Source organism: Durio zibethinus, chromosome 18 (genome assembly GCF_047325235.1).
Source record: "Durio zibethinus cultivar Kanyao isolate XHJ-2024 chromosome 18, ASM4732523v1, whole genome shotgun sequence".
NCBI classification, from domain to species: Eukaryota; Viridiplantae; Streptophyta; class Magnoliopsida; order Malvales; family Malvaceae; genus Durio; species Durio zibethinus.
In genome coordinates, this window is record NC_143179.1 from 17,649,372 (window position 1) to 17,721,460 (window position 72,089).

At 29.7% G+C, this 72,089-nt stretch overlaps 4 protein-coding genes and 1 pseudogene across 8 annotated transcripts; 3 read left to right on the forward strand and 2 right to left on the reverse strand.

Moving 5' to 3' along the window:
- The first annotated feature begins 1,416 nt into the window (after positions 1–1,416).
- On the forward strand, positions 1,417–4,642 carry LOC149513793 (myrcene synthase, chloroplastic-like). The gene is made up of 6 exons (XM_089746847.1): positions 1,417–1,678; positions 1,774–2,152; positions 2,776–2,994; positions 3,387–3,525; positions 3,638–3,883; positions 3,967–4,642. The coding sequence occupies exons 1-6, from the start codon at positions 1,483–1,485 to the stop codon at positions 4,255–4,257; spliced, it is 1,470 nt and encodes a 489-aa protein (XP_089602973.1). The 5' UTR covers positions 1,417–1,482; the 3' UTR covers positions 4,258–4,642.
- A 14,043-nt stretch (positions 4,643–18,685) lies between these two features.
- Positions 18,686–19,630, forward strand: LOC149513794 (uncharacterized). The gene has a single exon (XM_089746848.1). It carries the CDS (start codon positions 18,874–18,876, stop codon positions 19,447–19,449), a length of 576 nt encoding a protein of 191 aa, XP_089602974.1. The 5' UTR covers positions 18,686–18,873; the 3' UTR covers positions 19,450–19,630.
- Positions 19,631–21,601: 1,971 nt separating this feature from the next.
- On the reverse strand, positions 21,602–27,534 carry LOC111300988 (uncharacterized). Of its 5 annotated transcripts, none has more exons than XR_016329937.1 (7): positions 26,915–27,534; positions 26,214–26,243; positions 25,610–25,708; positions 23,877–24,000; positions 22,544–22,838; positions 22,355–22,409; positions 21,602–21,991 (listed from the first exon to the last, which is right to left on the reverse strand). XR_016329937.1 is itself a non-coding variant. In XM_089747762.1 (5 exons), exons 1-4 carry the CDS (start codon positions 27,071–27,073, stop codon positions 23,911–23,913), a joined length of 378 nt encoding a protein of 125 aa, XP_089603888.1. In that variant the 5' UTR covers positions 27,074–27,532; the 3' UTR covers positions 21,602–21,991; positions 23,877–23,910. The 5 variants fall into 5 exon arrangements, 1 of the variants encoding a protein (XP_089603888.1); XR_016329936.1 differs by having other exon boundaries at positions 22,544–23,487; XR_016329935.1 differs by having other exon boundaries at positions 22,544–22,842; positions 26,915–27,533.
- LOC149513795 (uncharacterized) lies at positions 22,126–23,463 on the reverse strand. Its single transcript, XM_089748113.1, has 4 exons — positions 23,434–23,463; positions 22,544–22,842; positions 22,355–22,409; positions 22,126–22,173 (listed from the first exon to the last, which is right to left on the reverse strand). Exons 1-4 carry the CDS (start codon positions 23,461–23,463, stop codon positions 22,126–22,128), a joined length of 432 nt encoding a protein of 143 aa, XP_089604239.1.
- Positions 27,535–30,098: 2,564 nt separating the features above from the next.
- On the forward strand, positions 30,099–33,405 carry LOC149513796 (uncharacterized; annotated as a pseudogene).
- Positions 33,406–72,089: the final 38,684 nt, after the last annotated feature.

A 72,089-nucleotide genomic window follows, 5' to 3' on the forward strand; every position in this document is an offset into this window, starting at 1 on the left:
GTTTCAAGAAATTTTCAACAAGTTTCCAATTTATGTTTCAAATAAAAAATGAAATAGTATTTTTCATTTAAAGAAAAAGAATTAAAAAGAGAAAAATCTTTGAAGGAAATTAAACAAATCAAAATTATGATAAAAAATGGTTAAAAAATTATTTTTAAATATCAAAATTAAAATATTTTTTGTCAATATTAAAGGATAACACATAATTACTTTGTAACATTTTAAAAAAATCACCGTGGGATGTTAATTTTTTTTCACATATAATCATACTTTTAAATCTAAATTATTTTCACAGACACAAAAATTATCTTTCTAATAAGTTTTAATTAATTTTAAATTTTACTAAAAAGATAAGTTTTTTTAAATGATCAATCACATTTAACAAAAAAAATTAGTGATAACTCGTTTTTTTTTCAATTCATATAGCAGTTCTCAAAAATAAAATAACTAATTAAATATGTAAAGAAAAAATAGAAATTAAAATAAAAATAAATTAAAACGAAAGAAACTGACGCACTGTCGGTTTATATACAGTAAGTCAAACTGACCCTGATTAATATATAGGATATATATAGATAGATATAATCGCAATTAAAGACTTTGAAGGCTTGAAATGCTGCACTAAATCTCTTGGGCCATCTGCCTCATTTGTTCAATACATAATCTGTCTTCGTGGTGGATTTGTATTTGGTTAGATTCCTTGGCAGAATGGGCTCTTTGACAGTTGCAGATTTTAAGAAGAAAATCATGGCTCATTGTTATGTAATAAGTTGAATGAGCTACCAAACATCTTCGTCGCCATTTTTTACTCGACCAAGTCTTTCATTTTTACTCAAGTAAATTCTCCAAAATGCACGATTGTAAGAAGCTTAGCTAACTTGCGACATCAGCTCACCACATACTTCTTTGAACTTGGTCGATTGTTTTGAACAATACATTATTCTTGGAATTCAAACTAAACGTCACTTAATGTGATTTTTTAGCACTTGATCATGTTCTGAACGTACTTTAAATTCATTGGATCTAAATATCGAACCAAATACAAGTTGATTAATAGTCCTTTCTCGGATAGGTAGTTGTTGGTCACGTCGATGATCTATATATTGGTATGTTGTGTCACGAATTATATCTCAAGTGATAACAAAAAGTTAACCCAACTTCCATAGTTCCAAACTAAAACTTTCTTCATGGCTCTTCAATCCTCCAAAATTTTGGTTGCTACCGCCAAAGTTGTAGTTCAAAAAATTGTTAGGCGATCTGCTAATTACCATCCTACAATTTGGAAGGACGATTATATTCAGTCGCTCAAGGGTGATTACATGGTATGCAGAATGGTAATTGCTAACACACACACATATATATATATATATATATATATATATATATATATATTGAGCATGACAGGTAGCTAACAGAGTTGCTCATCGTCGATAGGGAGAATCATATGGTGAACGAGCAGTGAAACTGGTGGGAGAAGTGAAAATGATGCTTGACAAAGTGATGGATCCTTTGGAGCAACTCGAGCTAGTCGATGCGTTGCAGAGACTCGGATTATCTCATCACTTCGAGAATGAAACCAAGAGGATTTTGGAGTATGTAACGGCTGACCATACCAATTTATATGCTACATCACTTGAATTTAGGCTCCTAAGGCAGCATGGGTATAAAGTAACTCCAGGTAAAAGTCCAAGTAGTAATTAATTTTGTGTAAATATAAAAAAAAAAAATTGGAGAAATATTGATAATTACAGTTGAAAATTTTATTACATGCAGAGGTTTTCTCCCATTTCATGGACGAGATAGGGAACTTGAAGGCAGGTTATTGTGAGGATTGGAAAGGGCTGCTGAGCTTGTATGAAGCTTCATACCTTTTGTTTGAGGGTGAGAGCATATTGGAGAAGGCAAGAGATTGTGCAGCAAAACAACTCAAAGAATATCTGAAGCAGAACAAGGATGTATATGATGTGTCGATGCCAGTGGATCATGCTTTGGAACTTCCATTGCATTGGAGACTACCAAGGTTGGAAACCAGATGGTTCATAGATGTGTACCAAAAAAGAGAGGACAGACATCAGAGTCTTCTGGACCTTGCTAAATTGGACTTCAATATGTTGCAAGCTGTTCACCAGGATGATCTAAAACATGCTTCCAAGTAAGTTCGTTCAAATTTAAAGTATATATTTTTTTTTATATTTGGCCAATAGGAAAAATCCTGAGCTACGCTACAAAGATATTATAAATATATCGATATTATAAATATATCAGCAGATTTCATGTCTTTTTTTAAGTACATATAAGGCTAAACCCCCCCCCCCCCCCCAAAAAAAAAAGAAATAATAAACTTAAATAAAGTGAATATTTATACATTCTATCATGGCTATGTCCTAATTCCAATATAATACTTACAAGTTTTACTTTTTATATGTTTAAATACGTTTTTACAGAAAAAACCATGGAACATCAAAATTATAACATTTTTGAAATTTTAATATAAAACTACTAAAATCATAGCATTTTTTAGTTTTGTTTCTTTTGTCCAGTAAAAAAAAAGAAAAAAGAACATTCAATTTTAGACATAATTAAACAATAATGGAATACTGTTAAATGTCATTTACAACAGAAAAAAAAAGACATAAATAGGAGTTGATATATATCAAAAGCTATATAAAAACTCCCTTAATTAATTGATTAGTTGATTGATTGATTGATTAATCTATTATATTTATAGTTTTGAATTAATTTTACAGAAAACGATTTTCTTAAACTTCTGTGCAGGTGGTGGAAAGATCTGTGTCTTGGGGAAAAGTTGACGTTTGCCAGAGACAGGTTGGTGGAGAGCTTTTTATGGGCTATGGGCGTGGTAACTGATCTTCACTTTGGTAATTGTAGAAGAATTCTCGCTAAGGTTGGTGCACTAATAACAATTATAGATTATATTTATGATGTGTATGGTACCATGGATGAATTACTGCTCTTCACCGAGGCTGTTGAGAGGTTCGTATGGTTCTCTAACTCTCTACTTTGTATAAAAGATGACCAGAGAGAATCAGTGATCTATTTTTTAATTTAAAAGCTAGGTTTCATAATATTTTTTAGTTACTTTATAACTCAAATCATTGAAAATTTAAGCTTAATTTAGTTCATCCCTTAAATTTATATTTAGCATTAAAATTTAAAACAATTGTATTAATATTTTCAAAATATTTTTAATTAAAATTAAATTAAAAATTTTTTACCGAATCTAAAAAAATCCTATTTATAGGACCTAGATTTGATTAGATCAAACCCATAGCTCAACCAGTGAACACCTCTACCCTTATTCCCAACAAAGCAAAGCCTTATGTAATTTTTTTTTCTGTATGAAATTTTAATCTTTATGATTCCAGATGGGACACAAATACAATGGAGTTGTTTCCTGAACATATGAAGGTATGTTTCCTTGCTCTTTTCAACTTCGTAAACGAAACAGCCTTCGCCATTCTCAAGGAGCAAGGATTCGATACCTTACCTCTCATGAAGAAAATGGTACTGAAACCCTCCTATTATATATCTAGTTTTGAATTACTTTTATTTCATGATCTTTTCCTTCTAGATTTCGATTTTGTTATTGATCATGATTTCTATCATAAATGTACAGTGGGCAGACCAATGCAAAGCTTACTTATTGGAGGCGAAGTGGTATTATAATGGATATACACCAACTTTAGAAGAGTATCTTGAAAATGGACTGATTTCCATTGCCATTCCTTTTATACTTTTTCATGCTTATTTGGCTACAAATTCAATAAGAAAGGAGTGCATGGAATGCTTCGAAGAGTGTTCCAACCTAATCAAGTTTTCATCTGTGATAGCCCGTCTTGCGGATGATCTTGGAACATCATCGGTATGAAATATACAAGCATCATTGCTTGCTGTGAATTGAAATATATTTATGTAATGCTTTACCCTTTGGATTTTCTTGATTAGGATGAGTTGAAAAGAGGCGATGTTCCTAAATCAATCCAATGTTACATGCACGAAACTGGAGCTTCGGATGAAGAAGCCCGTCAGCACATACGGGCTTTGATTGATGCATGGTGGAAAAGGCTAAACGAAGAGCGATTTGCTCATTCTCCTTTTTCTCAGACGTTTATTCAATTTTCATTGAATGTGCCAAGGATGAGTCAATGCATGTACCAGCATGGTGATGGCCATGGGATTGGAGATCGTGAGACTAAGGATCGTGTATTAGCATTAATCGCTTTTCCTATTCCATAGACCAAAATAATTGGAGGCTAGGTGATATAGCAATCCTTTTGTAGTAACTTTTGTCAGTGAAGTTCCAATTGTTGAGCCACTATAAATATAAATTCAAATAATTGATAAGTTTCCTGCTCTTAGCGGGTTTATCGATAATAAAATTTCTATCTCTATCCATATCAATTAGCTTTGTGATAATTTTGTTACGCTAGTCACTTAATTCCTTAAACTCATTACATAAATGTGATTTGAGTTTTTTTCATTAGTTTATCTTTTTTAGATCAGATATAAACTTGTCTATGAATCAAGCTTAATATCTGGTCTGCGAGAATGGCACGAGTTGAGGTTGGACTTTAAACAAAAACTTTTAAGTTTGTGTCTAGGGCAACTCGAAATATTATTTTATTTTATTAATAATAATTAGTCTACATAGATTTTAATAAACGACTTATATGAAATCTTGTATAAAATTTTAAAAGCATCAATCAAATATGTTTTTATCTCGTTTTATTCATAAACACTTTTAGTTAGATACTAAATGGTTTTTTTTTTTTTTTATTATCTCCTACAACATATATAATTAAGTCACCCACTCCTAAGATCTCCGGATTACCTCGAGAAGCACCATACGTGTTTAACTTAACCACCTCACCAAACTTCTCTCGTAAGTATTGTTCACTTTCTTACATAAGGCATCAAGAATTTCTGAGGCTGTTTGAATTATAAGAAGCATATCGATTCTAATTTTTCAGTGCAATACTAATCAATCAAATTTTAATATTGTATGAGATTTATTAAAAATTTTTATAAAACTCACACTTTAAAATAGTGAATCTCCTAGTTAATTATATCACTTTAGTAGAAATAATTGTAAGTGAATTTGTCCCATTTGAATAATATTGAAGATCGTCACAAATTACAATCTTATCAAATTGCTTGAAATAGGTCATATTTAATATGAATATAACTGGTCCAATCGTTTAAATCATATTAATCATGCATGTTGCTCCTTATAACTTTGATTCATCTAACTTGTTTAAATATTCTTTTAAATGTAAACATAAGAGTAATGATTCATTTATAGTAGTGTAAGTCTTGTACTTGTTTTTATTATTGGATCAAAATTAAATCTTTGACTAATTTAGATTAAAATAATATTTTTAACTTTAACCATTTTGATCCAATAAAAAAAAAGGTGTAACACTCGCACTTGTTTATATGCATCTCTCCTCTCTCTCTCTCTCTGTGTATATAAACCATTTCAACCTTATATAAAAATTATTTTTGAAAACTTAATTATAAGGAAAATTAGTAAAACTATCAAGTTAATAAAGTTATTAGAGATCGGGCTCCCCCTCGATCCAAGCAGAGCTATGTAAGGTTCACTAGAGGCTTGAGCCCCTATTAAGGTAAAACAAATATTGAAATCATGTGTATCTTAGACAAAATTTAAAGAATCCTTGATTAGAATTGGGCCAGGTTGTTGGTTGGATTGATCAAATTTATGATTTGACACCTAGATCAGTTTAGTTTTATTATTAGAAAAAATTTTTAATTAATCCGCTTCAAACCATATTGAATCAATAATAAAATTAATAAATCACTACATGAAAATAGATATTTAGTGGTTGTTTTTTAGAGGCATTTTTAAATAAACGACATAAAGTTTTGTATTTTTATAAGGTTACTAGCTTTTTTTTATAAAATGCCACTAAATTCTTATATAGCTAGTATGGGCACCAATTTTGTTCTTCTTTCTTTACTATTATATAATTTTGTTTATTATTATTATTATTATTAATCTTTAAAACAAAAGGAAAAAAAAGTAAAAAAAAAAAAGGTCTTTGATTTCAACTATGGCAGTCGAAATTAAGCTGCCATAATGGTCTAAATTTCTTCCTGACACTGCCTAACTTAGTAGCATAAAATTCGGTGATCAAAGTTACTGAATAGTCCTCTAAATTTTTCATAAAAAAATTCAAGGAAATATAAGATTTGAAATCTCAGAAGCTCTATAAATAGAGCTAACTTCTGTAGAAAGGGAGAACAAGAAGAACAATAAGAGGGAACACACACAATTAAAAAAAAAAACCAACAGCAACAGAAAACACAAAAAAAAAATTTTGAGAATGAAATTCTCGATTTAGGAAGTTGTAGATTTTATTTTTTTTTTTGCAAAATCTGGGCTTGGAAACTTGTTTAGAAAGTGAAAAGGATCATTGGGGAATTTTTTAAAATTTTTTTGGATTTTTTTTGGGTCATCAAAATCTAGGAAAATTTGAAATTTTCGGTGACTATTTGAATTTTCCAGTGACCAAAATCTGGGTTCATCGTCGGAATTTGAAATTTTTTGAATTTTTCGATACCAATTAAAGTTTTCGACGACCAGTGCACGACGACGATCGATTGGAAACTAGGTTGTCACAGCGGCCAATGGGGGGTGTGGGATTTTAGAGAGAGAAGCTCTGGGTAGTGAAAGAGAAGGGAAAGAAGAAAATAAAGAAAAAAGTTGAAATAAGCCTTTTATAGGACACCCTAAAACGATGTCATTTTAGGCGTTTGGACCAAACCCGACCTACACAGGATCCGCGCGCCAACCTGATACATTTCGTAGGTTTTTTCTTTTCTTTTTCTTTTTATTTTCTATTTTGACTTTTATTTTTATTTTTTATGTTAATTTTTATGTTATTTTTTATGATGTTATTATTATTGTTATTTTATATTATTACTAGTAATAATTTTTTTAAAAACAAATAAATAAATAGAATAAAAAAGGAAACTGAAATAAAATAAAGACTTAAAAAATATAAATAAAAAATTTAATAATAATAACTACTTAAAGGAAATAAATTTTGTTACAAGCAAAAATATTATTTAAATTTCACCAAAGTGTTGGGATAATTTAAAAAAATAATTTTTGCTAAAAATAAATAAAAAATACTAAATAAAAAAATAAATTGTTTAAATGAATCTTTTAAATGTAATTTTTAGAAAAAGCTAAAAAAGTTTAGTTTTCTTTAATTATTGAAAGTAAAAATAATTTTTTGGATTTCACCATAGAGTTGGGATAATCCAAAATTATTTTCACTAAAATAAAGATTGATTTAAACAATGTAAAACAATAGTAAAAAATAATAAAAAATGAAATTAATAATAATTTATATCTTGAATTTTTAAAAAAATATATATAAAAAATTCAAAGAGTTCGATTTTCTTTAAACAAAATATTAATATTTAGATTTCACCGATAAGTCGGGATAATCTAAATTTTTTTTATAAAAAAAAATATAATTAAAGAATAAATAATAAAATTTTTAAAAATAATCATAATTAAGATTAATTGATTAATTCCTTTAACTATAAAAAAATGATTTTATTTAGGATCTTGCAAATTTGAAATAATCTTAAAACTTGTTCAAAATTTTTTAGGATTTCACCGAAGAGTCAGGATAATCTTAAAATTTGTTTAATAAATTTTGAAAATTCACTAAAGAGTCAGAATGTTCCTAAAATCTGTTTTTTAAAACTTAATTAAAATCTTATGATGAAGTTTCAAGAATTTTGTAAATGGTTAATTTTCTTGAAATATTTTCTAAATAATGATTTTCTATAAATTCCACCAAAGCATTGGAGAATTTATAAAATACAAAATAATAATAGTAATGTTAATTTTGTAATAGAGAAAATGTTTTAAAATAAATTTTAGGAAATTAAACTTAAATAAAAAAAAAAAAACCACGTTATCAAAATTATAAGATTACGCATGTTTAAACGGTATCGTTCTTCGAATGGGCGACGTGAGGGTGCTAATACCTTCCTCACTTGTAACCGTACTCTTGAACCTAGTTTTGATTTCATAGTCCTAAACTTCTTTTAGTAAGTTTTAATTAATTTTATGATTTTTACTAAAAGACGATATTTTGGGTGGCCAATCACACCTTATAAAAATATAGGTGATGACTTCGAAAATTTTCACCAAGTCTAGCAATCGAGTCCTTCCGGACAAAAAATCATTACAATAGCTTGGCAACTCCACTGGTGATGCTTGAGAGTCAGGCCAAAAAATTAAACATGCGTCATCCAAATTTTGATTTCATGGTCTTTTTGATATTTAATTTTAATTTCTTGTCTCTGAATATTAAATTTTTTTTTGTTTCATTTGGTTTTGAAATGTTATTATTTTATATTATTGCTAATTATATTGTTAATTTTATTTGTTACATTCCTTCACACACATGGACATTTGCATTCATGCATGAGCTCTATACACGGGCTCTCAAATATATTCCTTTTTAAGAGGGAGTAGAGTACCTACGCTTTTGTGAGGTTATAATGCATTCTCTTGGGCTAGCGAAATACTTCCACTTAAGTTGAATCTTTTCTGTAGGTAGCCTGTTATGGGTGAGGATCAGGGGCCTTACTAGTCCAGAGTGAACGACAGTGAGGATCAATTTGAAAACTTTTTTAGCCTATGTTAATTACCAAACCATGCGTATAGTGAACTTTAAGAAACCAACATTAGATAGGGCCATACCATTTTTTATTGTACCCTAAATTAGGACACATGAGAAAATATTTATTTTAATTTGATTACTAGCCCTATTTTGTTTTGCTCTTCTTTTGTTTCATGATCATGCATTATCATAAACACTTACATATGGGATGTGCTTCTCCATATGCCAATATCAATAAGAAGATTTTCAGTATTACTCTAAAAATACCATCATGATGTTCTCAGCTTTGAAGCTCATCGTGTATGAAGAGACCAATGTGGTGATAAATCTATCATTAGAAGCCTAAAGTAGAATGAAAAATTGTTTGAAAGAATCTGAACAAGAAATTTTGCCTGAAAAAATTAAGTTGGGACTTCAACAAAATGACATTTCTGAATTGGTCGAGATCTGGCATTGTGTAACAATTTTTAGGAAGATGGCTTTCGAGGAAAAATACGATCATATTGCTTCACTGTTTGACGTGCCTACGAAAAATCAATTGATGAGAGCTTTAGTTCAATTTTGGGATCCTGCATACAGATGTTCCATATTTAACGAAATAGATATGACCCCGATTATTGAAGAATATACTACATTATTATGGTTGCATCTTCTCAATCTAGACAAAATCTATTGGTAAGGTCAAAAGCTTGGATCTCGAAAGAAACTTGCTTGTATGATGGAGGTCTCCACTCAAAATATGAACTCGTATATCCAAACAAAAGGCAAAAATGATTGCATCATGTGAGAAATCTTACATGATTACATCATCAAACACTTAAAGGATGAATAAGGCATAAGAATGATAACTTTGGCAATTTATGGGTTGATCATCTTTTCAAAAGTCCTGGGACACGTTGAGGTATCAGTGATTAACTTTCTCGAGCAGGTGGATAATAAAATCAATCCTATTCCTTCATACTGGTAGAGACATTTAGATCATTGAATTATTATCGAGAAAGAGGATGACACTTCATAGGGTATGCACAGTTACTCTACATTTGGGCAAAAAGTCATCTTCAACATCTTATGGGTAAATTTCATCCTACTTATAGTAATAAAAGTAGGCCAATTAAAGAATATTGCAATGTTGAGTGGCTAGAATCAAAGACCAATGAAGATAGGTATTGATTTTACAAGATCTCACTAGTGCTCAAATTATATGGAGAGCTCCATGGATGCCATGAGAAGCCATGTAGTGATAAGCCATAGGTTCCACTCTTAGGACCATGATGAGGTATAAGCTATGCTTCGGCACTGGTTCATCAATAATTAGGTTCAAAGTAATTTGTCCTAATGACTCATAGGCTTCAAGAATTGAAATTCTCTTTTGAAGAATCAAGATTTCTAGGAAAAATAAAAAAGATTAGTAGAGAGTGGAAGCAGACTCAGAGAGTAGATCATAGGGGATATATAGACAAAGCCACACCTGAATATCTTATATGAAAAAGTTAATGGGTCACAAGAAAAGTTGGTCCTAAAGAAAATAGACCATGCCACCAAAAAGACACCCATTATGAAAAGATTCCTGAAGAAATGAAGATTATGAAGCACAAATTTGAAGAAGAAAAAGAAATATGGGAGCTTGAAAAAAAGAGGCTTCAGCATGAGATTAATGAGTGAAAAGACAAGACTGATAAGAGTGAAGCAAAATCTCGAAGGTTGAAAGAGAATAAGAAAATATCTCTGAAAGCTAGCATAAGTCCATCGCCACAATGACTACAAAGCTTGAAAATTCCAAAAAAAATATATAGAACAACTTCAATCTAATTTATTATATAAGGAAGAAGAGCTTAGTCAATCTATGAAAGAAAAAAAAGTACTACAAAGTCTTATAGATGACTTGAAATAGCAAATGCATTATCGACGTAAAGCCATTCAAGTTTTGAGAAAGGAATGAGATTAATTTGAACATAGAGTACAGTATTGGGTCTTCACGGTAATTTATAATTTAATATATTTATAATTTATAATTTAATATATTTAAGTTTTTCAAGCTATTTTACTGAAATGCAATATATTAATGGTTGAATGCCTATTTTATAAAGTAAAAGCAAGTCAATAATAGCTTATATTAAATATTGATATCCTATTGTTTGAGTTTTGTATAACCAATCCTCTTAAAGGGTGACCGAATTTTTCTTTCTTCTCTCACATCTTTCCTTTTTGTAAAGCCTTTAATTTTTAATTTGAATCCAAATAAGCTTTTAACTCTTAATTTGTATATAAATAAACCTTTTAATTTTTTATTCGTACCTAAATAAACTCTTACAAGTTAAAGTATAAAAGCTTTAAGAAAAGTGAAATTGTATAAGAATTTTTTTGGTATTTTAACCATAAAAATTTAGATATTTACACACATTTACATTTCTCTTACTAAAAATAAAAAAGGTTGTTTCGTCACTTGTAATAGTTGACTTTTGTCTTGAATCTCTACAAATGTCCTACATTAACCATTTATCTTAGGATTAAAAAATTAAATGATGTAAACAAATAATAGAATTTAGTAATTATAAACTATATATACCTAGGGTTTATTAGCAAAATAGAAGAGGTTGTTTTGTTATTTTTGGGGTTTGCAATTTTTTTCTCTTTTTTATGATGCCTTGAACTCTTATTAGTTGCTTATATACATAAACAATTAATATAATATATTGTTAATTCATTTACTAAAAAATAAGTAATAAACAAATTTCTTATAAATTACAATTTCGTAGACATCTTATTTTATTGTGTCTTCTTCATGAAAAAATTTACATTATCTTTTTTTTCACCCACGACAAATTGAATCAAATCTTTTCTTTAAGTGGTTTTTTTTTTTATAGGTTTACCAAGCATCTTTTTTATCAAAAAAGATAAAACTGGTTTATTGATGTTTTTTGACTGAAACAACTTTCCACTAATTGAGTTTAATATATGATAGTATTAGAGACAACAATGAGTTAGAGTGAGAAAGATTTTTGTTTTCCTCACCTTTAATCTGAAATTGCCCCATTTAGAGGTTTTATTTGGAAAACCCAACTTTGACCCATTAAAAAAGGCATTTTTTCCCTAGCTTAGATCTATTCCAACCTGAATTCAAGCTATTACAAATTCAAACTTACTACATGAAAACTTAACAAATCATAGTTTAAATATATTACAAGCATTAAAAAATTTAACTAAATTACTCACAAATTCAACTTAATGCATAAACTTATTTTTGACTAGTAAAATCTCATTGCATTGCTAATTGCCAAAACATCATCATTTATACAAATATTTTCCAAGATAAGTTGAAATAGAGTATACAAGAACACCTCTCTATACTCATCCTATCACAACATCCTTTTACGTTAATGGATGAGTAGGTAGACCATTCTTGTTTAGGATTCCCACCATAGAAAATGGAATATATAAAATTTAGTAAACTAAAATTCAAACATAAAACAAATATAAGTTAATAACTAAAATTTAAACGTAGTACATGATACAAGAAAAATATAAAAAGTCTAAATCACTACAATAAAAAGTTAAATAATTTGAACATCCTCTCATCCAGCATCTCTAAAAATCATAAAAAAATCATTACATCATCACTAAGCTCCATATTCCCGTTCTTCTTTAGCCACACTAGTTTTATAAAATAAAACAATAAAGTGAGTAAATAAATCCCATAAAACAATATATTTAAAAAATAATATAAAAAAGATAATAGCATTTACCAAATTAGTTATATTTTTCTCAATCTCATTCTCATCAAAATCTCTGTAGAAAGACTTTTTTTTCCAAAATCTCTGTAGAAAGACTTTTTTTTCCATTGAAGTTGACCCTAAAAATGAAATAACAAAATATTAAGAAATAATATATAACAACAAAATATAATAACTAACAACATGCTAAAACAAAAAATAAAATTGCATAATATGCATTGTTGCACATTTTTTTTCAACCTATAACCATAACCTATTTTGACAACATGTTAAAGTTTCTATAATTGATGAATAAAGTCCATTACGTTGTACACTCACTAACCTCCCTCCAATACAAAAAGTAGATTATGAAGCAATAGCATAAACTGGTATAGTATATATATCTCTAATAGTAAGTTGTAAAGTAGCATATTAAAATCTAATTAGTTTTCATTGATTCAATATATCAAAATCCCTTTTTATTGGTATGACATCTTTCTTCGAATAATGATTTAACTTTAATTTCACTTTTTATTTTTTTTCTTTGAAACAAAATCATCATTATCCCAAATTTTCAATTCAGTAACACGAACATCATCTAAAGATGAAAAACTTGAAATAAAAGGTCCACCCTCCTTTTTTGAAGCTAATTCTCTTTATACTCCTTAAACAAATCTTGACATACTTGCATAATCTTTTCAATTTCAAATTCAACACTTTCTTTACAAATTTTTTCAAAGTAATACTACAACAACTTTGTGTTGTACCTTAGATCTAAAATTATGGTAACATCCATAATACCATTCACATCATTTCATTATTTTTCAAATTTGCCTAACATGATCATTCTATATATAAAATAATTCTATCATTATGCATAGTCCATTCATTCAATATCAATATGATTTTGCAAATATTAAGAAAATAAAAATTTACATAAGCATTTTTTGTGACAAAAATCCTTCAATGATATCTTAAAACAATTTCAACTTATCACATAGCTTTACTATCATGATCCAATCATTTTCAGTTGGCAAACATTTATACAAAAGGTCACCATGTAATCACACATAAAGAAAAACATCTTTATAAAATAAAGCTGTTCAAAGCATCAAGTAGGTAAAGTTTCATAGTATTTTGACATCAACACAAATTTTTTAAAATTGGAATGCACAATTGACAATTTGCCTCTTTAAATTTTTTCATTTTTTTGGTGTAGCACCCTAAAGAAAATACAAAATAGCATTACGACTTGGATAACACCAACGAAATTTTTTCATCAATAATGCTATTACAAAAAAAAAAAAGACTTTGCTGATAGAATTTTTTGTCGGTGAAGGCCATTTTTCTGGTAATGAAACATAAATAACCACAATCAACTTTTCAATAACAAAAGCTTAAAAAAATTTAAAAAAAAAAAAAACCAAACAGGAGCATGAAAGAGTGTAATCATAACTTGTAAACCCAGTTTCTCTTCAATGTAGCAATCACATTTTAAGGTATTCAAAAAATCCCTTTTTCTAGTTCTATGAAAGTATCAATAATAATTAAAAAAAAAATTAGATTGTAGTCATTGTGCGAACAAGATTTAGTGATAAATGAATGAAAAAAGTAGAATCTTTGAATCTATGTTCAAAACCCTAACAATCACTCTACCCTCGAACAAAAGCAAATAGTTATGCATTTCAAAATCCTAATGAGGAAAGTGGAATCGATGGCTTCACACTTCAAAATCCTTTTTTAATACCAATTGACAATTTTTTATTTTCGATTTGGGTTTTCAATCTTGGTTTAGGATTCAAGCATAAGTTTTTTTAAAATGTTGCTTTATTAGCTTTTTTTTTACTTAATTAATTTAGGAAAATTAGTTAGGTTTAAGAAAAATATATGAAATAAATTTCAAAATTGAATTTGAAAAATTTTAAATTATCATGTGGCATTATTTTATTACATATTAGCATCAGAAATCCTTTTAACCAATCATCATGCTATGTCAGCTCGATTAACATATATGTCAACAAGTCAAATACCATGTCATCAATTTTAATGAAAAAATTGGATATCGTTTATGATTGAACTAGAATTATTAAATCAAAATAATAAAAGTATTAAATTTATATAAATATAATAAAAAAATTAAATTTTAAAATTTTTTATAGCACAAAAAAATCTACATAACTAGTTTTTTAACCCATGCCATGCGTGGGATTTTTTTTTATTTTTAATAATTAAAAAAAATTTTATTAATCTTAATTTTTATATTACTTTAATAAAAAATGCAAACATTTATTGATTTATTATATATAATCATACATTCATAAATGTTAAGGTACAACTAAATAAAAGTATACACATATTGTAAACTTTTTCAAAGTCAAAACTTTTGTAAAATTTCAAAGAATTATAAAATTTTTTTCTTTTTCATAAAATTTATTTTTTCAATTCATTTACTAAACAATGAAAATTTACTACTCATTTTTTTCTTGTTCGGTCAAAAAAGCAAAGTTCAATTTTAAATAATCAAGATTTTTATTATTGGTTTATATGTTTTTTCTAGTGTTAGAAATGTTGTTATCTATGCTTTTGGATTCCTCATGTAATGTTAATTCAATTTCTTTAAGGTTTACATTCTTTTTGTGCTTTATTGTACTCTTAGTCGTAGTTGGATATTTATAACCATTTCACTACTTTAAATAAAATTCTACTATAGCTTATTAAAAAGAAAATGGTTAAGATTAATAATTGTTTATATGCTGATATGAATATATAAAAAAAATATATCATTTGATTAAATTGTAAAACACATGTATATTAGCAAAATATTCTTAAATTATTAAATCTTATAAAGTTAAACCAAAAATAAACATCAAATAATAATAATAATAATAATGATGATGATTGAACTACAAAACATAATTATTAATTTGCTCATAACCATTAACTTTTTATTAGTTCTTTTTTTTTTTTTAGATATATACTTTAACATACGTAGTTGTTTTTTTTTATTAGAACATAAATCAAATATACAAATTGAGAATTATATATAATTTAGATCTCTTGTACTTATACATAGCAAATATTCAATTTAACTAAATATATATATATAAACATATAAACCAATTTATCTTAGAATAAATCAAATCTAGATGCGTATTTCATATAATGCAAATAAAACCAAATAATAAGTTTGAACTAACAAAGAAATAAAGGAAAATAATAAAAAAATGTAGTATAAAAAAAGTAATGAACTATATTTATTACATAGTTGAACCCTAGCCAAATATATGCTCATTTTCCTTTCACGATCTAAATCTAAAAAAAACTAATGAAAAATCAATATTATAACAAGAAAAACAATCTAACACCATCACAAACTTATTTTTAAAACTAAAAAATAAAAATAAAAGAATAATAAAGGCATAAAATGAATTTACTTATTCATGAGTATGATGTAGTTATTATTCTTTTTAGTTTTTGTCTATTTTTGTCAAAACCTATAAACCATAATCGTCAAATAGAAAAAAGATTATATTCTTCAATTTCTAAATCTAATAATAACAAATAAAATAACATTACTTAGAAGGTGATGCACTAACTTTATAAGTTCTTTATTTTTATTTTGAGATTTTGATTTTAACAAATAAAAATTATTAAGCTTATATACACATATATTTATACATACATAGAGTTATGATTAAATTTAAAAAGAAAAGGATAAATTATAATTTAATATTCAAAATTTATGTAAAATTTTTAATTTTTGATAGAGTTTGATTTGAATTTAAATAGTAATCCAAAAATATTAAATTTATATAATTTATTAAATAAAATTATTTGACAGCAAGTATAAGTTTATTAAGTCTATATATATTTGGAATTATGATTAAATTAAAAAAGAAAGGTAATTTATAATTTAATATATTTAAATTTAAATTTATGTAAATTTTTAATATTTTACAGATTTTGATTTGACCAAATATACAAATTGAGAACGTATATATAATTTAAATTTCTTATACTTATGCATAGTAAATATCCAGTTTAACTATACATATATAAACATATGAACCAATTTTTTTAGAATAAATCAAATCTAAATGTATATATCATATAATGTAAATAAAACCAAATAAAATGTTGTTAGAAACAAAAAAATAGATGAAAAAAAAAAAAAAAGAACTAGAATATGAAAAAAATAATGAACTATACCTATTACCTAGTTGAAACCAATCTAAATGTGTACTCATTTTCCTTTCATTATTGAAATAAAAAAAATCAATATTATAAAAAAAAAACAATCCAACACCATCACAAACTTATTTTTAAAACTAAAAAAATAATAATAAAAAATAAAAGAATAATAAAGACATAAAATGAATTTACTTGTTAATGAGTATGATGTGGTTATTATTCTTTTTAATTTATACCCATTATTGTCAAAACTCATAAACCATAATCATCAAATAAAAAAAATTGTATTCTTCAATTTCTAATTTTAATAATAATGAATAAAATAACATTGGTTAGGGGATGATGTTCTCATTTTATGAGTTCTTTATTTTTATTTTGAGATTTTGATTTTAGCAAATAAAAATTTATTAAGCTTACACATATACATATAACACACACATATATATATGTAGAGCTATGATTAAATTTGAAAAGAAAATATAAATTATGATTTAGTATATTTAAATTCAAAATTATGTAAAATTTTTAATTTTTGATAAAATTTGATTTGAATTTAAATAGTTACTCAAAAATATTTAATTTATATAATTTATTAAATAAAATTATTTGACAGCAAATAAAAGTTTATTAAGCCTATATAAAATTGGAATTATGATTAAATTAAAAAATAATTTATAATTTAATATATTTGAATTTAAAATGTATTTAAAATTTTTAAAATTTTATATATTTTGATTTGAATTTAAATAATTATCCAAACATATTAAATTTAAATAATTTATTAAATAGAGTTACTTGATAAATAATATAATATAAATATTATCTTATGTATCATAAAAAGAGACTATCTTTATAGGTATTTATGTCAGTATATTTTATCTTATAACTTTATATATTATAATATATATATATATATATATATTAGATTTGATCTATAATAATATAAAATACTATTTTGCCATAGAGACTATGAGGTCCACAGTACACTTAATAAGTGGCGCCGTTCTTCCCTTAACAAAGCCTTGCCTTCTTGCTGTGGGAGGTTCGAGTTTAAAATCTTTATTTTACCCCCAAAAGGACAAAACTTAATAAAGCAAAACGAAACAAAAACAGGGAAAAGATCAGTCTCACCGTCCTTACTTCTGACTTTTGCGATGGGATTTTCCTTCGTTTTCTTACTTCTGCCACAACATGTACCTATGTTTTAAAGCGTTAAAATTATATCCTATTGTTATGAGCAACGAAAGGAAAATGTAAACAAGGCGGAAGACAGGTCAAGCCTAAGCCTACACATAAATGTTGAGAACATGGTTAAAGTTTACTATAGTTAGACAATAACAACGATCACTGTTTCCAGGTCAGTAATCTTTAGATGTTTGACACATTAAGTCATGGAGTTGCTCCCATTTTAACACTCTTTTAACCCCCCCCCCCCAAAAAAAAAAAAGAAAAGAGAATGTTTCGCTCCAACCTAAATCGTCACGGCCCTTTTACATTTGTTATTATTTTTATTTGAGTTAATTATATATTTAGTACTCAAAAACTATATTAAAATGTATAAATTAATACTTAAACTATATGTATAATGTGCATCTTAAAATTTTAAAATATGTACTAAGTTGTCTAATTATTAACACCAGTTAAACTAAACTGCGTAGACGACATTTAACCAATGAATAATAAAAAACATTAACTAGGAACCTAGATATGTGGTAAAATTTTTACAATCTAAAATTAATCAAAATATTATTTATAATAATAATTTTGTATTAAATAGGAAAGTTGACGGATAATATTATGAATTTTAATATATTAAAAAATAATTGATTAATATAATAATTAAAAAAGAAATACCAAAATAGATAGTAAAAATCTCGAATAAATAGTAGCATGTGTATTTGTGTTGAATTCATGTCAATATATCCGTTATTCTTCACTCACTCATGATGACTGACATCAATCCTTTTGCCTCTTTTACTGCACAATTCAGAGTTACGGCTTGAATTGAATGAATAAAAAACTTGGATGTAAGTAAGATCAAGAACCTAGAAATACATGAACTCGCATGAATATTAATAAATAAATAAAGGATCCTAAGTTTACACTTTAATGTTACACAAACCATCAGCTCTCTCTCCATCAGATAACAACCAAGAGTTTTAACTACCTTGAGATCCGAGCACTCATTAAACTAACTAGTACTCCTACCAAAGGAAGCAGCACCCCTCCCCTTACCAAACCACCCTTAGCCTTTGTTCTCTCTCCTTCTTCGGACATCAATGGCAGACTATGAGCCAACACATCATCAAACTCACCACCACCAAACAATCCCAAAAGAAACTGCTCTCCAAGCATTAAACACTATAATCCAACTTCACTTCGAGAAAACCCTGGAAAAGAAAAGAGCTATAGACCTCCAAAAGAAGGAGCTCCGCAAACTTTTCCAGCTCTTCTTCATCTTCCTAGCCCTTGTCTTCATGGCTCAGGCTCAGTCTACTCGTCTCCAGTGCCGCCACTGCTGGGCTCCCATCACTCTGCTTTCCTTGTCTCATCTTATTTTCTATGTTTCCGTGGCTCAGACCTTGAGGTTCATAAATGGGTTCAAGTACCAGAGGAGGTGCCACAAGCTGACTCTTGGGCTGGCTACTGAGAAGCTGAGAGAAATGAAGTCCAGGATTAACAATGGTGAGTTTGTTGATGGGTTTGGAGAAGAGGGTGAGTTTGAGATTCATTACCAGGAGCCTCCTGAGAGTTACTTTGCAAAGTTCAAGAGGAACTGGGCATTGCATTTTGGTTTCTTGATCTTGATCTACGCCTTCACGGTTTCTTCTTCTGTTGTGATGCTTTGTTTTTAGGTGTTGGGTCATTACTGATCAGGGTCTTTGTTTTGAATTACATTTTTAGTGTTTTTTCTTCAACTTTTTTTAACGGGCAGGAATGTCACTGATAAGAACAATTGATTGCTTTAAGTGTATATCTTGGATTCTTGAGGCTCCATATTAAATTGGAAAAATTGAAAATGATGTGTATTATTCTTGCTTTTGATGTTATTTTTTCTTTATGCAGTTTACATTTTCATTTTTCCTTTTCAGTTCCAACTACTGTAGTAGTAGTATTATCATTTTTCATTGGTTGTAAACTGATTTATGCTTTTGATAAAAAGCTTAATTCTTAATGATGAAGGTAGGGTGTGCTTTTTATGGCTAGTTTTTGAATATACTATAATATATATATATTATGAATTTTTGGTTTCTAGCATTCCTTTGGGGTGTGGAACTTTGGAAAGGGGATTTTTCACAAGCAAAAGAGAATTTGTAAATGGGAAAATCTTTTTTAGCAACTTTTGATGATGGGTAGTTTCTACACAAGGAGACGAAAGAGTAGAATAGCTTCGGAATACTTTTTTTTTTTTGTATGGAATTGTTTAGGTGTTATTAATTTTTTTAATTAAATTATTTGGGTGTTATTAAATTTTAAAAAATTAACATAACTTTTAATTTTAATATATTTAATATTAAAATTTAAAATTTTTTATAGAATTAAAGTTTTATGATTTTTAATATTAAAAATAAAAAAAATTAAAATATAAAAATAAGAATTTTAGATATAAAAAAATAATTTTGAAATATAAAAAAAAAATATAAATTGGGCGGAGGGAATAATTTTTATTTGAATTTGAAATCTGAAAAGAAGAATGCCCTTACCGTAACCCCGTCTTTGACTGCTAAATGGGATTCAGAGAAGAGGCGTACGAGTGATGCGTAACATATTAGTTTCTTGAATCTTGAGCAAATGCTGCTCTTTCTTGTCTTGTCTGCTGTCCTTGATTCCCCTTTTGAGTCGGGTTAATATTCCGAATAATTTATAGCAAAATATTTATTATAATTGTTAAATTTTAAAAGTTTTTAATATAATGTATAAATGATAAATTTGTTAATTAATATAATATTTATATTTAATGTAATTAATTTTAAATGAATATAAATTTTTATATTAATTAATAAATTTATAATTTAAATATTATATTAAAAATTTTTAAATTTAAATATATATTAATATTTTATTATAATTCAAAAACAATAGTTAATGCTATCCGTTTTGAGTTTGACTCTGTCTCTCTTTCTCCTACCCTTTCACGAGATAATGGTGTGTCAACGAAAAAGAAGGAAGAAATGTAAAATGTCACATGAAACCACCAAAAAGTTGGCTGCAAGCCCATTTTCATCGGCAAGGTAAGTGTAAAAGTGCAATTTCCATTAACCTCAACGTAACAACTAGTAGAACCTTGCTTGCTTCATTCTTCCATTTTAAAACGGTTGAACCCAAGTATAGAGGACCCACACATGTGGGGTGACATTGCTTAGAAATTCCTCTCAATCTGGCTTAATCCCCCTTTTCTCTTATATATATAAAAAAATTAAGATGAGAAAAGATTTATTCATTTTAAGACTAGAGCTACTTGAAAGTTTATGAGAGAATTTATATTAAAATTATAAATCGCTTATTAAAAAATATATATGATAATAAAATTTAAATTTAAATTTTATAAACAAAATATTCAAACCTTGTCAATTCAATTAACCTTCATTTGCGACTTAATACCATTCACTTAGCATGAATCTTACCTAATAAAGTATTATGATAAGATTATTGGCAAGATGTGGGTAAAATGATGATAGGAAGCTGCTTCTTAAGGGCTATGAGACCTAGCTGCTGTCGTTTTGGATAGTACGATTTTGTTATCCTTTGTGTCAGGGTGTTCTTTTGTTAGAATCAAAGGGATGCCAACAAAGCAGCCAACTAGCTACGACAGCTGCTTCTCTTTCATCTCTTCAGAGTAGTAACACTATTTTCTCCGACTTTGGTTTTTTCTTTGACGTCACAATTAACTATTCCTCTGAGGAGTTCCATTTTGTACTTCACAGTTCAAATGCTCAATACAAGCTAAGCTGTTTGTTGACAAACCTTGTGATTATAGGCATGTATCTCTATTGATACAAAATTAAATTTAGATCATAAATATTTTCCTGTCACACAAATTCCATGAAATTCGAGTAGGAAATTATCGTCAAGATTTCTGATCACCTTCTATTTTATTGAAGGTTACAATCCATGTTCCCTTCTTAAAAAAAATTCATGGCCCATTGCTAATTGTTGGGCAAAATACTAATATATTGGCAGAGCCAACTTGGTGATGACAGTCGATTATGAGGAAGATAAAAATAGATAAGAAAATAATTCAATCGTACACTTTTACTTCATTGTACTGGCCATTGTCTGAGATCCCCTAATTGGAGATGTAAGCAATTTGAATGAACCCCAACCACCTTAGGCTAGAGCATGACATAATGATTTGTATGCATCAACACAGAGCTTAAATTTCTCTTCAGCCATCGCCTGCATACATGCATCGATATCATGTAACTATAACAAATACAAATTAAAAGGAAAAAGATAAGAGAAATAAATAACAGAAAAGACTGATGCCATGACAGATCAGCTATCGTAAATCAATAGCATAAACATTGTCCTCAAATAGTATCCCTTGCCCCCTGTTTCCACTCAAACACCCCAAAAAACTAACAAACAAAAACACAATGCATTCAAAACCAGAAATGAAAATCCATAACATTTTGTTTGGACCAGCAACCAAAATTATGCAAGGTTAGAGTGTGAAGGGCGTTGGAATGTTGGAGAATATTCATAAAACTACCACCCACCACTCAAAAATATAAAGTAATATAGGAAATTCTAACTAACCTGTGAAGAACCCTGATGCTTATCAGGATGCCACTTTAAAGCCGATAAGCGGAAGCTACAAGGTGATTTTAATAATTTTAGAATACATGCATAAAAAGAAATGGAGCAAGGAAAAGCTGAAATACGATCAATCTTTCAAATGAGAGGCCTCCCAAAATTCAAGTTGAATGAAAGAACCAAAGTAGTTACGCATTTTTAACATCTTCAATCTTTAAGGGGCCTGTTGGAGGCAGACCAAGGATTGCTCTATCAGAATGTGTTCCTACAGCATATAACTCGTCCTCAGATTCGGTTTCACTAGTAGTCTCCCACTCTTTTGTTCTTTGATTAGTCCAGCCTGAATTTTCTCTCCACTCAAATCCAGATTCTGAACTTTGGAAAGAATAATCCCCCCTAGGGGACCAGGTGTACCATTTGTTCCCAAATGTAGCTTCAAAGATTGTGTCAGGATGATCACAGTCATCAGAGAAACTCTCTTCTAAACCTTCCTATGCATGTAAAAACAATGATATCAAGTTTGTCAAATCACACACGAGGGCAAGCACTCATAAAATGTTTGCACCTATAATCCAGATGTGGCTTTGGTTTTTATTTGAAACATGATTAGGTAGGTTATAATCTCTCACTGTAACAGACCTATTAATAAAGGTACTTTCTTTTGATGAAAACATCATAACAACATCAAATAAACACACATGTTACTCTTTAAAAAGGTCCCTCTTAATATTGGATGATGTCTCAGTATTATAGTCTCAAACAATTGGATGATATCTCAGTATTATATACAACAAGAAGATTTTAATTTTTGACAAACCATAGTTCTGATTTTAAGTAAGTCATTGCCCCTTAAGTTCATATGCATCCGATGGACAAATACAATCTTTGTGAAAAACGAAAATAAAAAACAGTTATATTTGCTACTCAAGCTGCAAAACAGAAATCGATAACTCTTCCATATTATGATGAGGTCCACATTCTATTCAACAAAATAAAGTTTTTCCACTAATGGACATGTGACTGTTACATAACAGGAAAATTAACTAGCATTTCACTAATGATATCGGATGCTACTTTCAAACATCCTGCTGTGGAGGCTCAAGGACCCACATTCAAATCCCCTTTCCATCCTTTGTCTTGTTAAATTGTACCCAAAAAAATGACAACATTTCAGTTCCTTTGGTGATCATGTCAGTAGTGTGAGGTAATTACTCATTGTTTTGAAATAAAGACAGATGAAGAAAACATAAGATTAGACCAATAAAGCCAGATTATTAGTAAGCAGAAGGAAATTTTAAATTTATTTTATTAAAACATTTGGATCATACCAGGTTTAAGTCATCAAAACATGCTAATTATGATGCTTAGATCCCCCCCCCCCCCCCACCCCAGTTAGTAGAATTTAAGACAAAATGTAGAACCTAGTTCAGGTGAAAACAGTGCATCAAGAAGGTAATTTTTTATCTAAATTTCATTTAAAAGAAACAATATAAGGAAACGAATAAAAAAGAAAGTGGAAGCTCACGTTTTACTTTTTTGTGGTTAGATTTCCCAGCATGTCATCCAGAAAACCTTGTTCGCCGTTTCTTATCAGAGCCATCTGAATCCCGGCCTGCTGTCCTATCAAATTTCTGTAGTGGATCTTCATCCTAGATAGAAGCCAAAGGCATGCATAAGTTTGTATTATAAATTCAGGTACTACTTGAAAGTGTGAGCTCAATCTATGGTACAATGTAATGGAGAAGTAGGCTAAAGTTATTGGTCCCAAACACTTGAGACCCAGGTTGACTTGGGAAATAAATAACATTCAGGCTTTACATACAGTTGAGTCCATTAGCTTTTAACAAAATAAGATCCAACTTGTCATCACCCATAACTAAAAGATTACAATTTCACTCTATCAATGGCCTAACTAAAATCATAAGTCTATACTTAGAGCCTAGATGCACATTTTATGGGAATTTATAAAACAAAAATTTTATATTAAGTTTACATTACAGCAATGCAAATAACGAAGAAACTCAAACTAATTTCAAGGCACACAAATGTTCAAGAACAAGAAATAATCCAGCTTACTTTACTCTTACAACTTTTTTTTAATGTAAACATGCTGCATACTGGTTACTTCTCATAGTTTAGATAATTCAATGCCAAACCAGGAAATGTGGTATATGAGCCTAATAGTGATGTAGGTTGATTGCATTGACATTTTTGCTTACAAGAATGTATCCAGTATCAGCTCCACCAAATAAAATAATTCAGATAAAGTCCTATCCTAGTTAACATGATTTGCCTAGGGAGCAGCAAAAACCACTAAAATCCATAAATCCTGCTGATTGATCATTAAAATGGTGTTTATCCATGAATTATTACAATAATCCACATATCTTGAAAAGCTTTGGCAAGTTTAGGAGCTAGAACCCACTTGATCTGGTAGAGCACTTGCTGAACATTACCATGGTTGAATGGAATCTACAGCTTTTTGAATAAGATAAATTTCGGAGAATAATACAGTACATAAACTTTGAACCCTGCCTCTCAATGACCAGTTGCATTATTAACTAAAATGGAAATTATTAGTCAGCATTGTGATTTCTCATCCAGGAGCTTTCTTCTCTTCAACAACTTAAGTACTACTATAATTCTCTACAACCTTTCATTAAAAAATGTTTTCATTAACTCTTGTGGTTTAACATACCTCAAAATTAAAATAAGCAAACACGGAGATAAATGGTTAGCAAACATGAATGAATATGTAATAAATATTAATAAATGCTATTCCTTGTGGTGTTCCTGCTCTCTAAATATTTCAAAAACAGATACTTTTGTGCTCTGACTCTCACTATATAAATTAATCCCTAGTATCCACAAGATGGCACTATCTGGTAACTGACATGTCAAAACATTTACAATTTGACCAACTCGTAGTCCATTTGGTTACAGAACACTCAAAGAGTTCTAATACTTTCAGTGCAAGCCAAAACTAAATTTGGATAAAACCATATAAACTGGACTCTTGCAATTGGAACTCCAAAGCACTGGGCAGACTATTGATCCAATAGTTGCAAAATAATGGAAAAACTCCTTAATAAATTAGAAAAAGCAAATAAAAGTTGGAACAAGACCATATAAAAAACCAAAAATAAATATTTATCACAATCTAATTACGCCATGAATATATAAACAGTGCATCAGGAAAATGTAAGTCCACACCTTCAATAAGATAAGGGTTCTACGTCAAACAGAAGTCTAGTTTACCTGAAATGAAATATTTGAGGAACCACTATTTAAGAGAAGGTCTTTTAGTGCTCTCTTTGTGTCAGCACGCTTTTGACGTACCACATATCTCACATAATTCTGCATTCCATATTTGAAATGTTAAAGAAGTTTAACTTTTTATAAACAAATAAAGGAAGAAAACTGCAAAAAGAAGACAAAAAGTTCATAATAAAGCTACATAGGAAGTATGAAATTAACAAATAGAAAGATCATAAGCATTAGCAGATAAGGTCCACCACCTGATCAATTTGAAAATACAAATTAATCATGGAGATTCCTTTTCTGAGATGCATTAGGTTTTTATTTGCACTAAAGATTGCTGGGAATGTTCCCAGTCTAAGTAGAATAAGATAACTGCTTTGGCAGTCAAGGTTAAAGATATATGAAGAATAAACCTAGAAATGTGACTGAGAATAAGCTCAGTTATCCTCAGCATACAGACTTGACCTTGTATTTAGTCTAATAAAAGTTATCAGAAAATTACCAATCGTAAGACATGCCTATGTGAAATACTAGGAACAAGATAATTAAGAGATGCATGCATAAATAATTTCACAAAATAGGTGCCTCCAAAGATGCATACCTTAGTTGGTTGTTGAGTTCTTCTTTCATCCTGCAAAAATAGTGTTAATTGTCAAACTTTCACATCAAAGGCAAGACATACAGCTTTATCCTAATTCCTAAACCAAAATTTTAATGCATTACTAAAATCTAAAGCTCAATTCTATGCAGTTGCTGGTGTCCAGAGGGGAAAAGAAGTGGAAATACTTATTCACACAGAATGCAACTTACTTTGATCAGAACTAGGAAGAGACAGCATGGGGAATGAGATTGAAAATTGCAAAAACTAAACATAATGAATATACAATCATCTAACAGTTAAGTAATGTGCTCCATCAGCTACACGACAAGTCAATTGATTAAGTCACTAGACAATTTGAAGTACCATTCTTCACTAAATATTAATATTAACAGTTGCATCCATCAAACATCACCAAGCAGAGAAATTTAACATAAGATCAAGCATGAAACATTGAAACTTAATATCTAGTTTCGTTTTGATGTTAGCACACAGTATCTCGCACAGCATTCAAAAAACAAGACTATTTTTTCGTTGAAGAAATACATTATTATACCAATTAATAAATTCGTAATTTTGAATACACTAACAACAGCTCTTCAATTTCCACAACCAAAAAGAAAATCTAAACTTTCCCCAAACTCACCCATAGCATTCAACATATATAACTAAATAAAACTTGGGAAAAAAGGGAAAAGACTGACAAAATTCCATTTGCTCTTCCATTTCTCACAGGTAACAGGCGTAGAATGAAAAGAAGCAACGTGGGTTGTTGCAAAAGTAGCCGTGGGTTTTGAAGGTAAAAAAGCTAGAAGCAATGACTTGTTGAGTATCAGCACGTTTCGCCATCTGGGTATTTGCATAATCGAGGAAATCAAGAGCAAAACCAACTCTCGCCAAAATTCACAGCACCAATCAATTAAGACTGTCCTCAGGCAGAGGAACGTTTTCTTTTTTATGGTAAAAGGAATTGGCTTTAAATTTTAAGTGACAAAAAGGTAATCTCCTCTCCGTGGTCGACGAGAACAAAGAAAGAGATGGTGTCGTCTCCTTCGGTTGTTGTCTCTCAGTTGCTTTGAATCTCTTCAGGTGTTGGACGGCACGGCAGAAGAAAGTCGAAACATGTCTAAGTTCAAACTTCGAAGCAAAGATTTTGGGTTGGATTCCTTGCTTGTTGTTGCGCCAGTTCAGAGAAGCCGAGAAAAGCACTGAATAGGTGAACTCCCAAGTCAAGGCAACTCAACCAGCAATTGGAAATTGGGTGGACATTTGTTTCAGCTGACCCAAGTATTTGCAAGCTTTCTTCGTTACAAAAATTATTTTTCAACTTTTTAAAATGAAAAATACATCACATTTATGCTTATTTATAAATTAACAGTGAATTACGATGTCCCAAGTTAATGAATAAATATAAATTTTTAAAAACTCTAAAATAAAAAATAAAAATATGATTTTAAAAAAAATTTTGTTAATAAAATAATATCATTTAATTTATTAAAAATGCATAAAATTTATACATAAAAAAATATATCAAATATAAATTCTTATTATTATTCGGCTGTCAAAAGATCAATAACTGATTTTGCGGCTTTTATTTCTTTATAATAGGATGGTCCATTATGTATGTTTGGAAAAACTTGAAGCAAATAAAAGTTAGTAGCAAGGGTGATAATGATTCAGTTCTTTAAATATTATATAATATTATAAAAATTTAAATTTCATCAATTGATTCAAATTTTATTGGTTTGATTTATAAATTTTTATTTTTTAATTTTTTAAAATTTTAGATATTATTTTAATATACAATTTTAATATATTTAAATAAATGTTGATATAAAATTATTATTTTTATTTTATAAAAATTTACAAAATATATAAAAATTAAAAAATATATATAATTTAATTCAATTTATTTTTTTTTAATTTTTAATTTTTTAATTCAAAATCCAATCCAAATTTAATATAGACATTTAATATCCAAACTTAATTCGAGCCGAATCGAATATTAAAATTTTAAATCAATTTTTTAATTTTTTAATTTTTTTTCTCACCCCTAATTAGTAAATTAGTAGTTGTTTATTAAACTTGGAATAAGAAAACCATACACTATCATAACGGTACAGCCCCATTCCTTAAGAAGAAGAAGAAAAAAAAAAAAAACAGAGGGAAAGAAATTTCATAGCTGCCTAATGATTAAGACAATTAATAAACCAAAAAAATTATCGTCATCAACATAAATCACATGGTACTATTTTTTTTGAGAACAAAAGTTATAAAAATGATAATTTTGTAAGTGACCCAACAATTGAAGTGAGGATTTTTTCTGTCAATATCTCATATCAATGGCTTAGCCTAATATATAACACTAGTTTTTTTAACCCGTGCCATGCACGGAGTTTTTTTATTATATATGTTTATAGTTTAAAATTTTAATTTATATTAATTTTTATATTATATATAAATAAATAAAAATAATCATAATTATTTATAATTTGTAATTTAAAATTAAAAAAATTATCGATATATAAATTATTATGAAGAATTTAAATAAGTATTAAAAAAGTTTTAGATTATGAAAGTAAAATTATATACAAATATCAATGAGAAAGTTAATTTTTTATTTACAATTACATAAATTTTTTAAAAGTATATATTATTTTAGTATAAAAATTAAGATTTACACATGTGATATATCATAAAAGATTTTTGGATATTTAAGTTTGAAACTTTATCTTGTTAAACTTTTATGAAGAAAAGAAAAAAATATTGATTGTGAGAAAAAATCATAAATATATATTTAATAATTATTTAATTTAAAAAAAATATAAAATTTTAAAAATTTAATTTATCCAGGTTTAATTTTAAATTAAGATAAAAGAAGTTAGTATAATTTTAAATTTAGATATGTGTGTAATTTTAAATTGATATAAAGTATTTTTTTATTTTAAATTATAAAAAAATAAAGACAAAAATTAGTAAATAATATAGATTCAACCACAAATTTTATTTATTTAAATTTATATGAATATTAATTTAGACAGTGTATAATTTTTTTATGATTTTTAAGATTTAGGAATTTAACCTTTAAAAACTATTTGAATTGGATAAGAGTAAAATATGAGAAGATATATATTATTAGATTTAAATTAAGATAAATCTTATATATTTGAAAAGATTTTGATAAATATAAATTTTGAAACTTTAAAATTTTGAAAAATTAAATAATTGATTTAATAAAGTTATTTGATAATATCTTACATGTCAAAAATATAAGTTGTCCATTTAAGTATTTATGTAAATAAATTTTATCAGATTTTTATGTATGTTGTAATATAATATTATATATAATTTGCTTACAAATTTGAATTTATTTTGAAAAGATTTTTTTTAGTAGAAAAGCATCAATTTAAAAATAAAAGTAAAAGTTATAAAAATTAGGATTTGAATAATTCAACTTATTAAATATCATGAATCAATCAAACCGTTTTCCTGCCACTCTCCATTAATATGAGGTGAGGGATAGACCGATTTGGTTTGAGAAAAATAAAATAATTAATGGAAAGCAGATATATAGGCACATCGCATCTTAATTCTTAAATCTTAAATAGTTGCCTTTATGATATTCCACCGCCCTGGAAACAAACACAACTCTCTTCATGTTCTTTCATTTCCTTATTTATTGTCAAATGTTTGAAAAAATTATTTTAAATTAATGGCTAAGCTATATTTATACAATTGATCAGTCATTGAATAAATTCCTTAATTCTCTGTTATTTTTATGCTTTCGATGAAATAAAATGCAACCTCAAAAGTGAGCATTATGCAATATAACTACGTAAAAAACTTGACAGAAAATAACTCTTTTAGAGTCCATTTCCATGCATTCCATGATCCACGTTCCTTTCACATTACATCTATCCATGGCTAATTTAAGAGTCAGTAAAAAAACTGTAGCCAACTTATATCCTCGTTTTTTTTTTTCATGTAATAATAAAAACTATTGAATCAAGTTCTTGGAGAAATCTTTCAATCTTTTTCTGCTGTTTGTCTATTTGTCTATCTCTTTGCATTGTTTCTTTACCGCAGAACATTTGTCGGAAGCCAACGAAACTTAAAAAATTTTCTTTCTTTTCCCTATAAATCTCCTAAATCTTCTCTTTCTCGCTTCTTCAATCTTCCTTTCACTCACACCAAACAGGTCAAGAAAAATAAAAAAAGAAACAGTTTTAAAGAAGAACGTTTAGAATAGGCTTCCTGGTTTTTGAAAGCTGAATAAACATGGGAGGTTGCGTTACCAAGCCTAAGGTTTTGAAGGGTGATGAAGGGGAGGTCCCAGCTTCGGTCCGCCTCCTGAGCAGACGAAAGAGCATGGACCTGCGGTTGCTGAAGCAAAGGAGTCAGCTTTTGTTGTTGCTGGAGGTGAAAAGAAGGTGGAAGCAGTTGATATTAATGAGGTTGTTAAGGCCAAGGACGTTGATGAGGTCAGGAGGTTTTTATTGATGACAAGGTTGATGATCAATCAAACAAGCCACAATCTCTTAGTAATTTGTTCAAAGAGGTATCTGTTTCTAATTTTATGATCTCTTAGCTAGTAATTTCAATGGAACTGCTTTTTTTTTTTTTTTTTCTAAATTTAATGAGTTTTATCAATGGGATTATTGATCTTTGGATAACAAATAGGTTGTTATATTAATTTCCAAGCATTTTTCAATTGGTTGATGCTTCAATGCAATTTGATTAGTGCTTGATATGATTTCGTTAAAGCAGGGACGATGGGATCATTCCTTTGAATACGGTCGCATCTGTCTTTTCAATATGTTGGTTGTTTAACAGCATCTTTATCCTGCCTTTTTCATTGAATTATATCACTGGTTTTGTACCGTTTGGTTGAAAGTAAAGGAAAGATTGAAAAAAAACGTAAAATAATTCCTCGTATGGTTCCTGTTGATTTGGTATTGAATATCAAGATTCGAAGCATGAGATTAAAAACAAAACACAAAAGGATATTTCTCAATAACCATATTTAAACTGACCCGTCTTTTTGTTTGTCTGATATCTTGTCGATATCAATAATTTACTACTCCTAACACATTGTGGTGAGTTTTTCAATACCATGTCAATGAATTTCAGGCATTAGTTGTTTGCTTTGATTTCAAATTACAATGACACAAATTAGATTCTCGACTCTATGAAAACTGAAATGTATATTTTCACCATGAGCTACTGGTGCTGAATAGTTTTTGATCCAAGATCTGTAATAAATATTTTCATAAATTATACTATGAGTGCATTGAAAACCATTGTTGAGCAGCATACTTGTCGCTGGGCTCTGGGCACCATATAATGCCTTAAATTATTGGTTTTTAGGGGAATGCACCAATTCATTGAATACTTCCTGTTCTGGTTTGTTCTGTTCATTGGGATAATCTACTTCAAGTGAACTTATTGATGATGTTAATAGGTGCTTTATGATTTGTTATCATTTTGGAATGTCTCTGAAACTCTTTCTAGACATCTTTATCTGTAAAGCTTCATCAATGTGCATCCTTATGTTTGTTTTCTTCTCAGTAATATTGCACTGTGGATCCAAACTCCAAAGCATGAAAAGCGTCAAAAGTTAGCTGATTTTATTTTCGGCAAATTATTGGTTCATATTTTTCCAATAAAGATATGCTAAGCAGAATTGAAGTGTTCTGCTATTTGTTCTGATGAAAATGGTTTCATCAAAATGGGATTAATGTATTTTTGTCACATATGCATTACTAAGAAGAATGGCCAAGGAAAACTTAATTAAGTTTTAGCTCGCGCAACCCCTTGCCATATTCTAAGGCTGTGCCTTAGATGTACCAAAAAATAAATAATTAGGAGGTTTATATGTTGGATTAAAGAAATTAACTGCAACTTGTACAATGGTTCATTCATGCACTAAAAAGGATCCTACATAATAAGTAATGCAGCATTTGGCATCATTAAATGATTTTTGTTTCATAGACTTCAGCAACTGTGGGGTGCTTTTTTTCTTTGCAGGATAAAAAGGGGTCAGTAGAGAGTGACAACGCACCGCCGGAGCCAATGAAAAAAGAACCAATGGAGCCAGCGAAACAAGAATCATTGGAGACAGTTAAACAAGACTCATTGGAGCCAGTGAAACAAGAATCACCGGAGTCAGTGAAAAAGGAGCTATTAGAGCTAGAGAAGCAGGAACCATCAGATACTGAGAAACTAAAAGAGGTGCATGTGATTAATAATCAGGAAAGGGAGAAACCTGCTAACCCAATTGAACAGATCAACAAGCCATAGTCTGTGTTAATTGCTCTCGGAAAGATTGAATCAAAAGAATCAATTGAAGCCGCACCAGCACCTAAGCCAGCAGCAGCAGTGAATGTGCCTGAGACACAAAACAAGTAAACACATCGGCTGACGGTAAGGAAGATAAGACAGAGGTAGCAAAGTGAAGTTTGAACTGTAATGTTGAATTAAGTGTGATACAGGGAGAATGAAAAAGACTGATACATAGTTGGCTGGATAAAACACGTTCGCTTTTACTCCTACGAGGTGAGGCTGCTGGAGATATTGTTGGACAAATCAAGTAGTTCACTTAGTTTACGTGTTTTTGTTGTTCTGAATATTTATTTTTCTTTCATCTGTGTTTGCTTTCGATATATTCTAATTATTTATATGGACATATGGGATCATTGAATATATGAGCATTGATTCTGTTTATGCACCAGAACTCTGTTTTTTTTTTCTTTCTACCCAATGCTACTATGACCCAAATTATGAACTTCTAGCAGCTATGCATTAGCAAGAAACCAAAACAAAAAGCTAAGAAAAGCTTAAACAAAACATGTTGAGATTGATTTCCATTTTGTTTAAAGGTTTACTGTAAACATCTGCCAGTTCTTTTGATTAAGATAAAGTTGCAAATGTACGCAGGCCATAAGTTCCACTCTTTTTAGTTCAAGTTTAATATTCTTCTCAGATCATTGAGCTTGAGGGTCCCTATTGAAGATAAAGCTGCTGCCTTATCTTTAACTGCAAAGTCTTTGAGATAAGACTCTTGTTTATAAAGTTTCTGATAGGTTGATAATAACAGTATATTCAATTATTTACTTCACAAATTGTATGTTGTAATCATGTAAATATGACAAATACAACAAGACTAGCCGGCCAACTGTACTTCAAGGGGGGCAATCCCTTAAAAAATTCTGTAGCTTGTGTACTGACAGTATGAAAAACGATTAGAGATAGTAAAAACTACAACTAATTATGATTCTAGCAATAATTATTTTGGTTGCTCCCCTTAATATTATTATCGTAATGTTATAATTAAGGGACAACTTGATCCCTAATCATTGTAATATTTTAAGTAGAAAATACTTCACAAATCCTTCATTATATTTTTTTTCTTTTTCTTTCCCTTTTGAAAGGGTTGGTGGTGCTGTACTGTTTGATTAAAAAATTACAGAATTCCATCCTTCCTCAATTTTCTTTAAGAATTAGATGGGCAAGAATGTTTGTGATCCTTTTCAGGGTCGTAAACCAGTGATAATTATGTTGCTGGTTCAAGCAGTATGTGCTGCAGTAAATGTCTTCTACGAATTGGCTGTAATTAATGGTATGAGCACGAGGGTACTCATTTCTTATAGATTTATCTTTGCCACTGCTTTTCTAGTTCCCCTTGCATTGATGTTAGAAAGGTAACTTCATATTTTTCTTTTATACGAGTGTTTCTTTGGTCTCTATATTTCTTGTACTTTCTTTTAAAGAACTAATTTTGCTCTTTTGGTCTAATTACACATGAACACAACTTATCCAGATAGCATTGTCCAATCCATCGTTGGAATTATTATTCAATAATTAATGTTAATGTCTTTTTTTTGGATACTTGAATATTTTTATTCCAACATCCAAAAGAAGAAGAATATATCTCCTACATTATAATTTATAACAGTTCAACACAAAAACATCACCAGGAATCTAGTCCTAGATAAGTACATAAACTTCTGTTCAAATGTTTAGGAAAGCTGGAAACTTTAGTTCTAATGTCCGCAGTTATTTGTTGAAGAACAATGATCCTTGGGAGGGATTTTATTGGTGTGCCAGAAAGAGTTCCCGGTTTGCCAAATGGGGTAGATATGAGCTTTCCATTCAATTCTCAGAGTCAGTGCAAGGGAGGCAGAGGATTTGCCTTGGAAGCTCTAGCAGCCCTTTGTAGCTCTGTAGACCAATCTCTACTAAATGTGCTCTCTGTATTTATCGTCTTCATTACACAAGTAGCAATTTATCTTCTGAAGTTGAATCGCCCATGAATTAATTAATTCTGAATAGAGTGGTTAGTCTGTCCACGATAGCCAGCCAAGCAATGGAGGAACGTGATTGGGGTCCTAGATTAGCCCATGTCAGAAAACTTTAGGCTTATTGATTCTCGATCTATCCCAAATGCAGGCAGCTGTATAAACTCCAGATTTTGAAGCTTCCCCTTTCTTAGATGTGCCTTGAAATTTCCGACTCACACGACCAAACCTACTTTATTGAAGTATGCAAATCTAGAATATCCATTCTTTACAACTCTTAAAGGCAGCCACCTTTGTTGATCAATAAAGGTGTGCCATCTATCTTTATTGATTCAACAAACGTTTGTCATTCTTTTCCTTTTAGCAGCCTTTGGTTTTTTCAAGCATGATTGGCCAAGTTTTGCACTGCCCTATAAATATGGCATTTAGCCAATCGGTTAATACACCCTATATAATGAATTACAAACAGAAGACCAAATGCCAAGAACGAGTGTGGCAAAATTGATGCTAAGGGAGAGTGCCTTGAGCTGTGTCGAGTGCTGAGATGTGTTAAAAACACAAATTATTAATTGCCCAATGGGCCATGGGCTAAAAGCATCAAGCTGTTAGCTGTAAGGTGCCTAATGAAAATGCCGATAGACAATAAGAGGTAGTGCAATTGGGTGCCGTTATGAGCCTTCAAGTTCCAAAGCTTTTAGAGAGAGTTTTCGGTTAGAGCATATAGCTCTTGGGGTTGAGTGTTGGTGAGGCCATTTTCGGGAGTGTTTGTTATTTAGCCTCTTATATCACAATAAAATGATGTCACGGTTAAGCTAATTTTCTCAATAAAATAGTATCAGAGCTTCTCCATCCTAACAACCTTTAATCATTTCTGGCTCAGAGCGATAGGTACAACCGCAAGAACAGAAGCTCTTATGATCGGTATAGATAGTAGGCCTAGACCCAAGCTACCCGTAGAGAGCCTGCTTTGCTGACAAGAGACCAAATATGCTTTAAGATACAAGAAAACTATAACTTTACAAACTAGTAAATCATTTAACTTAATTTGTTCTTCAATATCATTTTATCTATGATGATATGTATGCATGTTCCGCAGTTCATCTTGTGAATCTGAATTCTCTATATATATTTAGAGGAAGAGTAAGTGAAAACTGACATGGAAGATAGCATTTCAAGGGCTCTTATCTGGGTTGTTTGGGTAAGAATAACAAATGATAACTTGCAATGAATTTATCAACAGTAATGACCTTTCAGGCGGTCAAGAAATAGAGATTAACTAATTTTTTTAAGGAAAACAGTTGTGTAATTCATTCGAGCAAAGTTCCTAACAAGGTAAATATGAGGTTTAAATTTTGTTGCAGGGGAGCATTGGGCCATAATTTATTCATTGAAAGCTTGGCCTTGACATCTGCAACATTTGCTACAGTCATGTCCCTTTTAATTCCTCTTGTTGCATTCATCAAGGTCGTAAGCTTAAGGTATTTTCCCTAAAACTATTTGACTAGTGCTTTTGCATTTAGTTTTTTTGCTATTTATTTCTTATTTTTATTTTTTATTTTCTACTATAAAAAATAAAAAGCAAATAATAAAAGCATCAATCATATGAAGCTAAGATTATTAGAATAGATTTACTTCTACATATCCAATACAAGGAATAGATCAAGTTGATTGACTCAAGGGTTTTGTTTTTCAGACTTAAAGGCTACCAAGATTTCAATCATATTCACCAAAAATAAAAAATTTAATATTTTTTCGATAAATCACATAATTATTGATACTGTAAAAGTTTTATTAAGCAATGATTTTTAATAGTATAGTTTTTTTTTTTTATGACATGTAACGGATTACTTATATTTATAAGATAAAGAAGTTCGAATATAAAAGTTGTTTCTGATTAAATTAAAGATTTACCAAAAATATAAATTACAATGATTATGAAAAAAATATAGATTACAAATACAGTTTAAAGCCACTTGCAAAAGAAAAAAAGAAAATTCCCTTTCCCTTTGTCAGGTTAGAGAGGTTGGCAATTAGAACGTTGGCGGGGAAGGTCAAGGTGGTGGGTTCTGTCTTGAGCATGGGAGGGGCGATGGTTCTTACTTTCTATGAAGAGCGAGAGATTAACCTTTAGTCAACCAATATAAACCTGGCTAAACATGATGGTGATCATGCAACAAACACACATACTTTGCTTGCTAATAATCAAGTATTGGGCTCAATGCTGGGTATAGCATCCTGCGTCTCTTTTTCGGTTTGGTACATAATTCATATAAGTTTCCAAGTAGCATTCCATCTGAAATGTTTATTACTGACTTTTATTTATTTATTTTTTTCCTAAAGATACTTTAGCATTCCGCCTAAAATGATTATCAGTATTTACTTTTTCTTTTACTTTTATAAAAAATAATTTGATATATTATAAGTATAAAAATGTTATATATTGATATATTATAAATGATCAAATCATTATTTGTTTTAATATAAATAAATATTTAAATTTTAAAATATTTATTTTTTTAATTTTTAAAAATTTAAAATTATTAATGATGATGTGATAATTTATAATATATTAATAATGTATATTGTATAATATTATATATGATAATATATCAAATATAAAAAAACTTTCTATTTTTAAATTATGTTTGTCTTAATCCTTCAATTTTCTTTTTATCATTTTAAGCTCTATTTTTTTAATTTCAAATAAATCTAATATATATATATATATATATATTATAACAACATACATAAACAAGTTTGTCACATAGATACTTATGTGGATAACTCTCTTAAATGATACATAGGATAGTTTTTAAAAGAATAAAATAATTTCTTTTAATTACAAATAAGTTAATTTTAAATTTATTCAAATATCAAAATTATTCAAATTATAATTGAAAATCAAATCAATTTAGAGATATATTATTTTAAATTAAAAATATAAAATATGAATTTTACTTTTTTAATAAATAAGTTTAGTTGTTTACCAAATAACCTTATTTAAAAAATTATTTAATTTTCAAAATCTTTCAAACATATTTAAAAAATTAAAAAAATTATCGTCCTAATTTTTTAAATAATAAGATCATAAAAATAATTATATCCATTTGAACTATAATTATCAAATTTGTATTTCAAATAAATGCAAAAAATTTAATATTATCTTTATTAGTTATTATATCTATTTTAAATTTTAAAAAATTAATTTAAAAATTATGTATTTAATCCTAATTGACACTAAAGAATTCTTAAACTATAAATGTAATGTATTATATATCATTTTCTAAAAAAAAAATTTCAATTATTTTTTTCAAGGTATATCCTATTACTATTGTAATTTTTTTTAGTTATAACTTTTTTACAAGATATATTTTATTGTTATTACAGATTCATTCTTATGAAAAATAATTTTTTTAATTTATTTTTTCTTCTTTTACATTTTTCTAATATTTTTCTTATTTTGCATAATAATTTAATCAAGATTACTAAAGTGAAAATATATGAATACTTCTTTTATTATTTAATTATCATTTAGTAATATATATTTTTATTTTTTAAGAAAGACATAATTTATTTTTATTTGATATTATCTTACATATATATATATATATATATATATAACTATGATTGTAAACAAAAATATCCAAAAGAAAGACATAATTTTTTTTCTATTTTTAGAAAGTTTATTTTTTAATAACAAATCAATACATATATATTTTATATATATTATGAGTTTTAAAAATTTAAATGTAATTTTGAAAAAAAAACTAATATATATTCATATTAAATAAATAAAATTATTTCGTAATTATAATATAATTTAATCATATTTTAATAAAAAGGTCACGTGATGCCACATGACATATCATTCAACCAAATAAGGTAGTCAACTATCATGTGGTTGATAACAGTCACATGATAGTCAACTATCACGTGAACTACCACGTGAGTAATAGCATAGCAATCCAACAGAAAATTTTCCTTTCATTTCTCGTTTCCTTTCTCTCTGTACAATCTCTTTCTAGATTTAAAGCTTCAAGAACCATAAACCTCTTTGTCTAAAATCCAATGCCAGATGTTGCATGGTTATCGTTCGGTTGCAGCCGACCGTCACTCGACAACGCTAGAATTACTCTCCTTAATCTCTTTTACCCTTTATTTGACTTTAAAAAAAAAAAAAAAAACCTAAAAATCCCTAGCTCATTGAATCCCGCTGCCTTCGTTAGAATTTAGAAACCATGTTTCTCTCGCCTTCAAACGCTGTGGTGACGGCTTCCTTGTCCTTAACAACTTCAACTTCAATCTTACTAGCCCAAAAAGAGTGAAGAGGAGGCGGCAGCATCAGGCAAGGCTGTGAACTTTGTAAAGGAAAGAAAGACTAAGTTAAATTTTCAATGGCTCGAGAGAAAATTTTGATTAGGCAATATGTTATGAGATTCTTCTCTTAAGTATCCCATCTGATCATTGCTAGTTAGGGAGGACCACATTTGGTGGACCATAGGCGTAGGAAAGGTAAGGCAAGTGTGGGTGAGTTTGGTGCTGGTAATTACTCATGTAACATCAGAGATCAAGTAACGAAATTTAAAATTTTTAATTCCCAATTGATAGGATTACAAATATTGCTATATATGCACATTCATACTAACATAAAAACATTAAAAAAAAAAAATCAAGAATCATACTTAAAACCCTAAAGTATTACTCAACTAGGATTTTTATCGGAAAATCTTTAAAACCTTCAAACTAAATTATAGCAAACCATTTTATCTAATTCTCTAGCTTCCGATGATATCTACACAAATAATTAAAGAAAAACCTTAAAAAGAGCTTGGGCTAGCCAAAACCGAGACTTAAGAGGGAGAGGCAAGGCTCTTTAAATAGAGGAATTTATCATCCACCAATCAAAATTTTATCCTAAATAAGATTGTATTTTGCTACCTTATAATAGGACCTTTGGACATATTAATTATTTCAATTAAGTACTTAAATTCCAAACTTGATTTCAATCAAGGTTCAACTTGATTCTCCCATTTAATTTCTCAACTTAATTATTCTTAACATGCTGATCCATTAGATCCTTAATAAATTGAGAATAAATATAAGATTAAATGGATCGAACTCTTTTTCTTCATTATTAATTCTCTAATTAATCAATTTCATATTTATAAATCAAAATTAAAATTTAGTAATGCATGATGACCATCCAAATATTAAAAACAGTTAAAAAGGTTTAACTAACATATTTACTCTTGGTTAGGGGGAATAATGGTTTGGATCAATTCAGTTTTTTTGATAATGTATAGTATTATAAATTTTAAAAATCTAATTCAAATCCGAACCGATTTTTTTAAAATCAATTCAAAATGAATTTTACTTATTCAATTCATTGATTTTTTAAATTTAATTTATTTTAATTTATTTATATTATTTTAATATGATTTTAATATATTTAAATAGATTTACATATAAAATAATAATTTTTATTTTATAAAATTTAAAAAATATATAAAAGCTAATAAAAGTATATCATTAAGTTCCATTTTTTACTTCATGATCTGAATTTAATATATATATATATATATTTAATATTCAAATTTAATCCAAATTAAATAAAAAAATCAATTCAAACTAAACCAAACAATATAATTTTGAATCGATTTTCAATTTTTTATTTTTTTCATCCATACCCATGGTCTTATCACATAATTCTATCTTTCATCATTATATCGCAATAGAACTACAGCATGGTTCAATGTCTATTCTATTTGTCCTATCTATTTTGATTCTTGATTACATGAAGCTTTCACTCATTGAATGAATCTTGAACTCCTTCAATTTCATTCTACTTCAACTAGAGATTTCCTGAGTTAATATTTCTTAAAAAATACTGAGATATTCCCTCGATCATTGAGGGTCATAAATCTTATTTGGAATATTCCTCTAACTCCATATGATTTATGCTATATCCAATATCCATCCTATTAAGCATCCTCGGTTAGAAACGTATAGGATTAATATTAACGTATAACACTTGTCATACAAGCTAGATAATGGTCTCAAGTAAAACGACCAGTACTTATGCAACCATCACATGAAAATATTGTTATATACACTTTAGTGATGAAAGTAAATATTATTCTCATAACAAGTCATATTCAATGAACTTGTTAATATAACAAGCACATACATATTCAGCTCAATTACATCTGTACTTCAACTTATGTGATTAATTACTTATTTCACAGGTAAGAGTATAAACATGTATCAATCTCAAATGTTTATATCAATATAAGTGCCTTAATGTATAAATGTAGTGCTTTTTTTCTAAGTCAAAATATATTGAATGGAATTAAGGGTACAAGCAGACAGATACAACCAAATAGGTGTCACCCACCAAAATGACATTTGAGAAAAATATATATACACTATAAATGAGAGACACTCCATCCATACCAAAACCATACCTAATAACAGGGAATACATTACCACCACACCAGTGGCATCTCAACTCTATAAATGTAATGCTTAATGTGACATATTATCCAAAGCCAATCCGGTTGGTCATAAGGAATACATTAACAGCCGGTGCATGCTACATGCATGTTGGCAGGGTTGCTTTTGGCTTTGGTTAAATCTTAGATCTAGAGATTTTAGGGCTTTTAAGAAAATCCAAGCCAAATAAAGGATAGAGGAGATCAAGGAAAGTTTTCAGGTGTTTGTTGGGGTAATTCCAACGATGTCGAGCGACGATCGGCGACAACTTTGTAGTGATCGATGTAACAGTTCGATGTCGGATTCTGGGCCATGAGGTTTACGATTCTCGAAGCTTTAAAAGTAGAAAGGAAGAGACTGTAGAAAGAGGGAAGAAACAATGAAGAAAAAGATTTTGTTGGGTTGTCATGTCACCAGCCACATGACAGTTAACTACAACATGGAATGTCTCATGACAGGTTTTACTTATGTGGCATGCCGCATGGCAGTTTCTAATGGACCATCAGTCACGTGACTCTTTTCCGTTATACATTGGTAAAATTGACCCAAAATAAAAGATGAGAGATCAAAATTATTCAAATAAAAATTGAGGGATCAAAATGACTTTTTCACGTAATTCAAGAGTAAAAATATTTTTATCAATTTTTTAACTTAAGAAAGAGTGATTCAAACCCTGAGTTTTAAAAGAAGATCATATACTGATTAACTGCCTAACCCAAATGCTTTGGTTGCATTGTTTTCTTGTTTTTAAAACATATGTTATGAATGGTTTTTCCACAGGCCAAGTTGAATGAAAATTATCCTTACAAATATTCGTGTACTGCTTTGATGTGCATCACAGCATCAATTCAGGCAACAATTTATACCATAATTGTTGATAGGAATTCGTCTGCATGGAAGCTTGGTTGGAACATAAGGCTTTTCAGCTGCGTTTACACTGCAAAAGCAAATTCCCAGCCAGCAAAAATTAATGTTCTGACAGAAACAGAAAATTGCACCTTCATTGAATTTAATAATTATATATAATAATTTAGTTTATTGATAAAATATTCCTTGTATGAACTCTTATTGCAAGGGAACCATTGCCACAGGATTAATGACTGTTGCTTTGACTTGGTGCATGCGGTTGAGGGGACCCTTATTTGTGTCTATCTTCATGCCTTGTACGCTGATATATGTTGCCATTGTCGAATATTTGTTCTTAAACGAGAGGCTACATCTAGGAAGGTTTCCAACTCGATCGATCAATTTCAAATTAAAGTCCAATACATTTCTTTATAAACTGTCATTTTTTCTTGCATCTCTTTTTTATTAAGATAATTAAAACGTTATATGTTGCATGTAACAGCATTTTAGGTTCGGTGATCATAACGATGGGATTATACGCTGTATTGTGGGGAAAAGCAAAAGAGACGAAGAATTCAACGCAACTAGCAGTACAAGAACATCCAAAGGAGTTTGAAGCTGTGGAATACAGGCAAGGAGGCGATCAAATTTCTAATACAGGCAAAGACATTTAGATCAATGTAGTTAATGATCAAAGAGATGTTGTATTTTCTGATGCCAAGTGATAAAAAACATAGCACATGCTGTGTTTGATATGTTTACAAATCCATGTGACGGATTGGGTTGCTTTTTTGGGTCCCTAAAATAAAAAATTCAATTATCCAAAATTTAAAAGAAAAACATAGCACATGCATGTTTCCATAGCTAATTTATGGCCTTATTATATAGATTGTTTAACGATGTTATTTGTGCAACACATGGCTAATTTAAGTCCTTACTGTATTTTGATTATATTGAGCTTTCCATTTATGTATAAAAAAATTGAAATATTAATATACTATGCCTTTTATATATGATATTTTTGCTTTTTCGTCTCTACTTATTTTGGGGGTTTTTTTATTCTTCATCTGGTTCGACTGGGTCTGGCATTAGACTGGATTTTTAAGATCAAGCTTGGTTTAAAATATTATTTTATTAATAAAAAATTTTAAATTAACTTTAATTTTGAAATTTATTTAAAATAATAAATATTAATATATAAATATTTTTAAAATTTTTAAATAATATTTTAAATAATAATGGACATAAACAGACTTGTACAGACAAATTGAGTCTCTCGACCTGGCCCAACCTAATTTCGTCGATGAACATCTCTAACTTCATGCATGGTGAAAGGATAAATCAATTGAGAACCAATTAAGCCCCAAAAGAGATCAAAATGAAAAGTTAGAACCTAACAAGTGCGAATCGGGCCCAATGGCTCAAAATCAAACCCAAAAACAAAAATATAATTGGAAAAAAAAAATGACAGAGGAAGAAAACGAGCACCACCAAATGAAATTGCCAACACCCTACCAAATTCTAAAGCTTGAATTTCAAACTGAAAAAGAAATTCTAAAAGAAAAAAATATTCTCAAGATAAACATTATCAGAAACAAATATATACCACATGGCAAGACATGGCCCATGGGCAAGACTTTCCCTCCTCATCCTTGTAAGTCCATGCATGCAGCACACGTAACATCCAAGTGGGACAAACACTTCCCAATTCTTCACTTTTTACTTAATTAATTTCAGTTTTGGAAGGAGTTCTATAGCACACTTTTTTTTTTTTCATTTGTGGCACTTGGTTTAACTAAGTGTACTATATATATGGTAAAAGAGTTAAGAGAACTTTTCGTATAATTTTTTTTAAAGTTTTCTCGAAAATAATTTCATGGGTAACAATATTTGTAATCCTCGTGTCAAGGGCTAATAATGATTTAGTTTGATCAGGGTTCTGGCTTTTGAGTTGATTTAAATTAAATAAATAATACTGTAAAAATAATGAAATATTAAATTAAAGACTAAAATTGTTAGTTCAAATTTTTTATAAAGTTATTGAAGTCAATTATTTTTATTTTTTATCATTTTTAAAATTTACATTTTTACATATAAATAAATAAATAAATAATATGCAACATCTTACGTCCAATTATTGATGTAGGGTAAAAATAAATATAATTTTTTTACTATTAGACAAGAAACGACGGAGAAAGGGGAGATGAACATGACAGCATGCAAAAGTTGATAATGATCTGCCCCAATGACAGGGGTCCTTTTCAAAGGAAAATGTTCCTAAAGTTCTGAAGTAGAAGGAATTCCACATGATGACGGTGTTTTGGTGAAGATAAGTTGGCTCATGAGCCGGAGGGTGAGCAAAAATTGGTTTGGGTTTGTAGTAAGAAAATATGGTAAGAATTCGGAGTTTATTACGTTTTGATGTTTAAATTAATTAGGAGGATTATAATTTTCGAAAGAAAAAAATAAGTTACAGAGAGTATATGAGAAGCTAAGAGTTTAGAATGTGTATTTGAATTTTCTTTTTACTTTATATATGAGTTGATGGATGAAAATATTATCAAAGTTGATGATAATTGATAGAAAATTTATGTGGAGTTCAAAAATGATCCATGTGGATAAGTATGGATAACATTTAATGATTCTAACAACTTAAAAGCAAATTAACTTATTGTGAAATGATGTATTGATGAAACGTTAATAAAAATTATTGGACGAGCTGTATTTACAGGTGAAAAAGTCTTGGTAAGTGAGCAACTCAGGATCGAGCTTATATTGTGTCGATGAATTTAAATATTAATCTTCTTTAATGATAACATGATAATCAAATATGCATTAATTTTGCAAGCATAAAACTTGAACTTATTATCTAGACGATTATGCGTAACATTATATTTGCACTTAAAAAGCATTAGAAATCAAAATTTCAAGTTGGAGAAGTTTAGTATTCAAAGTTTCAAAACTGAAAAAGGGAATTAATGGGTTTATGTAATCCTACTATAATAAAATTTCATATATAACAAAAAAAATTATTGATGCAGTAGGTTAATCATTACTTAGAGCTCGCTTACTTTTGATTACATTATTAACATCCAAATGAATTTTGAAATTCAAAGTTTTAGGAAGTGAGGAATTTTGGCTAAGGTTAGTATTGGTTGTGAATAAATTTTAAAAAATATATAGTACGGTGAAATTTGTCATTATATTACAATTCAATATTGAATTTTATCACCTTATTTTAATTTTATTGAATTTTATTATTGTATTTCATTTTTGTTCATTAGACAAAAGAAATAGAACTTCAATTTTGTTCATTGTTATTAAAAATTTTGTCACTATTAATTTCTTTGATTTTTGAATTAAAAAAAACAAAATTAAAATACTTTTTCAAAATATTCTGTTAATGCAAATGATAAATTTTATTATTTTATGAAAACAAAATTAATATAAAATGATTATAAAATTCAATGAAATTGAACTACAAATTAATAAAATCAATATTGATTCTTAATATTATGACAAATTTGATCTTAATTAAAAAATGCCTATTATGTTTTGTAGTTTATCATTCGAAACAAAAAAAAAAAATTGATCTTTTGATTTTAGGTTTCAAACTCTGATAGTTTTAATTTTGGAATGAACTCTAATTAAACTTTATTAACAATTCATCGGTCAAGAAAAAACAAAAAAGTTTAACTTTAGACGTTGGCAAACACCCATTTTTTAAAATTAATCCACCAATCATTTTTAATACTATAAACACTATTTTTTTTTAATTTTAATTTTTATTATTTAAATTTTTTTTTCTTCATTTCTGCGTTTGTCTTCTTCTTCCTTTCTTTTTCTTTTTTTCTTCATCTTTATCTGGTTCAAATCTGGTACACAATCTCTAAAGTCAAAAGCACCATTGATAGCTGCCAACAATCGACAAGCCACCAATCGCGGACAGTAGGTGTGATTTTTCAGTTGAAAAATAGGATTCGAATTTCAAAAAATCTGAGATTTGAATCCCAACAAGCTCTATAAATAAAGCTTGCAAACCAGACCAAAAAAAGAGGAGAAAGGGAAGCACAAAAAAAAAAAGAAAAAACGATAAAAAAAAAGAGGATTCTGCCAAAAAAAATTTGCAGAAACACAAAAAAAAAAGAGAAGAAGCAAAAACAGTCCCCTGGAACGGGAAGCCCAGCACCAAACTACACCTACAAAGACACCCAACGAAAACAAACTAGAAAACACACAAAAAAAAGTGTTTTTTTTCACCGAAACTTTGAGCCTCGATCTACGCTGATTGGGGATGTTTCCGGTGAAAAGGAGACCGGATCTGGAAAGAAGGCGTCTAGAGGAGTCTTCGGTGACCTTCTGACCATTTTTCGATCACCGGCGACAACCGCCGACGGTAGAGTAGGCGGCGGTCAGACGACGATCGGCAGACCCCTCCCCCAGCCCTCTCTCTCTCTCTCATTTTTTTTTCCTGAAACAGAAGCCAAATGAATAAAAAAAAAACCCTCAGCTATATATAGCAAAGCAAAAACTCAAAACAACATCATTTAGGAAAAGACCCAAAACGACATCGTTTCAGCCAAGGAGGATCCGCGTGTCAACCCACGACCCGACCCGGGGTCCACGCACCCGACCCGGACCCGTTTTCTTCATCTGCCTCTGACTAATCTAACTGGATCGGAACTGAATCGCCCAGACCAAATCGAACCGGTACTGAACCGCCCAGATCAAGCCGAACCGTCAGACGAACCGCCGAACCGAACCAGACGCTGACCAGACTGTTGACCGGTCCGGTTCAGGTAAAAATTTTTTTTTATTTTTTTTATATATTATTTTATTAATATTTATGCATATTAAAATATCTATATTTGCTAGATTAATTGATAAAATTGTGGTTAAATTTTTTATGTAATTATGTTAATAAACTTTAAAAACAATTATATAAAAACAAATTTAATAATAATACTAAAGCAATAAAAAATGTAGAAAAAGAAAATTTTTATCCGACGATGAGATTCAAAGGTATTCCGAGTAGTGATACCTACGAAATCTCTATGTGAGAAGATTTTTTAAGTACTACCAGCGTATTGGAGTATTTATAAAAAATTTTTAATGCAGTAAAAATTTTCTTTTTTTAAAATAATAAATAAAAATTGATTAATAAATTAAAAATATAAGTAATAAAAATAAGAAGAAAAGAAATTTAATCCAATTATGGATTTCTAAAAATATTCCGAGTAAAGATGCTTTAAGAAATCTCTAGGTGAGAAAGAGTTCTTTAAATGTTACCAACGTACTGGAACATTTTAAGAATTATTTCAATAAAAAAGTTTTAATTTATTTTTCTCGAGGATAAATTTTTTTTAACATGACATTTTCTTACGAAAAATAAATTCGAGCTCCCAAAGATGAGATTCTAAAAGTATTTCGAGTAGAGATGCTTTAAGAAATCTTTAGGTGAGAAAGAGTTCTTTAAATGTTACCAACGTACTGGAACATTTTAAGAATTATTTCAATAAAAAGGTTTTAATTTATTTTTCTCGAGAATAAATTTTTTTAACATGACATTTTCTTACGAAAAATAAATTCGAGCCTCCAAAGATGAGATTCTAAAAGTATTCCGAGTAGAGATGCTTTAAGAAATCTCTAGGTGAGAGAGAGTTCTTTTAATGTTACCAACGTACTGGAACATTTTAAGAATCATTTTAATAAAAAGGTTTTGATTTATTTTTCTCAAGAATAATTTTTTTAAAAAAAAATCAAGGAAATTATTTTTTGAATACTGAAAATAAGACTATTTTTATCAAAATCAAAAGATAACACGTTGTTAATTGGTACCGTTTTTTTACGGGCGCTGTGGGGGTGCTAATCATTCCCCACACGTAACTGACTCCCGAACCCAGACTGTTTCGTAGATCGTAAAATTATCTTTTTAATAAATTTTAATTAATTTTAAGATTTCATTAAAAGGATATGTTTTAATAGGTGGCCAATCGCACCTAGCCAAAAAAAGATTGGTGACGACTCCGTTATTTTTTATTTTGTTTCCAAATTCGTCGGGCGGACACAAAATCGTTACTACAGCTTGGCGATTCCGCTGGGGATGCCTTTTGTTTTCGAGAGTCAGGCCAAAATTAACTACTTGTTATCCTTAAATTTTGATTTAAAACAGTCTTAATCAATTTCTTAAATCTTTATTTTTTATTTTTAGTAAAAAAACAAAAAAAAATCAAAAAACAAAAAGCAAAAAAATTCACACACATTTCTCTTACTATGCCTCTTATGTTTTATTTTGTATATATTACTGTCAATAAATTAGGATATATTTGCACACAATGGCACGATGCATCTCATACATGAGCTCTATACCCGGGCTCCGTCTTTTATAGGAGGAAGTAAAGTACCTATTGCTCTCGTGAGGTGATAACCTCCACAATGGCAAGCGAAATACTTTCACTCGAATTGAACCATTTCCGTTAGTAGCTTGTAATGGGTGAGGATCGAGATGCCTTACTAGTCCAATATGGACGACAGTGAGGAACAATTTGAGAACCTTTAGACCTTGTCAATCCAAACCCAGCATATAATAAGCCTAGGAAACCAGCCTTATGTAGAGCTCCATCCACTTTCTTGTAGAAAACAACTAAGAATAAAAGTTGTGTATAATACAAAACAAAACAAAACAAACAAAAAAAATAAAAATAAATAATAAAAAAAAACAAAAAATGTTTTTTTTTAAAACCATCCTCACATTAACTCAATTTTGTTTCTTTTTTTTTTTTACATTAATCATATCATACAGTTTTGCATCGAGATATTTGCTCTAGGATATTTCTCTCAAAAAGTTTTCATGGATCCCGTAAAACTACAGATTTGCTCATCCTCAGTCAGTGTGCCATGTGAGTCATATAATGAAGTACATGTTTGGTCGAAAGAGGCTCAACAAAAGAACGAAGATTGTTTGCCTACCAGTTATGTGTCTAAGTTATCCGAGAAGGTGCATTTAGATCTCACACAGAATGATTTAAAAGAGTTAGCTGTTGTCTGGGGTCAGTTAAGTGAGGGAAGAAAAAAAAGCTTTTGTAAAAAGTATGGGTAGATTGCATCCCTCATTTCAGTAGTGGTTGATGAACAGCTGGTCAAAGCAGCTATACAGTTTTGGGATCCATCCTATAGATGCTTCACTTTTAATCAGGAAGATTTGATGCCAACCATCGAGGAGTATTCGATTTTGCTCGGGATAGAACTACAATGTCCGAATAAAGTATTTACCCGAAAGCCAAAATCAGGTTATCGTAAAAAGTTAGCCAAGCTTATGGAGGTTAAAGTAGAAACCATTGATTCTTTTGTGAAGTCTAAAGGTGAACATCTCGACATTCGTTGGGACTTTTTTTGAAATTTCATTCAGGAGCATTTGGATAATGATCAAGGTATGGATGTGTTTGCTCTAGCATTGTATGGCATGGTAATCTTTCTGAAGACTTTGGGTTACATTGAGATAACTGTGGTAGACTTTTTCGAGCAAATTAAAACCCAAACAATTAATCCCACTCCAGCAGTCCTAGCCGAAACCATCAGGTCATTGAATTTCTGTCGACGAAATGAGAAAGGTCGATTCATAGGATGTGCATCTCTATTATACGTATGGGTCAGAAGTCATCTCAAATGTGGGAAGAGTGTATTTTTGAAACCATATCTTCGAAATAAAGCACCACTCGAAGAGTTTTGCAAAAGCCAATGGTTGACATTAAAGACCAAAAAAGAATGGGTCTTTTTCTTGTGAAAGATTACTGAGGAGGAAATCGAATGGATGGCGCCTTGGATGCCTCGTGTGCCCTTGTTGTATCGTGGAGGAAATGAGCCATGGATTCCGTTATTAGGGCTATGGGGCATTGTAAGTTACGCTCCATTGATGGCACTTAGGCAATTTGGTGCAAAACAGTTTGTTCCTGCTACTCATGGTCTGGTCCAAGTAGAATTCATTTATGGGAAATCAAATCCATCAAAAATCTCGGAACAGTTGATCCAAGCATGGCAGAGAACACAAAGAATGAGGTTAGGACCTCTCATCGAGAAAGTCACTTTTGACTACCAAATTTGGAAAGCAATGCGACCTAGAAAGATAATACTCTCTCCTGATGATAGCTCATATCAATTGGTTAATCTTTCAGAAGAGGTGCAATTATCAGAAGTTAAGTTTATCAAGAAAGAATTAGAAGCTGAAAAAGAAGAAATAAGAAGAGAAAATTTGAGACTTCGCGAGAAAGTAGGGCAATTAAAATATAAAGTGGAGGTACAAGGGAACAGATTAGAAAAAGTCATAAAAGAGCGAGATTTGGCTAATAGTGACTTGAAAGATCTATAACAAGAAAATAAGAGGTTACGAGTTCAATTCAAAACTAAAAAAGTTACCAAGTCTTACCTTGGCCGACAACGTGAAATGGATGAGCTTTGAGAGGGAATAAACTAATGGAAGGGCAAAGCTCAAGAAAAGCAAGAGGAGACCACCAGAATTTCTTAAGAATGTCAGAATTGGAAAAAATTATACTCTACAACCTCAGCAAGATTGGTGGAATGCCAAAATGAAAAGAAAAGATTAAAAGTCATGCTCGCAGAAGAGAGAAAAAAGCACTTCGAAGTATTGAATGAAAAAGAATTGCTTTATCAGGTGATCCAAGGGTTAGAGCTACAACTGCAAGACCACAAAATTCATATTTCAGCAATGATAGATGAGTGGCATAGAAGAGAAAAAGATTGGTCTTCACATGTGATTCAGAAAGAGATGCTCATATGATATAGAAGGCAGAAAGTTTAGGAAGGCAACAATACATAGAGCACTTGACTAATCAAGTTTGCAAGGCAGTGAGGAAAGCATGAGAGATGGTTGAAAAGATAGAAGCATTAAGAAGATAAGTCAATCCCATAGGAGAATATGGACAGCGTCTAGTGAACTTTTTAGATGAGGCGAATGACCATTACGAGCAAGTCAAATGCTTTTATGAAGATAACTCTAGGATGATAAATCCTATGTAATAAAAGTTGTATGGATCAATAAAAATTTCTAATGTTGAAATTCGTCCAAGAGCAAATATCTCTCACTTGCATTCATGCATCATATACATCATTTTTCATAAAATAAAATTTTTAACACATATCATTCTAATTTTTTTTCTTTCTTTTTCAAAATAAAAACTTTGTGGTAATAAAGGTTTAAGAATAGCTCGCCCATCAAAAATTTTGGCCCAACCTATTCGTCATTCATACAATACCAGAATACAGACAAGAATCATGGAGCAAGAACAAACCAGTCGATTTGAGAGAATTGAGAAAGCTCAAGAAGAACTAAGAGGGGATCTTAGCACAATAATGGATATGCTCAGAAAACTTGACAAAGGAAAAGCAGTGGAAGAAAATCTTAGCTTTCAAGAACAATCGCCAGATATGGTAGATCCTGTCTATCCTCTAGGGTTTGAACCACGACTGAACCAACCTTTACAAGGAACTAGAGTACCAATTCCTACTCCTGGTGGATATCCTAATCCTTATCCAGGAATGACATCCACACCTGCTCCAAGATAATTTCAAAATTTTGTTAATCCCATTATGATGAAAAAACCACCTGAGCCAATCTTAGTTCCTGATTTGGATGATCCTAAAGAAAGAGAAAAGCTAAGGATACAGACACCTGAAAAGGTAGAAGATACCAGTGCCCGAGAGAAGATGAAGTTATTAGAAGAAAGGCTTAGGGCTGTAGAGAGAATAAATTTTTGTGGCTCCACAGATGCGGCTGACTTTTGTTTAGTTCCAAATGTGGTAATTCCACCTAAATTCAAGGTCCCTGAATTTAAAAAATATGATGGCACAAAATGCCCAATGACCCATATCACCATGTATTGTCGAAAGATGGCAGCATATGCTCAAGATGAGAAGTTGTTAATGCATATATTTCAAGATAGTCTTATGGGTTCTGCAGCTAGATGGTATGTCCAGCTAGATAGAACTCATATTCGTTCTTGACAAGAGCTTACAAAGGCATTCCTTACACAATATCGACATGTCACGGATATGGTTTTAGATCGTCTGTCTCTTCAAAGCATGGAAAAGAAAGTAACTAAAAACTTCAAGGAGTATGCACAAAGATGGAGAGATGTGGCTGCACAAGTTCAACCTCCTCTCACTGAGAAAAAAATAACTGTTTTATTTGTGAACACCTTGAAAGCACCGTACTATGAGAGATTGATAGGCAATGCAATCAAAAACTTTACAGATATGGTGATATCAGGTGAGATCATTGAAAATGCCATAAAAATGGTAAGCTCGATGCGAGAGAGACAAGTGGAGCAAGAAAAGGTAGAGCTCCCAAAAAGAAAGGGAATAAGGCTCAAGCAGTGAACTATATGGGGTAACAATTCAGAGGTTTCACACCTTATCCTACACCAGTATACCAGACCCATTACCCTTCTGTAAACCATGTTACATCCATCCCTCATTCATATCAACCATACCAGTCATTACCACAACCAGCTTATCCACTTTGTTTTCAGCCATCCTTTCAGACACCCATCTACAATCGTCCTGCTGCACCTATCAGACCAGGATGGAAATCTAGTCCTAATATTGGTTTGAGAGCCCCGAGAAATACCCAAGAAAAAATCACTTTTGATCTCATTCCCATGACATACACAGATTTGTATCCCAAACTTGTTGAGAAACATCTGCTTGCTCCTGTTATCATTGAACCTATGAAACCTCCGTTTCCCAAATGGTATGACCCCAATGCACATTGTGATTATCATTATGGGAATCCAGGTCATTCCACTGAGAACTGTACTGCTTTGAAGCGTAAAGTGCAGAGGTTAATCAATGAAAGAGTATTAAATTTTGATACCAGCCAACAAGGGACTCCAAATGTCAATGGGAACCCTCTACCAAATCATACCAAACCATCAATAAATGCTTTGGTTGATGGGCAAATAAGCTATGTGAAAAAAAGAATAGAAGAGGTCAAAACTTCTATGGCTAAAATGTTTGAAGTATTGGTCAAAGCTGACATGTTAAAGCCAATAGAATCTCAAAATTACTCTAAAATAATTAACTCAACTAAAAGTTACAATTATTACAGAGGTGTTCTGGGGCATTCTATCTAGAATTGTCAACAATTCCATCAGGAAGTGCAAAAATTGATGGATGAAGGTCGAATAGAGTTTTACCAAAAGAGAAAAGAATTGGTGAAAGCTGAAGTGTTTACCATTTATTCAAAGAATAAGTTTGTATGAAGATCGGTAACTATCTATTATGATGAGAAGCCAACATCAAAGCTAGAAAAGCCTGTCTCTCGATCAGTGGTGACAATTAAAGTTTTTGGCCCTTTTTCATATCAGAATGATAAAGTAATACCTTGAAAGTATGATTATGATGTCGTAGTTAACCCAGATACTGCCAACATAACGGGTGTAGGAGGCATAACTCGAAGTGGGAGGTGTTATACCCCAGAAGCTCTAGAAAAAGCTAGAAAAGAGAAAGCCAAGGTAGGAGAAAAAAATAAAAGTCAGAGTGGTCTTGACATAACCTTAGAAAAAGAATGGCAGAAGCCAGTATCTGAGAGTGAAACAGGTGAATTTTTGAAGTTAATAAAACATAGAGAGTATAACGTGGTAGAACAGCTTAACAAGATGCCAGCTAGAATTTCGTTATTGTCATTATTACTCAGTTCAGAGTCACACCGTAATGCTTTACTGAAAGTGCTAAATCAAGCATATGTGTCTCACAATGCTTCTGTTGAATATGTGAAACAGCTTGTTGGCAATCTGACGATTTCAAACTATATCTCTTTCAGTGATGAAGAGATTCCTCCTGAAGGTAGAGGAAGTACCAAGGCTCTTCACATTACTGTGAAATGTAAAAGTCATATAATGGCTAAGGTTTTGATTGATAATGGTTCATCCATCAATGTTATACCCGTGACTACTTTGGCAAAACTCTCTGTTGATGAATCTTATATGAAACCTAGTCATATGATAGTGAGAGCTTTTGATAGAACCAGAAGAGAGGTGCTAGGAGATATAGAAGTGCCATTGCAAATTGGCCCATGCATTTTCAATGTGAAATTTTAAGTTATGGACATCTCTCATTTATACAGTTATTTATTGGGTAGGCCGTGGATCCATATGACAGGTGTTGTTCCATCCTCATTACATCAAAAAGTTAAATTCATTGTTGAAGGAAAGCTAACATGTGTGGCAAGAGAAAAAGATTTATTAGTAACTCAATCGATAAATACTCCTTATGTGGAATCGACAGATGAAGCTCTAGAATGTTCTTATAGATCCTTCGAGATTGCCAATGCAACATATATAGTTGAAGGAGCTAAATTATATTCGTCACACTTATCTACGACTACTAAAATGGTAGTCAAACAGCTTACCAAGATGGGATGGCAACCTGAAGCCGGACTTGTGAAGAACTTGCAAGAAATCACGAAGCCATCGATCATATATGAAAAGAGAGACAGATTTAGCTTGGGATATAAACCAACAAGATGGGACAGAGTAAAAATGGTGAATGAGAAAAGAGATAAGAGGATAGCTAATCTTAAAGGATATGAGCCAGAGTCAGAGCCTATAGTCATTCCATACCTCTATGATTCTTTTCACTCGGGAGGATACATTTATTCAGATTTACCGAGAGCCTCAAGTGCAGAATTCATGAAAAAATTTTTAGAGCTGGCCATTTAAATGGTGGATGATGGAGAAAAGAAGAGTCTAAGTGAAGAACTGTTCGTGTACCATTGTCCTTCAGATTTTGAGCTAGATAATTGGAAAGTTACAGAGCTACCTGTTGTTTTTAAAACTTTGGAAAAGTAATGTGAAAACTTTAAATCCCTAATTACTTTCTACGAGTATTAGGAGATCTTTTATGGTGTGTTTATGTTTGTCATTTTAATAAAAGACTTAGAAGATGCATCCACATTTCTTCTATTGTTTTTATCTCTATTTTACCTTTCATTCTTTTCTTTCCTACATTTTCTTGCCATTCTATTTTTGTGTGCCAATATTCTCTTCATCTTACCCTTTGCAGGGTCCCAAACAATGAACATGAAGATAATCATGGTAATAATCTCGGATTTAATTTTGAAAATTTAATTCATGTTGATGAACTTGATAATGAAGAAGATTCAAATAACTACACACTGCCTCCTGATTTGTTAAAATTAATAGAACATGAAGATAAGCCAATTGAACCCCACCAAAAAATTACTGAATCAGTAAATTTGAGAGATGGTGAGAACAAAAGAGAGGTCAAAGTTGGTACATCTCTTTTACCAGCTGAAAGAAAGAAGCTAGAAGAGCTACTCCGAGAATATGTAGATGTGTTCGCGTGGACTTACCAGGATATGCCAAGACTTAGCACTGATATTGTAGAGCACAAGTTACCTTTAAAACCAGAATGTAAGTCGATGCAGCAAAAGCTAAAGCGCATGAAACCCGAGATTTTGCTAAAAATTAAAGAGAAAGTGAAGAAACAATTCGATGCTAGATTTTTAGAAGTGGCAAAATATCCTGAATGGGTAGCCAACATAGTACCAGTTCTTAAGAAAGATGGAAAAGTGAGAATGTGTGTCGATTATCGAGACTTGAATAGAGCAAGCCCTAAGGATAACTTTCCTTTACCTCACATCGATACTCTAGTGGATAATACTGCTAGGCACTCCATATTTTCCTTTATGGATGGTTTCTCAGGTTATAATCAGATCAAGATGGCTCGAGATGATATGGAGAAAACTACATTTGTGACCATGTGAGGGACATTCTGTTACAAAGTTATGCCTTTTGGGTTGAAAAATACTGGTGCTACTTATCAAAGAGCAATGGTGACTCTTTTTCATGACATGATGCATAAAGAGATAGAAGTGTATGTGGATGATATGATCGTAAAATCTCGTGAAAGAGATGATCATATAGTCAATCTCAAAAAGCTGTTCGACAGATTGAAAAGATTTCAGTTGAAGTTGAATCCTGCCAAATGTACATTTAGAGCCAAATCAGAAAAACTATTGGGCTTTGTAGTCAGTGAAAAATGAATCGAAATAGACTCGGATAAGATACAAGCCATCCAAAACTTATCTCCTCCTCATACCTCAAAAGAAGTGCGAGGTTTCTTAGGGAGATTAAATTATATTGCTCGCTTCATCTCTCAACTCACTTATAAGTGTGATTCTATTTTCAAGCTTCTCAAAAAACATGATCTTGGAGAATGGAATGACGAATGCCAAGAAGCTTTTGATAAGATCAAAGAGTACTTGTCAAATCCACCTGTATTGGTCCCATCAAAGCAAAAAAAACCTTTGATTTTGTACTTAACAGTGTATGAAAATTCAATGGGATGTGTGCTGGGACAAAGAGATGAAACTGATAAGAAAGAACGAGCAATTTACTACTTGAGCAAGAAGTTCACTGATTATGAGTCAAAGTATTCACCATTAGAGAAGATGTGTTGTGCATTAATCTGGACAGCTCGAAGGCTTAGACAATACATGCTTTATCACACTACTTGACTCATAGCAAAGCTGGATCCTATTAAGTATATCTTCGAAAAGCCCTCATTGACAGGAAGAATAGCATGGTGGTAGGTTATGCTTTCAGAATATGATATCATTTACGTGACTCAAAAGACTATAAAAGGGAGTGCAATAGCTGAATTCCTTGTTGATCGTGCAGTCGAAGATTATGAGCTAATGAAATTAGATTTTCCTGATGAGGATGTGATGGCCATTAAAAAAAATGAACCTGTTGAAAAATCATGAAGGATGTATTTTGATGGAGCTGCTAATGCTTTGGGTCATGGTATTGGGGCAATTTTGATATCTCCTGATGGATGTTATTACCCCATCATAGCCAGGTTAAATTTTAATTGCACAAACAAAGTGGCTGAATATGAGGCCTGTGTTATGGGTCTACAAGCAGCAATTAAAAAAAGATCAAAGTGTTAGATGTGTTTGGAGATTCAGCTTTAGTCATCTATCAGTTATGAAATGAATGGGAGATAAGAGACTCTAAGCTGATTCAGTACCATAAATACATCTTTGAGTTAGTTAAGCAATTTAAAAAAGTTCAGTTTGAGCATTTATCTAGAGAGGAAAACCAAATTGCTGACGCACTGGCTACTCTAGCTGTAATGATCAAAATAGATGCAAGTATTGAAATCTAACCCATCAAGCTGGATGTGAAAGATGTACCAGCACATTACTCAAGTGTTGAAAAAAAATTGATGGAAGGCCATGGTATCATGACATCATGCAATACATTAAAAGCCAGCAATATCCAGAACATGCAACTAAAAATGATAAGAGGACTATCAGAAGATTAGCTATGAGTTTCTTCATTGATGGAGATATCCTTTACAAAAGAGGTCGAGATCAAGTGCTCTTAAGATGTGTAAATATAGCTGAAGCAAAAACGATTATTGAAGAAGTGCATGATGGAGTTTGTGGGGCACATGCAAATTGTCATATGATGGCTAGACAAATTATAAGAGCTGGCTATTATTGGTTGATAATGGAGAGTGACTGTATTGATTATGCTAGGAGATGTCATAAATGTCAGATTTATGCTGACAAGATTCATGCTCCACCATCAACATTACACGTTCTAGCTCCTCCCTAGCCATTCTCAATGTGGGGTATGGATGTCATTGGTCCCATCACTCCAAAAGCTTCGAATGGGCATAGATTTATTTTTGTGATGATTGATTACTTCACCAAATGGGTAGAGGCTGTATCATATGCTAGCGTGACCTGATCTGTGGTATGTAAGTTCATAAAAAGAGAGATAATATATAGATATGGGCTTCTAGAGACAATTATTTTTTATAATGCCAAAAACTTGAACAACAAAATGATAAATGAAGTATGCACTCAGTTCAAGATCCGCCATCGTAATTCGACACCATATCGTTCGAAAATGAATGAGGCAGTGGAGGCTGCGAATAAGAATATCAAAAAAATCCTGGAGAAAATGACTGAAACTTACAAAGATTGGCATGAGAAGTTGTCTTTTGCCTTGCATGCTTATAGAATGTCAGTCAGAACATCTACTGAGGCCACAACGTTCTCTTTGGTATATGGAATAGAAGCTGTGTTACTGGTCGAAGTGAAAATTTCCTCACTTAGAGTCCTGATGAAGGTTGAGTTAGAGGAAGCGGAATGGGTTCGAAATCGCTACAAGCAGTTAAACCTCATCGAAGAGAAAAGATTGTCAGCACTTTGTCATGGTCAATTATATCAAAAGAGGATGATGAGAGCACATGACAAGAAAAGTCATCCTCATTGCTTTAGAGAAGGAGACTTAGTGCTAAAAAGAATCTTTTCAAATCAACATGATAATCGAGGGAAATGGATACCAAATTAGGAAGACCCGTATGTGGTGAAAATGGCCTTTTCTGGTGGGGCATTAATTTTGGTAGAAATGGACGGAGGTGATTTACCTACCCCAATAAATTCAGATGTTGTGAAGAAATATTTTGCTTAAAAAAAGTAAAAAAAAAAAAGAAAGAAAAAAAATGATAACTTATCTAAGCTGAAAACCTGAAAAGGCAGCTTGGATGTGAAGCAGAAGCATCATCAAGAAAAGATCCCATAATGCAGGGGCAAGTATAGTTTGACGAATTCTGAATGATCAAAGAAGTCATCTGATTTAGTTTTAGAGAAAGAATCTAAGAATATTTTGTCCATGATTATCTTGTGATCATTATTTGGGTACCTTTGTTTCAACTCAAACACTTTGACATGCACTTGTTACCAACCATATGAAATACATTATCTTTCTTTTGAAAATAATGCCTATTCTTTCTTTTATCCTTATATGATATTTTTGTTCATTGTACAAATGAATTAGAGAAATGTGTGATTGCATTTTATTTGTCTTGAACTTAAAATGATGAAAAAAAAAACAAACATGAAAGATCTCAGCATTACTTTTAAAGTTGACAAAGGCAAATGAAAAAGGATGAGAAAAGCATGACAAGACATTGATGTTACAGACTTTTGAAGAAAAAAAATATTGTGGTCAGATGTTGAGAACAGATTGGTCATATAAGAATTCGGATAAAAGAAGCCGAAAGTAAGAGATTTCGAGAACATTTTTACTACAATGAGCGATTTTGATTGCATTACATGCATTGCATTATGAGCACTCAGTACATGCATCCATAATAAGTTGTAACAAAGATAGAAAATTTCCATTTTTTAATGAAAAACAAGATTTTGGTAAAGACAATGATCAAATAAAAGAATTCAAAAGAGGAAATTTAATTTTTAAAAGATGAGAACTCAAATTTGAAAACAGAAGAGATTTTAAAGTTGTTGAGCCTCTGTTGAGAGGAGCTTTTTCAAGATGAGATTTTAAAGTTGTTGAGCCTCTGCTGAAAGGAGCCTTTTCAAGAGAGTTTTTAAAGTCGTTGAGCCTCTGCTGAGAGGAGCTTTTTCAAGATGAGATTTTAAAGTTGTTGAGCCTCTGCTGAGAGGAGCATTTCCAAGAAGAGATTTTGAAGTTGTTGAGCCTCTGCTGAGATGAGCCTTTTCAAGAGAATTTTTAAAATTATTGAGCCTCTGCTGAGAGGAGCTTTTTCAAGAGAATTTTAAAGTCGTTGAGCCTCTGCTAAGAGGAGCCTTTTTAAGAGAATTTTTAAAGTTGTTGAGCCTCTGCTGAGAGGAGCTTTTTCAAGAGAATTTTAAAGTTGTTGAGCCTTTGCTGAGAGGAGCCTTTTCAAGAGAATTTTTAAAGTTGTTAAGCCTCTGCTAAGAGGAGCATTTCTAAGATGAGATTTTAAAGTTGTTGAGCCTCTGCTGAGAGGACCCTTTTCAAGAGAATTTTTAAAGTTGTTGAGCCTCTGCTGAGAGGAGCCTTTTCAAGAGAATTTTTAAGTTATTGAGCCTCTGCTGAGAGGAGCCTTTTCAAGAGAATTTTTAAAGTTGTTGAGCCTCTGTTGAGAGGAGCCTTTTTCAAGAGAATTTTAAAGTCATTGAGCCTCTCCTGAGAGGAGCTTTTCCAAGATGAGATTTTAAAGTTATTGAGCCTCTGCTGAGAGAAGCCTTTTTAAACTTTCAAAAATATCGATTGAACCTCTGTTGAGAGGAGCCCTTTTCTGTCGAACCAAAAAAAAAAAATTTTTTTTCTCCTTCTCAATGTTTCATCTTTCCAAGCAAAATGGTTGTTTATTTGTCTTTGCTTTATTTCTGTTTCACATAAATAGGCAAAGAGGGACAATTGTAAACATCATTTTTTTTTAATTTTTATTTTTATTATTTAAATTATTTTTTCTTCATTTCTGCCTTTGTCTTCTTCTTCCTTTCTTTTTCCTTTTTTCTTCATCCTTATCTGGTTCAAATCTGGTACATAATCTCTAAAGTCAAAAACACAAACCGATAGCTGCCAACGACCGACAAGCCACTAATCGCGGACGATAGGTGTGATTTTTCAGTTGAAAAATGAGATTCGAATCTCAGAAAATCTGATATTTGAATCCCAACAAGCTCTATAAATAGAGCTTGCAAACCAGACCAAAAAAAGGGGAGAAAGGGAAGCACAAAAAAAATGATAAAAAAAAGAGGATTCTGCCAAAAAAAAATCTGCAGAAACACAAAAAAAAAGAGAAGAAGCAAAAACAGTCCCCTGAAACGGGGAGCCTAGCACCAAACTACACCTATAAAGACACTCAACGAAAACAAACCAGAAAACACACAAAAAAAAAGTGTTTTCTTCACCGAAACTTTGAGCCCCGATCTACGCTGATTGGGGCTGTTTTCGGTGAAAAAGAGATCGGATCTGGAAAGAGGACGTCTAGAGGAGTCTTCGTGACCTTTTGATCATTTTTCGATCACCGACGACAATCGCCGACGGTGGAGCAGGCGGCGGCCGGACGGCGACCGACAGACCCCTCCCTCAGCCCTCTCTCTCTCGTTTTTTTTTTTTGAAACACAAGCCAAATGAATCAAAAAAAAACCTTCAGCTATATATAGTAAAGTAAAAACTCAAAACGACGTCGTTTAGGGAAAGACCCAAATGACGCCGTTTCAGCCAAGGAGGATCCGCGCGTCAACTCGCGATCCGACCCGGGGTCCGAGGCACCCAACCCGGGGTTCGTTTTCTTCATCTGCCTCTGATCGGTCTGACTGGACAGGAACTAAACCGCCCAGACCAAACCGAACTGGTACTGAACCGCCCAGACCGAGCCGAACCACTGGACGAACTGTCCAACCGAACCAGAACGGTCCGGTTCAGGTAAAAAAAATTTTTTTATTTTTTTTATATATTATTTTATTAATATTTATGCATATTAAAATATCTATATTTGCTGACTAATTGATGAAATTGTGGTTAAATTGTTTATGTAATTATGTTAATAAACTTTAAAAACAATTATATAAAAACAAATTTAATAATAATACTAAAGCAATAAAAAATGTAGAAAAAGAAAATTTTTATCCGACGATGAGATTCAAAGATATTCCGAGTAGTGATACCTACAAAATCTCTAGGTGAGAAGATTTTTTTAAGTACTACCAGCGTATTGGAGTATTTATAAAAAAATTTTCAATACAGTAAAGATTTTCTTTTTTTAAAATAATAAATAAAAATTGATTAATAAATTAAAAATATAAGTAATAAAAATAGGAAGAAAAGAAATTTAATCCAATGATGGATTTCTAAAAGTATTCCGAGTAGAGATGCTTTAAGAAATCTTTAGGTGAGAAGATTTTTTGTAAAATATTACCAGCGTATTGGAATATTTATAGAAAATCTTCAATATGATTAAATTCTTTTTTTTTCTTCAAAATTTCAATTAAAATTAAAACTCAATAAAACAATTAATAAAATTTTTGAAAAAGAATAAAATGTGTGCATCAACATGTAATTATTTGCATTGCATACATGACATAATTTTTTACGAAAAGTAAATTTAGACCTCCTAAAGATGAGATTCTAAAAGTATTCCGAGTAGAGATGCTTTAAGAAATCTTTAGGTGAGAAAGAGTTCTTTTAATGTTACCAACGTACTGGAACATTTTAAGAATTATTTCAATAAAAATGTTTTAATTTATTTTTCTCGAGAATAAATTTTTTTAATATGACATTTTCTTACGAAAAATAAATTCGAGCTTCCAAAGATGAGATTCTAAAAGTATTCTGAGTAGAGATGCTTTAAAAAATCTCTAAGTAAGAGAGAGTTCTTTTAATGTTACCAACGTACTGAAACATTTTAAGAATCATTTCAATAAAAAGGTTTTGATTTATTTTTCTCAAGAATAATTTTTTAAAAAAAAAATCAAGGAAATTATTTTTTGAATACTGAAAATAAGACTGTTTTTATCAAAATCAAAGGATAACACGTTGTTAATTGGTACCGTTTTTTTACGGGTGCTGTGGGGGTGCTAATCCTTCCCCACACGTAACCGACTCCCGAATTCAGACTATTTCGTAGACCGTAAAATTATCTTTTTAATAAATTTTAATTAATTTTAAGATTTCATTAAAATGATATGTTTTAATAGGTGACCAATCGCACCTAATCAAAAAAAGATTGGTAGCGACTCCGTTATTTTTTATTTGTTTTCAAATTCATCGGACGGACACAAAACCGTTACGATAAATACAATTGCTTATCTGTCAATATTAAATATTAAAGGGGTAGATTTTATATGGACAACACCTTTCAAAAAAACCAAGGTCTGTCTATAACACATATCCCAAAAATACCTCATTCTATTCGATCCAGAGCACGAAAAGCAAGCCTTGATGCTATTGTTTTTTCTTGTGGTTCGTTGATGCTTATGCTATTTGAAGCGGGGAAAAGCTTAAAAGAAGATTTTTAAATGAAATTGTAAAATTTTGAATTAAAAATAATTAAATAAAAATAAAAATTAATAAATTGAATGATCACGTTACATATATTAAATGTAAAAAATTAAAAAAAATCTAATAAATTTTAATATATATTTTTAGATAAATATTTTTAATAAAAATATTGATAAAATTTTTATTATTGAGTAAATATCGATTAAATTTAAATTATAAATAATATTTTTATAATTAATTTTTATATTAAATTTTATCAATTTATCGATTTAAATTTTTTATTAAAAATTTTATTAAATCATTTTTATTAAAAAATTTCACAAATTTCACTTAAAATACCAACTCTTCTAGTAATCGATCATTTAATTCTTTATTAATTGATGAACTGCTCCCCTTTAATCATGCATCCATCCTTTGAATTTGATGTAATATCTCGTGAAGCAAGTTGCAGTCCAAAAACATTATAGTAATTTTGTGAGGGTGGCTACAATAGAAGATTCGTATCTATCTATTTTAAAGTAGATTTTGCATATCTATTTATTTACCTAATTGTATCTGTCAGCAAACATATGAGTTTAGGGACTTTGTAATAATATAAGTTTCAATTTAATAAATTCGGTCATGCAAAAGTCATCGTATAGAGAATTTTAACATGTTTTTAATCACAATCATAAAATCCTAAATAGTAATAATAATCATCATCCATCTTTTGAGTTTAATAGTTAATCATATCTCTTGAAGCAATGGGGCCCCACTCTTGCCAAGTTGCGTCTCATCGAATTATATGGTCCAAAAAGAATGATAATTGTTACGATTTGGTGCCAATTACTGTAGTAGATTCTTACCTAACTATTTTGTAAAAAGATCTCCTGTGTATCTAATTTTATCTGTCGGCAACCATATGTGCTTCAGGACACAATAATAAAGCCAGTTTTGATCTCATCAATCTGATTTTGTAAACATTGTCGTAACAACTTTTCGTTTGGAAGTCTTGATCGTGAAAATTTGCACAATTGTTATTAATTTTTTTATAAATGTGACTGAACATTTAAAAGATTATTTTTTTAATAAAAATTTTAATTTATTAAAAATATTTTGGTTCGTGAATTCTAAATCGGATTTAAAAGTATAATTATAAGTGAAAAAGTTATTAATACCCTTATATTGTTTGTTTAAAAAATGTATCAATTAAATATTTATTATTTATTTATTTTGATAATATGTTTTTTTTCAATATTTAAAATTAATTTTTAGATTTATGAAAAATATTTTTATTATTATTTTATAAAAAAATTATTATTTTTACATTTAAAAAATTATTATTTTCATATTTTATAAATTCTCTAACGCTTTAATAGATTTTATAAAAAAAAAAATCTTCATTCATAAAATTTTTAAAAAAATTAACAATTTACAAAATTTTTAAAATTTCGTCATAAGATATTTTTTATTCATGAACAACATATATGATTTAAAGTATTATTAACTTCAATTATTGCTATTATTATATATATTTTCAAGTTATTATAACTATTTATTATTATCTGATTATCTAAAAAAAAATTTGTATTTGTAAAATCCATTTTATGATTATCCAAAATTTTTGGCGAAATCTCAAAACTCATTTTTCTTTGAGTAATAATTGACGAAAATAAGATTCTTCAATTTTCCTTAAAAACTTTTACTCAAAAATTTTTTCAAATAAGCATTTTTATTTACTTTATTTTTGTTATTTATTTATTCATTTTGGTCTTTTGGTTTTCTTTTTGAATAAATTTTTATGTAGCAAAAATAATTTTTAGATTATCACAATTATTTGATGAAATCAAAAATATTTTTGCTTATAGGAATTAAAAATTTTCTTTAAAAATTACATTTTAAAAGATTTATTTAAACAATCCATTATTTTCAACTTGTTTATTATTAGTAGCATTTTATTTTTTTTCAGGAAAACTAATTTCTTATATTATCCCAACACCTTTGCAAAATTTAAGAAATATTTTTATTGATATAATTAAGGAAAAATGGAAGGAAAAATAGAACTCTTTCCATTTTTCTTAATAATTATTTTTTAAGATTTAATCATTTTTATTTTAAATTGAAAGTTATTATTATTTTTTATTTTTTATTTTTAAATTATTACTCATAGTAATCATATATATATGTATCTTAATTCTTTTCAAAATAATTACAAAAATAAATAATAAAAATCCTAACAAAAAAAAGCACAAAATAAATAAAATAAAAAAAGGAAAAAAAACTTACATATGGGTTCGATCACCTACGAGTCCACATGCGAATCTCACATGAGTCAAGTGCAAGTTTGATGTCCAAAATGACATTGTTTTGGTAACTTATAAAAAGCCTAAAATCATTTTTTTTTAAATTTTTTCTCTGCTCTCTCTTTCTACAACTCGAGAGGCTCTTTTTATAAAAAAAAAATTTTTTTTCTTCCTCGTCGGTCATTGTAAAATCTAGATTTCGATCAATCGTCACAATACCCAAAAGTTATCGGAATGAACTGCTTCAACCCTAACTACATATGAACCATAGCCAAAGCATAGCTTATACCTCCCCCTAGCCTTAAGAGTGGTACCTATGGCTTGCCACCACATTTTTATAACATAGCTTTTTGTGGCATCCACTGAGCATTCCATATAACCTGGGCATTAGTGAGATTTTGCAAAACCAATACCCATTCTTCTTTGAGCTTCAATTTTGGTTGATCAACATTGCAAAATTCTTCAATTGGCCTACTTCTATTACTGTAAGTAGGATAAAATTTGCCTATAAGATGTCGAAGATAACTTTTTGCCCAAATATAAAGTAGCTATGTACACTTTAGGAAACTTCTTCATCTTCTTCAATAATGATTCAATGATTTAAAAGTTTCTACCAGTATGGATGGAATGAGATTTATCTTGTTGTCTACTTGTTCGAGGAAGTCGATTATTGATACTTCAATTTGGCCTAAGAGATTTGGAAAAATAATCAAGCCCTAAATTGCCAAAGCTATTATTCACATGCCTTGTTCATTATTTTAAATGTTTGATGATATAATCACATAAGATTTCTCACAGGATGCAATTGCTTTTGCCTTTTGTTTGGATATACGAGTTCACATTTTGAATAAGGACTTTGATCATGTAGACAAGTTTTTTTTTTTACCCAAGTTTTTGACCTCCCCAGTAAATCTTATTTGGATTGGGGAGATGTACCCACAAAAATGTAGTATACTTTTCGATCATTAAGGTCATATGTATCTCAGTGAACATGAAACATCTATAAGTAAGGTCCCAAAACTAAACTAGAGTTCTTATCAATTGTTTTTCCATAAGCACCTCAAAGAGTGAAGCAATGTGACCATAGTTTCCTTCGAAAGCCATCTTCTTAGGTTTTGTTACACGATGCCAAATCTTGACCAACTTAGGGATTTCATTTTGTTGAAGCCCTAATTTGATTTCTTTAAGCAACGTTTCCTTTTTAGATTCTTTCAGACAGTCTATTTTTTTGTTTTGGGTCTTTAATGATAAAGTTATCACCTTATTAACATGCTTTGTGCATGATGGGCTTAAAAGTTGAAAATATCATGATGATGTTTCACAGCAACATTGAAAATTTTCTAACTAATACTAGCACATTGACAAGCACATCCTATATGCAAATATTTATGATGATGTATGATCATGAAACAAAATGAAAGCAAAACAAATTAACGTTAGCAATCAAATTAAAATAAATGTTCCATCATGTGTCCTTATTTAGGGTATAATCTACAAAAATGGTATGGCTTTATCTAAGGTTAGTTTCTTAAGGTTCATTACATGTAGGGTTCAGAATTTAACAAAGGCAAAAAGGCTCTCAAATTGATCCTTACTGTCATATATTCTAGACTAGTAAGACTCTCAATTTTCACCCATAATGGGTTATCTATAGAAAGGGTTCAACTTGAGTAAAAGTATTTCATTAGTCCAAGTAGAGACATTATAACCTCATGAAAACCCAGGTACTCTATTCCCTCATAAAGGGACAGATTTTGGTGTTTCAGTATATAGCTTATGCATGAATACAAATGTGTACGTGTGTGAAGTAACGTAACAACCATTAATCGAAATAAAGTCCACAATATAAATATTTCATAATTGTCAGCAATATAAAACAAATAAAAAAACTAACATTATTAAACATAAAAAAGAACTAAATAAAACTATCAAATTTTTTTTAAAATTTTAATAAAATAAAGAATTAAAATTAAGTATCGAAAAGACCATTAATTAAAGTTTAGATGACACATGCTTAATTTTGGCTTGACTCTCAAATGTCTACAACTAAGTCCACAAGCTGTTTTAACAATTTTTTGTTCAAGGGACTTGATTGTTGGACTTGATGAAAATTTAAAAAGTTGTCACCAATCTTTTTTATATGAGTATGATTAGCTACCTAAAAGTTTATCTTTTAATAAAAATATCAAAATTAATTAAGATTTAATAAGAGTTGTTTTGATTTGCAAAATTTGGATAGGCTTTGAGAGTACAATTACGAATAAGAAAAGTATTAGCACCCCACAATAACTTGTTTAAAGAACAGTACAAATTAAACATGCATTATCTATTTATTTTGATAATATTATTTTTTTCAATATTTAAAATTAATCCCTAAAATGTATTTATGAAAAATATTTTTTATTATTATTTTGTAAAAAAAATTATTATTTTCACATTATATAAATTTTCCAACACTTTAACAGATTTTATAAAAAATATCTTCATTTCATGAAATTTTTTAGAAAATTGATCATACACAAAAATCTAAAATTTCATCATAAAATATTCTTTATTCACGGACAATATGTATGATTTAAAGTATTATTATCTTCGATTATTGTTATTATTATATATATTTTCAAGTTAGTATAACTATTTATTATTATGTGATTATCTAAATAAAACTTTTATTTGTAAAATTGATTTTAGGATTATCGTGACTCTTTGGTAAAACCCCAAATTCATTTTTCCTTTGGTACTAATTAAGAAAAATAAGACTTTTCAAATTTCCTTAAAAATTTCCACTCAAAATATTTTTTCAAATAAGCATTTTTATTTACTTTATTTTTGTTATTTATTTATTAATTTTGGTCTTTTGGTTTTTTTCTTTGAATAAATTTTTATGTAGCAAAAATAATTTTTAGATTATCAAAACTTTTTGGTGAAATAAAAAATGTTTTTGTTTATAAGAATTAAAGAAAAGTGAACTTTTTCAATTTTCCTTAAAAATTACATTTTAAAAGATGTATTTAAACAATCCATTATTTTCAACTTGTTTATTATTTGTAGCATTTTATTTTTTTTTAGGAAAACTAATTTCTTAAATTATCCCAACACCTTCACAAAATTTTAAAATATTTTTATTGATATAATTATGAAAAAATATAACTCTTTCCATTTTTCTTAATAATTAATTTTTTAATATTTAATCATTTTTTATTTTGGATCAAAAGTTATCAGTTATTTTTTATTTTTTATTTTTAAATTATTACCCATAATAATCATATATATATATATCTTAATTCTTTTCAAAATAATTATAAAAATAAATAATAAAAATTCTAACAAAAAAAGAAAAAAAAGTCACAAAGTAAAAAAAATAAAAAAAAACTTACATATGGGTCCTGTCACCTACGAGTCCACATGTAAATCTAGCATGAATTGGGTGCGAGTTTGATGCCTAAAATGATATCGTTTTAGTAACTTATAAAAAGCTTAAAATCAAATTTTTTTTTATTTTTTTCCATGCTTTCTCTTTCTACAACCTGAGGGCCTTACTTTGTAAAAAAAATTTCCTCTTTGTTGGTCATTGTAAATCCAAATTTCGATCGATCGTCGTTGTGTTGAAGAGTTATCAAAATGAACCGCTTCAACCTCAATTGCATATGAACCATCGCCAAAGCATGGCTTATACCTCCCTATAGCCTTAAGAGTGGTACCTATAGCTTGTCACCACACTTTTATAACATGGCTTTTTGTGGCATCCATGGAGCATTCCATAAAACTTGGGCACTAGTGAGATTTTGCAAAAGTAATACCTATTTTTCTTTGAGCTTCAATTTTGGTCAATCAATATTGCAAAATTCTTCAATTGGCCTGCTTCTGTTATTGTAAGTAGGACAAAATTTGCCTACAAGATGTTGAAGATAACTTTTTTCCCAAATATAAAATAGCTATGTACACTCTATGAAACTTTATCCTCTTATTTGAAAATGATTCAATGATTTAAAAGTTTCTACCAGTATGGATGGAACGAGATTTATCTTATTGTTTACTTGTTTGAGGAAATTGATTATTGATACTTCGATATGCCTTGAGAGCTTTGGAAAAATAATCAAGCCATAAATTGCTAAAGCTATTATTCTCATGCCTCGTTCATCCTTTAAATGTTTGATGATATAATCACATAAGATTTCTCATGGGATGCAATTACTTTTACCTTTTGTTTAGATGTACCAGTTCACATTTTGAGTGGAGACTTTGATCATGTAGGCAAGTTTCTTTTGAGACCTAAGTTTTCGACCTTTCTAGTAAATCTTATATGGATTGGAGAGATGTACCTTAAAAAATGTAGTATGCTTTTTAATTATCGGGGTTCTATTTATCTCATTGAACATGAAAAATCTATAAGTAAGGTCCCAAAACTGAACTAGAGTTCTTATCAACTGTTTTTCCGTAGGCATACCAAAGAGTAAAGCAATATGACCATATTTTCCTTCGAATAGTAGATGTTATAAGAATTGAAATAGAATATTCTTAAAGCCTATCTTCACTTATTATCTTCCCATAAAGAATTAGTTTTGGGTAAAAAGGTTGATTTTCAAAGAATGTGACATCTAATGAGATAAATATTTGTTTCATAAATGGACAATAGCACTTATACCTTTTTTTAGTAGAAGAGTACCTAATAAAAATACATTTTATAGCTCTAAGTTCTATTTTTCTATAAGATAAACTTTTTTTGTTAACAAAAGATGTGCAACCAAAGAATTTTGGGGATAAAGAGGTAAAAATCATAATTCACGGATATGATAAAGGTAACATGTTCGATGGTGTGTTGAAATTGAGAACTCTACTAGAAGGTTTATTGGTCAAGTTTGAGGCTGTTCAAATAACATCTCTCAAAAAACACTTTGGAACTTATTGGTAAACATGATAGACGAACAACTTTAATAGATGACTATTTTTACGTTTTATAATCCCATTTTGTTGGGAGGTATTGACGCAAGAACTTTGGTGAAAAGTCTCATTTTCTTTTAAATAATCACCAAGAATTGAATTAAAGTATTGTTTGTGTGAAAATTTTATATTTAAGCTTGAAATTATGTTTGAATCATTTTTTGAAATTGTTGAAAAATTGCCTTAGCATCTGACTTGTTTTTTAATAAGTAAACTCAATAAGCTCCGTATGATCATCTGTAAAAGTCATGAATCACCTAGTTCTAATTATGTTATTTTCTTATAAAGGTCCCCAAATATCATTATGAACTAAAGAAAAATATTTAGAAATCTATACGGATGACTATGATAAGGAACATGAGTGTGTTTGGCAAGTTGATAAGTTTCATAACAAAAGGAATGGACATTTTTATTCTTAAAAAGAGAAGGAAAAAGAATTTTTAGATGTAGAAAACTAAGATATCCTAATCTATTGTGCCATAACATAATTTCACTAAAAACATAAATATATTCACCACTTAGAGTCAAACCTTGTTTATTCATTTGTTGAGGATTTTCAAAGTTGTACAAGCCTTCATGCTCCTTAATACTGTCAATTATCCTCCTTGAAAGTAAATCACAATATGAAATATAGAACTTAGCCATACAATTCAAGTCCTTTGTCAATTTACTAATGGATACTAAATTATATACTAAATTAGGAACATGTAAAACTAAAAATAGTGTCTTATTAAAAACTTTAATGTTTCCTTCTCCAGTAATAGAGAATAGCGATCCATTAGGAATATGAATTTTAAGGCTTTTAGAATATGAATTATATGTTGAAAACAATTCATGGCATTTAGTCATATGCTTGAAAAACCCAAAATCTATAATCCAAGATTTTTAGAATATGATTTTGCACTCAAAGCAGAGAGATAATTATCTTTCTATGTAATTATGCATTTTGGAGTGAATACGGTAATTGGTTCAGAAGTCACTTTTGATCTACTCTCTTGAAGGGTACCGATTATGGTTGTTTTGGCCATTAGAAAAGAATAAATAAAAGTAAACCCATGAAAACAAAGAAAAAAATAATGTTCTCTAAGTGTCATTTTATTAAAAGGAATATAAAAATATATAAAAGAATTGATATGTATAAAGAAACCTATAGAATTAGGGCACAATCATCAATACATAAAAACAAATAAAAAACAAGAAATATAAATCTTAACAAATGAGGAAATTAATCCTGATTTGATACATAATCTATCAATAAATATTTTATTAGAAGTAATTCATTTAAGATCACTTGATAAAATAAGCATAATTCCTTTACTATTTAAGTTTAAAATTATAACTAGAATCTAAACACTATTAATCAAGTCCATAAATATATAAAGATTTTTTATATATTTTTTAAAAAATAAATGCCAAAGCACTCAAGATTCAAAACTATTTGGGTATGTTTCATTCCTCTCTTTTTTATTAAAAATAATTTCTAACTTTATTTTTAATAGGATTTAAAGTTTTATTTTTTTATCAAAATTTATAAATATTAGGGAAATAAAATTTAATAAAATAAAATAAAAAAGAAATAGAATCAGAATTACGTATCTAGAATTATTAATCCTTGCTATCATAACAAAATATATTTATTAAAAGAAATAAAATTTTATATTTATTACAAAGGAAAAGAATGTATCATTTTTGTCTCTATTTTAAGTTTAATTTTCAAAATCAAGGAAAAAATGATACTTTTATTTTCTTCTAATAACTTTTATAAATTTTATTTTTTTACCAATTAATATATTTAAATTATTCTAATGTTTTGTTTCTTTCTTTTTTGTTAAAAATAATTTTTAGCTTTATTTTTAATTGGATTTAATTTTATATACTAAAATTTATAAATATTGGAAAAATAAATTTTAATAAAATACAAAAAGAAAATAAAATTAGATAATTGACTCAAAATTATTCTTTTTATTACATACTAAAATGTATTTACTAAAAAAATAAAATTCTTATAATTATTAAGAAAGAAACTAAAGTATCATTTTACCTTTAATTTTAAGTTGAATTTTTAAAATTAAGGAAAACATTATGTTCTCATTTCCTTTTTAAAAAATTTATAAATTTATTTCCTTTTAAATAAATATATTTTGGTAAGATTATAAAGAGTAAGAATTC

Coding starts and splice junctions, on each gene's coding strand:
- LOC149513793 (XM_089746847.1), top strand. CDS start 1,483: ATGATGCTTGACAAAGTGATGGATCCTTTGGAGCAACTCGAGCTAGTC. Junction 1,679..1,773: donor TGGGTATAAAGTAACTCCAG/GTAAAAGTCCAA, acceptor TATTACATGCAG/AGGTTTTCTCCCATTTCATG. Junction 2,995..3,386: donor TTCACCGAGGCTGTTGAGAG/GTTCGTATGGTT, acceptor TTATGATTCCAG/ATGGGACACAAATACAATGG.
- LOC149513794 (XM_089746848.1), top strand. CDS start 18,874: ATGGCAGACTATGAGCCAACACATCATCAAACTCACCACCACCAAACA.
- LOC149513795 (XM_089748113.1), bottom strand. CDS start 23,463: ATGTGGGTCCTTGAGCCTCCACAGCAGGAT. Junction 22,843..23,433: donor TTGAGCCTCCACAGCAGGAT/GTTTGAAAGTAG, acceptor TTACATGCATAG/GAAGGTTTAGAAGAGAGTTT. Junction 22,174..22,354: donor AGCATCAGGGTTCTTCACAG/GTTAGTTAGAAT, acceptor TTTGTTTGTTAG/TTTTTTGGGGTGTTTGAGTG.
- LOC111300988 (XM_089747762.1), bottom strand. CDS start 27,073: ATGCAAATACCCAGATGGCGAAACGTGCTGATACTCAACAAGTCATTG. Junction 26,244..26,914: donor GGAAGAGCAAATGGAATTTT/GTCAGTCTTTTC, acceptor CTATTTTTGCAG/GATGAAAGAAGAACTCAACA. Junction 25,709..26,213: donor GAACTCAACAACCAACTAAG/GTATGCATCTTT, acceptor TATGGAATGCAG/AATTATGTGAGATATGTGGT.